The sequence below is a fragment of the Belonocnema kinseyi genome, chromosome 2 (genome assembly GCF_010883055.1).
Source record: "Belonocnema kinseyi isolate 2016_QV_RU_SX_M_011 chromosome 2, B_treatae_v1, whole genome shotgun sequence".
NCBI classification, from domain to species: domain Eukaryota; kingdom Metazoa; phylum Arthropoda; class Insecta; order Hymenoptera; family Cynipidae; genus Belonocnema; species Belonocnema kinseyi.
In genome coordinates, this window is record NC_046658.1 from 92,582,975 (window position 1) to 92,645,055 (window position 62,081).

Sequence of the window (62,081 nt, forward strand, 5' to 3'; positions counted from 1 at the left end):
ATTTAAAAATTCATCAGTTTGATTGAAAATTGTTTGTTTTTTTAAATTAATATTTAGCTCTGCCATTTTTTGCTAAAAATTTTTGTTTTTTTTTTTTGTTAAAATTTTATCTCTTTAGTTGAAAAAAATTTTTTTGTGTGCGGATAATTCATTTTTTTAACTTCAAGTATTCCAGTTGAAGATGCACAATTTTAGTTGAAAATTGATCTTTTCTTATTTAAAATTCAACAATTTGCCTTTTTTAATTATAAATTTAACTGTTTCGTTGAAAATCCACATAATTGGTTAAAAATAGATTTTTTTTTGTAAAAAATTATCTTTTTCTTTGCAAGTTAATCTTCTCGTTCGAAAATTCTTCGTTTCGGTTAAAAATTTTAAAGTATTACAGTTGAATAATTACCACATTACATAGTTGAAAATCAATCTTTTAGGTTGGAAATAAAATTACTTGCTGTAAAGTTAAACTTTATTGTTGAACATTAATTTTTTTTGTTGAAAATTCATCATTTTAATTAAAAATTCATTTCTTTGCTTCAAATATGAGTTTTTTTTTACTGAAAACTGTTTTTTTTTTCAACCAAGAAGATTAATTTTCAACAAAAAAGTTAATTTACAACGAATCAGTACAAGTTTCAACAAACTAGTTAAATTTTCAGTACAAAATTAATTTTTAACAACAAAATTCGTATTTTTACATAAAATTATGAATCTTCAACCAAGAAAGTAAATTTTTAAGAAAGTAATTCTACTTTCAATCAAGAAGTTGAAGTTTTGACCCGAAGAGATTTGATATCACAAAAATATTTTTATTGTAAATAAAAAACTGTTGCATTACCCCATCAAAGTCGAATTTTCAACAAGATACATAAATATTCAACAAAATATTTAATTTTTCCATGAAATTGTTGAATTTTCGACCCAAAAATGCGAATTTTCTACAAAACAGTTAAATTTTCAACCCGAAAATGTGAATTTTGAACAAAAAACTTTATTATTAACCAAAAAACATTAATTTTTAACCAGGCAGATGCATTTATAATCCAAAAAATAAAATTTCCACCGAAAAAGATGAAATTTTAATTCAAAAAGATGAATGTTTAATAAGACAGTTGAATTTTTATTCAAATAAAACTTTGTTAGTCGAAAAAAAAATCAAGTTATTGAATTTTCAATCCACAAGGACGAAGTTTCAACAAGACAGTTTAATTTTCAAACAAAAAATATTCAGTTTTACCCATATTTGCATCTTGAACAAAAAAGATAATAAATTTTTAACGAAATAGTGGAATTTTCAACAAAAGAGATTAATTCTCTGCCAATAAGTTGAGTTTTCATTCGGAAAATTCAATGATTAACAAGAATGAATTTTTTAAAAAGTAGTTAAACTTTCAACCAAAGAGTTGATTTTTCAACCCAAAAAGATAAATTTTCAACAAAAGATATAATAGCTTATATTTTTTAAAATAATTATAATTTTAAAAAACGGTTTTTTTAACTAAAAAGTTAAATTTTCAATTAAGAGAATCGATTTTCAATTAAAAAGAAACGAATTCTTGACTAAAATTAATGATTTTTTAAACAAAATAAAAATAAACATTTAAGAAAGTAGTTCAACTTTCAATCATGGAGTTGAATTTTCTACCTGAAAAGATGAACCTTCAACGAAAAATGTAATAGTTGATATTTTAAACAAAAATGTATTGATTAAAAATATTAAAAAAACCGTTGCATTCTTAAAAAAATTGATTTTGTACTAAAAACAGACGAATTTTCAACAATATACGTTAATTTCCAACAAAATAGATATATTTTAATACAAACTGTTGATTTTTCTAGTCAAAAATACGTGTTTTCTACAAAAAAGATCATTTTTAGCAGAAACAGATTAATTTTTAATCAGTTCCATTTTTAACTAAAATATGTAACATTTCTACAGAAAGAGATTAATTTTTTAACCAAAAAACTGAATGCTCATCAAAATACTTGATTTTGCAACCAAAAGAAAATCGTTAGTCAAGAAAGAAAAATAATTTCAATTAAATTCTTGAATTGTTAAGCCAAAAATATCAATTAATATTAATTTTCGACAATTTATTTGAAATTACTTTTTAACAATATTTTGGAATTTTCAACAAAATAATTTTATTTTGAACCAAGTAATCAAATTTTTAACCGAAAAGAATGAACTTTCAACAACAACAAAAAGTTAGTTTTTCTAATTCGGTTCCATTAATTCTGTTCGCATTTAACTGGAAAAAGTGGATAAATAGATCATAATTTTTACAACTTATGGACTGAAGAATAATATTTTTAATAAAATTTCACATTCTTTTTTTAATACTCTTAAAATATTACGATAGAAAACTGGAAATATGGCTTTAAAAATGAAGTTAATTTTCCATTACACACTTTTTGTTTTCAGACAATACACTTTTATTTCTTTCAAACTTTTAACACTATTTAGCCTATTTTTAATCTCAGAAGTGAGTCCGAGGCCTGCTATTTCAACTTGTTATCCAATTGGTATTTATAATTTTAAACACTGATTTTAGCACCGAAGATCCAGAAGTGATCACAAGTTCGACGGAACCCATTTTTTCTGGATTATATTCCTATCATGTGCCCACCGACACGTGGTGTAAACTTGCTTCCGATATTTCGAGACCTAGTCCGCCAAACGTACAGAGTATCAAGTCTAGAGTTGGACATTCCATGTTGTTTCATCCAGTGAGTATTTGTTTCGTTTTCTACAGGCCTCACAATTGTCCGCAAATGTCACCATTTCTTTACTTTTCCTTGAAAAATATTTGTCAATTTATTCACCAAGAAAATATTTTCATTTTAAAGTCAAAAACAGTTTGATTAAGCCAAAAAGAACGTATATCTAACGAAATCGTTAAAGCCTCAACCAAAAGTGATTAATATTCCACCAAATAGTTATCTTTTTTTTAACAAAAAAGATTAATTAAAAATATAGTAGATTAATTTTCTTCAAGATTAGATCAATTCTGAACAAAATTGCGTAATTTTTGTCGGCTAAATTTTGTTTATAATTTTTCAACTAAGTAGTTGAATTCTCAACGAAAGGAGATTAATTTTAAATTTTAAGTTATATTTTTAGCCTAAAGGGTGAGATTTCTACAAAACAGTTGAATTTTCAACATCGAAAATTTATTTTTTTTTACCAGAAAGGACGAATTTAAAAAAAAATTAATAATTTTTTAACCAAATTAGTTGCATTTTCAACCAGAAGATTTATTTTTACAAGAAAGGGCGTCATTTCAACAAAAACATAATTTGTTTATTAAATGGTTATTTTTTAGCCAAAACAGATTAATTTTCTACCAAATAGTTTAATTTTCAACCGAAAAGATTAATTTTCTACCAAAAACGTTAATTACAACAAAATATGTCGTCAGATAGTTGATTTTTCTACCAAATAGATAAATTTTAACCAAAAATACAAGCTTTGCAAAACAGTTGAATTTTCAACCAAATAGTTAATTTTTCAAACTAAAAAATTAATTTTGAATACAGAAGATTAATTTTTTACCAGAATGGACGAATTTAAAAAGAAACAACAATTTTAAGCAAGAAAATTAATTTTGTACCAAAAAGCCGAGCTTTCTACAAAAAATTTGATTTTTTAACCAAGTAGTTAAATTTTTTACCAAAAATGCATCAATATTTAAATAAATAGTTAAATTTTCAACCAAATAGTTTAATTTTCAACCAAAAACATGAATTTAAGAAAAAATTTGAGCCAAACAAATGATTTTTCAACTAAGAAAAATAATTTCCTACCAGAGAGGACGAATTTTTAATCTAATACATAATTTTCTAACCAAAAAGATTAATTTTCAACACAGAAGATTTTGAAGTACCTATATGGTTTTAGAATATTTTTAAATATTTGAAAAGATTTTATCAGATTTCTGAGGATTTGAGAAATTTCAAAGATTTTCACATGTTTCAAAATATTAAATAAAATATTAAAGAATTTCAAAGATTTTACACTATTTTTAAAAATTCCAAGGAATTTTCAAATGATTTTAATAATTTGAATGCACTTTAAAGAATTTTACAAGTTTTAGGTTATTTTAAAAAATTCTATGGAATTGCCAATTGATTTCAACAATTTGAATGGATTTAAAAGAATTTTACAGATTTTAGGACATTTAAAACAATTTCAAAAGATTCTAAACGATTTGCAATGACTCAATGCATTTTAAATAGATTTTAATAATTGTTAATCATTCCAAAGGATTTGAAAGATTTTAGGGTATTTAAAAAAATCCCAAGGAATTTTGAAGAGATTTAAAGAATTTAAAGGGATTTCAAAATAGTTTGAAGACTTCTAAATATTTGATGATGATATTTTAAAAGGTCGTAAGGAATTTTCAAATCATTTCAATTATTTGAAGGGATTTCAAAAAATTGGACAGATTTTAGAGAATTTTAAAATTTTCATGGAATTTTCAATTCATTTCAATAATTTGACTGAATTTCGGAAAATTTTACATATTATAGGGCATTTTAAAAATTCCAAGGAGTTTTTTAGAGTCTTAAAAATTGCAAGGGATTTTAAAATACTTAAGGGTATTTAATAATTTAACCTTTTTATAGGGCCTAGAAAGTTTTCCAACATTAAAAAAATCTCAACTGATTCGATCAATTTTCCTGTGATTTTAATGATTTTAAGTACTTTTAAACGCCCTCAAGCTATTTTAATCAATTTTCCGGGAAGATTTAAAAATATTTTTTGCGATTAATTTTAATTTTCTTGGAATTCATCCTAAATTGTTATTAATTTATCCTCAATTCTTTCAATTCAATGGATTTTTAACATTTTTTTTTTGTTTTTGTTTGATTTATCCTCAAACATTTTAAACTCACCTTGAATTTTCAGGCATTTTATCAAATTCTTTTGAATTCCCATGAATTTGTCTAAACTAATTTCAAAATTTACTGAATGCAATTAATTCTTTCTAATTTTAAATTTTTTCGAAGTGCATTCTTGAAGACTTAAACAATTGGAAATTAAAAGCGTTTAAAGTTGAAAGTTTTTGATAAAAACTAGTTTTATTTTGATAACTGTAAATAGTATCAATAAATAAATTATTTTAAAAATGGATCTATACTTTAAGTTTTACAAACTTGACAATAATTAATTTGACAAAACGACTCTAAATGAGTTTATTTTAGTCTAAATTATTTAATATTTAGTACTATTTGTCTGTTAATTTAAGACCAGTAAATTGAAGCCACATATTTAAAAGTATACAATTTAAAATTAAATTTTTGACATAGAAAGCTTTGAATCGTTAAAATTTCGTTAAATTCATTAATTTCATTAATTTTTTAAAACATTAAACTTTTAATGTTAAAATTTTAATTTTTCTACATATATTTTTAAATAAATCGAATTTTTCTTACGGTTTTTAGAAAATCCTGCAAATTAAAAAAATCCTTAAAATCTTCCAGGTTCTTCTTTGACAATATTGGAAATCTTTTCAAATATTCAGTTAAAATAATTTTTCGAAATGAAAAATAATTTTTAATTTTCCTAGGAATCTTAAGAAAATATTTTTATTTTTTTGAAGCCTTCCACAATTCTTAAAAAGCTTCTACATTTTTGGTTTGAAATCTGCCAAAATCTATATTTTGTTTTAAATTAGGCTGAGCATTCAATTTTTATTTACAAATCCAAATTTTAAGGAAATTTTATAAAATTCGCAGGATTTTCTCAAAGTTGTAGGAAAAATTAAATTCATTTTAAAAGATAATTAGAACTTCTGAAAACAATTTCAAAAATAATTTTAAATTTGAAAACATTTAGAACAACTTCTAGATTTCTCTAGATTTTGAAATAAAATTTTAAAGCTCTTCAAGGATGCTTAAACTATTTAAAATGGTTGAATTAGAAAAATTTAATTTTTTTAAATGTTTCTAGTTATAATTACTTAAAATAATGTAATTTTGAAAATTTTTAAAGTTCTTTGATTGACACTTTAATTTAGACTATTTAGAGTATTCAGGGTGGTCGCTGGACCGGGAAACCTGGAAAACCGGCAAATGACCGGGAATTTTATGAGACTGGGGAAAACCGGGAAATGACAGTAAAATTATTTTTTGGCCGGGAATTTTACAAAATTTTTGGAATAAAAATGTTATCCAACTTTGATTTCAACCGTTTCTTAAATAATTTGTTAAATTGTAATTTTTATATATTATTATATCATTCAGTTTTGAATTCTTAATTCGAAAATCTTACACTTCAAAAATCTTCCATTTTACATTTTTACATTCTCATCGTTTATGATTGAGAAAGTATTAGAATTGTCGGAAATTTAACATCACACTTTTTCAACGGATCTCCACGTTTCGAGATCCCCTGAATCCGAAAATCAGGATTTTACGATGGCGTCTGTCTGTCTATCCGTCCGGCTGTCCGTCCGTAAACACGATAACTCTCGTAAAAAATGAACGAATCAAATTCATCTTTGGCACACTTATTTTAGGTCCTAAAAGAAAGGACGAGTTCGTGAACCAGCCATTTTTGATAAAAATTCAAAAAGTGAGCGCATTTTGAACATTTTTGAGACAACTTTTTTCTGAATTTGAAAATTCTATGTACGGATATTTATAGTATTAAAAAGAACAAACAATTTATCCTGATGACTTTTTTCGATAAAAAGAAAACTCTCAGAGTTATAGAATTTTCAAAATTTTTTTAATCGACCCAAAATCAAAATTTGAAGCCGAAAAACGCACGATATGAAAAAAAGCCAAGAAAAGGAAAACATTTCTTTTTGAAAGCCCTACAAGATTATCATAACCAATTTTTGGATTTTCTTCAAAAATTCAAATTTTGATTCCACAAAAAATAGTCGAAAATAAAAAAATCCATTTTGTAGACAAACTATGTAGGATACGAAAAAAGATTTGTTTTTAAAAAATCCAACAAAACCTGTTTACAAATGTCTGTCGGAAATCGAGCGCGCAGCGCGAGTGTCATGATGAGAATGTGTACCTCAAAGCCTACAGAGGTTTGAGAAACTTAATATATGACTATATACTTAATTAAGTAGACAATTTAGAATATGAAGACGCATATAAATACTGCCATCTAAAAGAGATCTTTTTGATAAAGTTTTTTTCAAGCATTCCAAATGCAAAGAATAAATATCCGAGCGCGAGATTCAACCATCGCGCGCCCTAGGCGCGCTCAAACTTTCAAGCGAAGCGAGCCACGCGCGCAGTGCGCGATGAGAATGTGCCCGCGAAGCGGGCAGATTTTTGATATATTATTTCTATTAATTTTTTTAGCCATTAAAAATGTAAACGTGCGTTTTACTGTTTTAAACTTAAAAATAAATCCATAATAATATGGCCATAATTAAACGTTTTTATTAAATTAAAAATATTGTGAGTCTAAATTATTTAATTTTTATCCCATTTGAAGTCTTTCACAATTATTAAAAAAATTCTAAATTTCTTGTTTGAAATCTTCAAAAATCTACATTTTATTTTTATTTCAGCTGTAAGTATTTGAAATTATTTCAAGTTCTAAATTTAATTCGAATCTTTTAGAAACTTCTAAATATCTCTTAACATTTTTCTAATACTTTTATAAATAATAAGTGTTTTATTATTATTATTTATAAATTCAAATTTTTTTTAATTTGCAGGAATTTCTAAAAGTTATAGAAAAAATTCAATTCATTTTGAAATATATTTAAAAGTACCGAAAAAAAAATTTTTTAACTTGGAAAAATTCAAAACCACGTCTACATTTCTCAAGATTTTGAAATTAAATTTTAAAGCTTTTGAAGGATGCCTAGACGTTTGAAAATAAAAATAATTTAACTTCTAATTTAAGAACTGTTAAGTTCAAAAAATTATTTTTCATTTTCTAATGTGTCTAGCTTAAAATTACTTAAAATAATAAAATTTTGAAAATTTTTGAAATTCATTGCTTGATCCTTTAATTTAGACTATTGAAAATGTTAACATTTGAATACAGAATTATTGAACTGAAAACTTTTAAACTTCAGTTTTAAAAGTTTGTAATTCAAGTGTTAAACGTTGAATGCTTCTATTTGTTGTTTATTTTTTATTGTCTTATATGGAAAAATGTTTAGAATATAGTTTGATTTTTTAAATTTCATTGGCCGTGAAAATTGTTTGCGAACCGGGAAATAACCGGGAATTTTTTTCTTCGATTAAAACGGCCACCCTGGGTATTGAAAATGTGAACGTGAATTTCTATTTTTGAAACTTAATCTGAATCTTTGAACTCTACAATTTATAAATTCTTAAAATTTTAATTTGGCAGTTTAACTTTATTTAATTTATAATTGTTCAATTGTAAAGTGTTAGTACCTTCCATTTTATAGATGTAAGTTATTGAGCTTTTAAATACAAAAATTTTGAATTAAGAAAATTGTAAACTTCAATTTTAAAAACTTAAAATTGAAGAGATCTATCTTGAGTGCTTTAATTTGCATTTCATTTTTCATTAATCCAAATGGGCCGTGAAAAATGTTAGCGAACCGGGCATTGACCGGGAATTTTTTTCTTCGATTAAAACGGCCAACCTTTTTTTTTTCGCTTAAGTTAAAAAAAAAAAACCTTCGTGACGAAGGGTTATATAAAAAATTGTTTTTTTTTTAATGACGGTTTGCGACCACCCTCTATATTTTATTTTCTCTAAACTGAAATTATTAATATTCCTTGTTTTTTCTTCTAAAGGAATCTAGAAAATTGTACATTTTTGCTGGACAGCGAAGTAAAGAATACTTGAATGACTTCTTTACCTACGAGGTCGACACTACTCAAATCGAACAAATCAGTGTGAGTGATTTTGGAAATCGAGATTCTAATCACGTTCCTGCCGCTGGTTTTACTCAAAGAGCAACCATCGATCCGGAATTGAAAGAAATCTACGTACTATCTGTGAGTATTGGCTAGTGTTCTAAGGAGTTTAAACTTTAGGAAAAATTCTCACGAGCATCAGAATATGCTTAAATCGCTTAAAATTGGAAAGGGCGCTTAATTTAAATGGTAAAAATAGTGCAAGTAATAGAAAACATATTATTCGCATTAAGTGCCTTATTCAGGGTCGCTACAATATTCCCATTTCTAAATTCTCTTATAAATCCAAAAATTCACGTAGAAAATTAATAATGCTAATGCAAACAAGTTTCGCTTCTAAATATACTTTTAACACTTTTTAGTTGCCTTTTCAAGTAACAAAATAAAATTTTAAAAACATAAATGAATTTTTAACTAAAATGATAAATTTTGAACCAAAAATATGAATTTTGAACTAAATATTTAGTTCAATTTTCAAACCAAAAGATTAATTTTCTACAAAAAAAAGATTCAGTTGTAACAAAGTTCTTGAATTTTCATCTAAACAAGATCAATTTTCAACCGATATTACAAAAGTTAAAATGTTAGAAAAATAAATGTTCAACCAAAAAACGAAAATAAATTTTGAACAAAATGGTTTTTTTCATCCAAAACATTTATTTTAACGAAAAATCGAAGAATTAAATTTTCAATTAAAACAATTTTCAAACCAAAAATAAATTATCTATAAAATAATTCAATTTTAAACACAAAATTTATTCAATTTTCAACAAGAGATGAATTTTCATCTAATTAAAATGATGAAACTTCAACAAAAAATTAATTAAAAAACAAAAAACTTTCTACCAAAAAAGACGAATTTTCAAATGCGAAAATTAATTTCTTCCAAAAAGATGAATTTACAATCAGAATGATGAATCTTCAGCAACAAAAAAATGAATTTTTAACCAAAGAAATTTACTTTCAACCATAGACATACATTTTTGCCCAAAAAAAATGATTTTTCAACAAAAATATGAGTTTTCAACTACAATGATAAATGTTTAAATGGAATAGTGGAATTTTTAACAAAAAAGGTACATTTTTAGCCAAGAATAGAAGAATTACTTTTTCAGTTAATTCAATTAATTAAAAGAAATCTCAGCATCATTCAATTTTAAACCCAAAAGATGAATTTTCTGCCAAAAAAGATACAATTTCAATAAAATATATAAATTTGTAACTAAAAATGATAAACCCACAAACAAAAAATAGGATAGTTCAATTTGCAGTCAGAGAAGTAAATTTTAAATTAAACAAAAATCGAGTTTTCAGCCAAAGTAATTATTTTTTAACAATAAATATACATTTTCAAGCAAAAATGGAATAACTATGGCTTCAGTCAAAACAAAATTTGTAACTAAAAAGAAACGGGTTTTCAAAAAAAAATTTTAATCATAGTGATAAACTTTCTACAAAATACATTACTTTTTTAGCAAATAGTAGAATTTTTAAACCAAAAGATGCATTTTCTATCAACAAAAAAAACGAATTTTCCAGAAAAAATAGAATATTTAAAGTGAATTTCCAACCAAACACATATATCTCCAAATAAACAGATAAATCTTCCAACAATAAAATAGATCGCTTTTCAGTTAGTAAAATAAATTTTCAACCAAAAAAGAATCGAATTTTCATTTAAAAACAGAATAGTTAAATTTTCAGTCAAAATAAATAATTTTCAATAAAATTCAAGTAAATTTTCAACGAAGTCTATAATTTTCAACTAAGAAGATTAAATTTCTATCGAAAAGTTACATTTTCAGTTACAAAAATAAATTCTAAATAAGAAAATAATAATAATTTTCGACAAGAAATATAAATTTTCAAGCAAAAATGGAAGAGTAACGTCTTCAGTTAAAAAATACATTTTTAACTAAAAAGAAACGAATTTTTAACCAAAGAAATTAATTTTTAATTACAATGATGAATTTTCAACCACAAAATTTTAATTTTTAACCAAATACATGAATTTCTGACTAAAAAGATACATTTTTTACAAAAAATAAAATAGTGAAATTTTCAGTTAATTCAATCAATTTTCAACCAAAAAAGAATCGAATTTTCGACAAAAAAAGTTAAATTTTCAACCAAATAAATTATTTTTTTACCAAAAAGATGAAGTTTCAACTAATGAGAGATTAATTTTCAACTAAGAAGATAAAATTTCTATCAAAAAAGATCAATTTTCGACGAAAAAACATTATTTTTTGACCAAATAGTAGAATTTTTAAACCAAAAGGTGAATTTTCTATGGACAAAAAAAAAACGAATTTTTCAGACAAAATAGAATGTTTAAAGTGAATTTCCAACCAAACACATACATTTCTAACTGAACAGATAAATCTACCAAAATAAAATAGATTTATTTTCAGTCAGTAAAATAAATTTTCAACCAAAAAAATTAATTTTTTACTAAACAGATGAAGTTTTAACTAATGAGAGTACTCTTCTACAAAAAACGGATTTTCACCAGATAGTTAAATTTTCAGTTAAAATAAATAGTTTTCAATAAAATTCAAGTAAATTCTCAACGGAGTGTATAATTTTCAACCAAGAAGATTAAATTTTCATCGAAAAGTTACATTTTCAGTCAAAAAAATAAATTCTAAATAAGAAAAAAAAAATTTCAACAAGAAATATAAATTTTCAAGCAGAAATGGAATAGTTACGTCTTCAGTTTAAAAATTACTTTTTAACTAAAAAGAAACGAATTTTCAACCAATGAACTTAATTTTTAATTACAATGATGAAGTTTCAACCAAAAATGTGAATTTTTTACAAAATAGTGGAATTTTTAATTCCAAAAATGAATTTTACTTTAACAAAATAAAAACAAATTTTCAACTATTATGATGAATCTTCAACAACGAAATTTGAATTTTTAACCAAATACATGAATTTCTAACTAAAAAGATACGTTTTTACACGAAATAAAATAGTTAAATTTTCAGTTAGTAAAATAAATTTTGAAATAAAAAAGATAATCGAATTTTCGACCAAAAAAGTTAAATTTTCAGTTAAAAAAAATTATTTTCAATAAAATTAAAATCAATTTTCAATTAAATAGTGTAATTTTCAACTAAAAACATAAAGTTTCTATAAAAAAAGATCAATCTTCGACCCAAAATCGAACAGTTATATTTTCCGTCAAAAAAATGAATTCTAAAGAAAAGAAAAACAACTAATTTTCAACCCAAAAGATCAATTTTCTACCATAAAGATGTATTTTCTACCAAAATAGATGAATATAATAAAAGGACATTAATTTTCAAGTAAATATTTGAATTTTCAACTAAATAAATCAATTTTCAACAAAGAAACACTTCCAACTGAGTAGTTGAATTTTCAACCAAAAAAGATGAATTCTCAATGAAAAACGTGCTATTTAATATTTCAAACATAAAGCATTTTAATTTTATATAAAAAATAGTTTTAATTCAACCAATAAAAGATCAATTTTCAAGCAAATGGTTACGATTTTTAACCGTAATAACTCTGTAATAAAAAAAAGGATATGTTTATTTCACTCTAGAATTTTTTTTTGTAAAAATATATGTTGTAATTATTAAATATATTTGTTGAAATAATAAATGCTTAAAATTCTCTTAAATGCTCAATAAATGCAGAGCATTTGCTCAACATAAATTTGTGGACATTTAAAAACTCTATTTTCGACTAATATTCGAGAAAAAAAACAACTAAACTAATAAATTAATTTCTCATAAATAATATTTACCTCGCAGGGCCTCAGTAAAGATAAAGATAAAAGGGACGACAATGTCCAGAATTCATTTTGGGTCTACAATATTAAGGAAAACAAATGGTCCTGTATCTATCGGAATGAAAATATCGGGGAAAAATATTGGAGCCGAATGCAGGATTACGAGCCGTGTCCTCGATTTGCTCATCAACTTGTCTACGATTACGTGAAAAAGGTCCATTATCTATTCGGAGGAAATCCTGGACGTTCTTGTCTTCCCAAACTGAGGCTTGATGATTTCTGGACACTGAAACTCTGCCGACCTTCCCACGAGCAAATTTTAAGGAATTGCAAATTGATCATTAGAAAACACAAGTTTGAGGAATTGGCTATGAAGGACACTATTGAGGCTCTCGAATATTTACAGACAAAAGTTTTCGAGATCATTGATCACAGCGATAAAGAACAATCCAAAGAGGTAGAATTTTAAATATTTAAAAATACTATTTTTCGATTTTAGTCTTCTGAATCAGATCGGTTTCTATGTCTCCTATCCTATCCTACCCTATATTCATTTGAAGGTTTCAAAAACATTTCAAAAATATTTCAATGATTTTAAAAGATTTCAGAACGATCTGACAAATATTTCAATGATTTCTCAACGATTTCACAAAGATATCAATAATTTTCCAAAAATATCAAAGATTTCACAAAGATTTTAGATTGATTTAAAAGGTTTGACCAAAATATCAATGATTTACCAAAGATTTCACTAATTTCACAGATATTGACCAAATATTTCGAAAAAATTCAAAGATTTCTTCGCAAAGGTTTCCAAAGATTTCAATCATTTCCTAAAAATATGAAAGGTTTCACATAGTTCGCAAAGATTTGGCATTCATTTTATAGGTTTGACAATGACATCAGTGATTTCTCAAAGATTTCTATAATTTCACCAATATTACCAAATATTTCACAAAGAATTTTAAAGAGTTCAGAAATATTTGACAAACCTTTCAATGATTTTTCAAATATTTCATAGTTTTCAAAGATTTCCCAAAGATTTATAAGATGTCACAAAGACTTTAATCATTTCCCAAAGATTTTACAAAAATTTCATTAATTTCAAAAATATAGGCAAGTATTTAAAAAATATTTTTAATAATGCGCAGATTTTTAAAGATTTCAGACCAATTGTACAAAGATTTCACAATAAACTTAAATGATTTATCAAAAATTTCGCAAAGATTTCAATAATTTCACAAATGTTACCAAATAGTTCAAATCTTTCGCAAAGATTTTTAAAGAACTCAGATTTGAGATACATTTGACAAAAATTTTAATGACTTCTCAAAGATGTCACAGTTTTCAATGATTCCCCAAAGATTTCACAAAGATATCATTGATTACTCAAAGTTTTTAGTATTTCAAATACTTCGCAAAGATTTCGGATATATTTAAAAGATTCCACAGACTTGAATTATTTTATAAAAATTTCCGATGGGTTTTCAAATTTGCACAAAGATTTCAATGATTTCGCAACGATTTCAATAATTTTACATACATTACCATAGATTTTAGAAATATTTCGCAAAGATTTCCAAAGATTTGAGAAAAATTTCAATAATTTCACAAATATTAAAAAAATATATTCTTATAATTCGCAGATTTTACCAAAAATTTCAAACATTTCGCAAAGATTTAGGATAGATTTTAAAGATTTCACAAAGACTTGAATTATTTCATAAAAATTTCCGATGGGTTTCCAAATTTGCACAAAGATTTCAATGATTTCGCAACGATTTCAATAATTTCACAAATATTTCCGAAATATTTTAAATATTTGCAAAGATTAGGTTTGATTTAAAAGATTTTACAAAGAAATCAATGATTCGAAAAAGATTTCGGATAGATTCAGAAGATTACACAAAGACTTTAATTCTTTCTCAATGATATCAATAATTTCACAAATATTAGCGAATATTTAAAAAATATTTGTGGTAATTCGCAGATTTCTAAAGATTTCAGAAAAATGTTACCAAAGTTTTCAGAAATATTTCAAATACTTCGCAAAGATTTTAGAAAAATTTCAGAAAGATTTCAATGATTTCTCAAAGAATTCACAGTTTGCAATTATTTCCCTAAGATTTCACAGTTTTCAAATATTTCGAAAAGATTTCGAATACAAATGTTTAAAAAATATTTTTAATAATTCACAGATTTCTAAAGATTTCAGAAAAATTTAATAAAGATTTCACACAGATTTCACAAATATTTGAAACATTTGGAAAAGATTTCAATAAATTCACAAATATTACCCAAATATTTCAGAAATATTTCAAAGATTTGCAAAGATTTCAAAATATTTCATTGATTTCCCAAAGACATTTAAGGTTTTACAAAGAGTTCAAATATTTCTGCAAATATTTTGATTTGATTTAAAAGATTTTACAAATACATCAAAGGTTTACCAAATCACCTAATTTTTCAGAAAGATTTAAGTGCTTCCCTAAAGATATCAAAGATTTCACAAATATTTTAAATATTTTGCAAAGATTTGAGAAAGGTTTTAGAAAGATTTAAATGATTTCTCAAAGATTTCATAGTTTTCAATGATTTCCTTAAAATTTCACAAAGATTTTAAACATTTCGGATAGATTTCAAAGATGTCACAAAGACTAGAATTATTTCATAACAATTTTCAATGGGTTTTTTAAATTTGCACAAAGATTCCAATGATTTCGCAATGATTTTAATAATTTCACAAATATTACCAAATATTTCAGAAATATTAAAAATATTTGCAAAGATTTCCAAAGATTTTAGAAATATTTTAGAAATATTTCAATGATTTCCCAAAGATACCAAAGGTTTCATAAAGATTTCAAATATTTCACAAAGATTGTGTATTGATTTTAAAAACTTTACAAAAACATCAATTATTTCCCAAAGATTTCTATAATTTCACAAATATAAACAAATATTTAAACAATATTTCAAAAGTCTTTCGCATATTTCACAACTATTTTGTTAAAAATGCCACCAATTTGATAAAAAGTAATTTTTTTTTGGTCGAAAATGAAAGCGTATTGTTGAACATCCATAATTTTGTTGTAAATTAATATTTTTTGGTAGAAATTTAGGCTTTCTCAGCTGAATATAAACTTTTTTATTGAAAATTCAAACTGACTTCTAAATTGACTTTTTCCCAATAATCAACCATTTGGTTGAAACTTTATCTTTGTAGGTTGAAAATTCGACTATTTCGTTTTAAATTTGATTGTTTCAAATATTTGGTTAAAAATTAACTTTTTTGTTGAGAATTCATGTTTTTTTGCCGAAAATTCATCTATTCGGTAAAAAATTGATGTGTAGAAAATTCGTTTTTTTTGGCAGTTGGGTGGGGGGGGGGGGGGGGGGGGGGGGGGGGGGGTGAACATTCAAATGTTTTTACATTTCTACTATTTTGTTTTTCTTGAGAATTCATATTTTCGGGTTCAAAATTCAATTGTATTGTAGAAAATTCGACTATTTTGTAGGAAAATCGTCTTTTGGCTTGAAAATTAACTTTTTTGTGTAAAATTCATATATTCAGATTAAAAATTAATTTCTTTGGTAAAAAATCGTTTTTTTTTTGTTTGGAAATTTATCTCAGGATGAAAATTCAATTTTTGTTGTTGAAATTTCGTCTTTTTTGTCGAATTAATTGTTTTTTTATTTTAATTTTAATTTTTTTTAGTATCAAATATTACATTTTCGATGAAAATTCATGTTTTTGGTTGAAAATGAAACTATTTGTTTAAAAATTCAACTATTTTGTTGAAAATCACCCTTTTGGGAAAATCCATACTTTCGGACTGAAAACTCGATTTTTTAAAGCTTGAAGATTTTACTATTTTGTTAGAAATTTAAAGTGTTTTTTTTTAATTTGTCTTTCTTGAAAATTCAAAATTTCCGGTTTAAAATTCAAGTCTTTAGTAAAAAATACGTTTTTTCCGTTGTTCGAAAATCCATTTATTTTGGATGATGATTGAACTATTTTGTTCAAAATTCTACTTTTTCATTAGATTTAATTGTTTTTTTTTACTTAAATTAAAATCTTTTTTTGTAGAAATATCAGCTATTACATTTTTGGTTGAAAATTGATATTTTATAAAGAATTCAACTATTTGTTTTTATGAGGAGAATTCAAATTTTCGGGTTGATAATTCAATTGTTTTGTCGAAAATTCGTTTTTTTCTTTGTTCGAAAATTCATCCCTTTAGTAAAATCTTTTTTGTTGAAATATCAACTATTACATTTTTCATTGAAAATGCATATTTTGTTCAAAATTCAACTATTCATCTTTTTCTTGAAAAATTAACTATTTGGTTAAAAATTTAACTATTTAGTTAAAAATAACCTTTCTGAGGAACATTCATATTTTCGGGCAGAAACTTAAAAATGTTTAGGTGTTGAACATTCCACTATTTTGTTTGAAATTTTAAGTATTTAATGAAAAATTTGTCTTTTAGTATTGAAAATATAACTAATTGATTGAAAATTCACTTTTTTCTTTCAAATTTGTTGTTTCTCGAAATTTTATTGTTCAATTCAAATTTTTCGGGTCAAAAATTCAATTTTTTTGGTATAAAATTCAACGTTTCTTCAGAAAATACATCTTTTTAATTTTTAAATTGATAGCTCCTGGTTAAAAATTCAATTCTATGTTGAAAAATGATATTATGGGTTTAAAAATTAAATTATTTTGTAGAAAATTCGTTCTTTTCTTTGTTCGAAAATTCATCTCTTGGTTGACGATTGAACTATTTTATTGAAAATTCGTCTTTTTTTAGATTCAATTGTTTTTTATTTCAAAGTAGAATATTTTTTGCCTGAAATATCAACCTTTTCTAATTCAACAGTTTGATTAAAAATTCAACTATGTAGTTGAAAATTACCTTTCTGAGGAAAATTCACATTTTCGGGCTGAAAATTCAATTTTTTTTTGGGTTACACATTCCACTATGTTGTTTGAACTTTAAAGTATTTGATTAAAAAATGGTCTTTTTGTTTTGTAAATTTAACTAATTCCCTTTTTAAGTTAGATTTAATTGTCTTTTATTTAAAATTAGAATCTTTTTTCTTTGAAATATCAAGGTGGCCGCTGGACCGGGAAACCTGGAAAACTGGGAATTTTATGAGACCGGGGAAACCCGGGAAATGAGAGTGAATTTACTTTTTGATCGGGAATTTTACAAAATTTTTAGAATAAAAATGTTATCTAAGTTTGATTTCAACTGTTTTTAAAATAATTAGTTAAACTGTGATTTTTATATATTATTATATCATTTAGTTTACAATGCTTAATTCGAAAATCCTTCACTTCAAAAATTTTCCATTATAGATTTTTAATTTCTTAACATATATTTTGATTTAAAGAATTTTAAAATGCAGTTTTGAAGGTTAAGAAAAGTCAGAAGTTTTCAAAATCGAAGATTTTTCTATAAAAATTGTCTACTGTAAGTATAAATAAATAAATAATTTTTAAAATGGATCTGTACTCTCAGTATAGAAATCGGAACAATAATTGATTTGACCAAACAATTTCAGATCCGTTCAAAATTTGAGAATTGAAATTAATATATCATAAACTCCGATAATTTTATTTTTGAATAGAAATTTTCATGATTTATCAATAATATATTTTTAATTTAGAGTTTCAGGTCTTCCTTTATATTATTTTTTTAGATTAAATGTAGTAAATAAATTTATTAATAAATTATTTCTATTAATTTTGTTTAGCCATTAAAAAATGTAAACGTGCGTTTTACCATTTTCAACTTAAAAATAAATCTATCATAATATAGTCATAATTAAAGTTTTTTATTCAATTACAAATATTGTGAGTCTAAATTATTTAATTTTTATCCCATTTAATTTGAGATTTCTTAATGTAGAAAAAGAATAAGTATTTAAAAGAGAAAAATTTGAAACTGAATTTTTTTACATCGAAAGCTTTGAATCTTTATAGTTTCGAAGAACTTTTAGACTTTTAGCGTTACAATTTTAATTGTTCTATTTAAAAAGTCTTTAATTTATAAGTGAAATTGTTCAATTTTGACGCATAAATATCAATTGAACAATTATTATTTGCAGAAAAAATTTGAGTAATTTTAAGAGATACATAGCAGTTTTAAAAAGATTAAAAAAATTAATTTATAAAATTGAAATGATTTCAAGTGATGTAAATCAAATGTTTTAACATTTCTTTCAGAACTTTTAAATACATTTTAAAATTAATCGATATTTTTCTACAATTTTTGAAAATCTTGTAAATTAAAAAACAATCTTTAAAATCTTCCATATGCTTCTTTGATAATTTTTGAAATCTCTTAAAATCTTAAAATTTCTGTTACAATAATTTTTCTAAGTGAAAAATCATTTTCAATTTTCCTAAGAATCTTAAGAAAATTTTTATTCTTTTGAAGTCTTTCATAATTCTTAAAAAAAATTCTCAATTTTTTGTTTGAAATCTGCAAAAATCTACATTTTATTTTAAATTCGGCTGTAAGTATTTGAAATTATTTCAAGTTCTAAGTTTAATTCGAATCTTTTTAAAATTTCCAAATATCTCTTAAAATGACTATAATACTTTAACAAATAATAAGAGTTCTATTATTTATAAATTCAAATTTTTTTCTTTGCAGGATTTTTCAAAAGTTATAGAAAAAATTCAATTCATTTTGAAATATATTTAAAAGTTCCGAAAAAAAATTCTAAAATTATTTTGAATTTGGAAAAATTTAAAAACACTTCTAAATTTCTAAAATAAAAGTAATTCAACTTCTAACTACAGAAATGTTAAGTTGAAAAAATTATTTTTCAATTTTTAATGTGTTTAGATTAAAATTACTTGAATAATATAATTTTCAAAATTTTAAAATTTTATTGCTTGATTCTTTAACCCTTTCCGGCATACATTTTTGAGGGAAACGAGTTTTCATGAAAATTGGTACATGGGAGTTTTTGGGGTCGCTGATTACGAATCTGAACTCAGATTAAAAAAATTTTAAATAGCGGGTCCAATATGGCGGCTAACTTTTGGCATATTTTTTTTCTGAAAATTGATATACGGGGTTTTTTGGGATCACTGATCACGAATCTGGACGCAGATTTAGAAAATTCAAAATGGTGGATCCAATATGGCGACTTAAATTTGGAATATTTTTTTATTTTTTTAAAGAATTGGTATACAGGGTTTTTTTGGAGTCACGAATCACGAATCCGAACTCAGATTTTGAAAATTCAAAATGGCGGATTCAATATGACGGGCAAAATTTGGATTTTTTTTGTTGAAAATTGGTGTTCAGGGGTTTTTGGTATATCTGATCACGAATATGAACTTAGATTTTGAACATTCAAAATGGCGGACCAAAATTCAAATTATTTCTTAATTTTTTTTTGAAAGTTGGCACAGGCAGGGGGTCGCTGATCTTGAATCTGTATTCAAAATAACAAATATTTAGAATATTGAGGTTTGAAAAAACATACATCTACTCACCTAAAACATGGATCAGTACCAGTTTTCTGAATTTTCAAAATCTAAATTCAGATTCGTGATCAGTGACTCCAAAAAACCTTGTACACTAATTTTTAAAAAAATCCAGAAAACTTTATTATTTTGACCGCCATATTGGATCCGTCATTTTGGATTTTCAATGTCTGATTTCAGATTCGTGATCCGCGACCCCGAAAACCTCTGTATACCCATTTTCAGAAAAAAAATCTAAAAATATTCCAAGTTTCGGGCGCCATCTTGGATCCACCATGTTAAATTTCCAAAATCTGAGTTCATATTCGTGATCACTGACCCCAAAAACTCCTGTATACCAATTTTCAGATAAAATCCAAAAATATTCCCAATTTCGGCAGCCATATTGGATCCCTCATTTTGAATTTTAAAAAGCTGAGTCCAAATTCGTATTCAGCGACCCCAAAAACCCTTAAGCACCCATTTTCATAAGGATATAATGGAAAGTTTTTTCAATAATGAATTTTTTCAACAAAAAAGGTTTTTTTTTCATTTTTGTTTATAAGTATTAACAAATTATTTTAAAAATTTAGACCCTTCGCACAAAAATTTCAATTTTCTATCATCCTGCGACCATGAAATTAAAAAAAAAAACCTTTGTAAAATCCAATAAAAACTACTCTGAAATCGCAAAAAATGAACTCTATAATTGATAAAAGTTCTAAATTTTGCGGTTTATTTGCATTTCATTTAACATTGTTTAATTGAAAAACTTTTAAACTTCAATTTAAAAAATTTGGAATTCAAGAGTTCCACTTTGAATGCTTTAATTTGTTGTTTATTGTTTATTGCTTTATATGGAAAAATGTTTAGAATATAGTTTGATTTTTTAAATTTCATTAACCGTGAAAAATGTTTGCGAACCGGGAATTTTTTTCTTTAATTAAAACAGCCACCCTCTATTAATTTACCAATTAATTATATATGCCCAATATTTCAGTTTCAATTGCTGGCCTCTATTCTATTTCGGGAGAAATGTGACCCAGAGGATGAGACAGCAACCTCGGATGATTCTTCATCGCGGTCCCCATACCCAAGTGGAAATTCAGAACAGAGTTCAATCGCTCACAGTGTTTACGCTCGTCGAATCGATTTATACGACAGACTCGCCGAATTTTTCCCAGATGCTTTAACGCAACCACGGGCTAATCTAATCGATCTTTTGCCATTATGATATTATTAATTTTTGAAGGTGATACGCTAAATCAATGCCAGTCGAGACAAAACAGAATATTCCAGTTTTTGGTTTGTCTTCGTTACTCTCGTTGACCTGTAAATATATACGACTCTCCTTTTTTTTCTATTATTTTTTTTTACCTTTCAAGACGACGTGATGCTTTCGAGTGGGAAACAGTTTTATTGTGCAATTACATATTGTAAAGGTCTTATATTTTTTTACGTCTGTAAATATTACTCTTTAGTTTGGTAAAAGACACAGGTTTTTATTGTGACTGTATTATAATTACTTTTAGGTTGCCTCATTACATGAAATGATTAGATTTTATCTTGATTCGGACTGTCTCTCTCAGTTTGATTATTTAAAAATATGTTACCACTGTTTTGTACTAACAGCCATAGCTTTTTTCGAGTTTATCCTTCAGTTACTTAATACAGCGAGCTGAAAATCAAAAGAATTTTTTCTTTTGTCAGCGTTCAAATTTACGCGGTCGGTATCAAAACTGGACCAAACGGTTGTTTTGCTTCATTCTTATATTTTCTTTTAGTTGAGGGCTGTCTAAAAAAAATGAAATGGTTTCTAGAAAATGTAGCTGTGAGTTAATTTTCTTTTTAGGATAATATTATTAGGATGATGTTTATAAGGCTGATAAAAATCGTATATAATATGGACATATTAGCCCTAAAGCTTTTGGAATTTTCAAAATTGTGATTTAGCAAAGCTAAAAACAGGTTTCGACATTTTTAAATTTATAGCATGATCTCGTGTAAATATCTTATATATACTGCTGATTTTGAAGAACGACCTTTGTTTTATTGAGCTGCGTTTTGATAATAAAGAAATCTGTTTTCCGAGTTATATGATTCTATTCTATTCTAATTTTTGTCTATTAATTAAAAAAGGAAAACATTATTTTCAAATTCAACTTAAAAAGTTCAGGTTGGTATTAAGATCTCTAGTATTGTAAGTTTCAGATTGTTTTGTACGAGAATTTTTCTTCAATCTCATACATGTTCCTGTATAAAATAATTTATGTGAAATATTTCGCCTTTTACCGTAATATTGTTATTAAATTTGCTTTGTTGATAGTTTTTTTTTGTATTTCCTGTTTAATTATAGAATTTGTAAACATACTTTTATATTAAATAAAAAATACGCTTTATTTAAATTAAAATTGCTCTTTGGAATCGTGATTAAAGAGGGTGTCTACTCACCTGGAAACCCTGGAAATATCAGGAAATTAAAAAAAGTGGAAATGCTTCCGTGAGCGTGCCTAATTTTTTAAATTGTAATATAAAATTGAAGAACTGTTTTTTCATTTGTAAAAGTCGTTTTTTTCTTACTGTATTTAACTGTTCAGTTAAAAATTCTTTGTTGTTTTTTTTGTTGAAAATTAATTTTTTAAACTAAAAATTTCATTTTTCTATTTCTGGCTGAAAATTTATCTCGTTTAGTTGCAAATTCAAGTATTTGGTTGAATATTCATGTGTTACTAATATTTTTGTTGAAGATCCACAATTTTAATTGAACATTCATCTCTGGTTGAAAATTTAAGTATTTTGTTGAAAATTCGTTTTTTTTAGTCGAAAATGAATTTTTTGGAAATTTCTTTGAAAGAAAATTGTTCTTTTTTAGTTGAAAATTCGCATTTTTTGTTAAAAAGTTAAATTTGTTCAAATTCATAATTTTAATTAGAAAAAAACTTGTTCCTGGTTGAAACTTGAACAATTTTGTTACAAATTCGATTTTTTGTTGTTGAAAATTAATTTTTTCAACGAGAAATTTAATTATTCTATTTCTGGTTGAAAATTTATCTCATTTAGTTGCAAATTTAAGTATTTGGTCGAATTTTTTTTTGTGTTTTATTCATAATTATCATTTTTGATAGAAAATTAATTTTCTTGGCTTAACCCATTAACGACCAAAGCTATCAATTTTATAACATGAGTTCGACCGCAAAATTTACGGGTATAACAAAACAATAAATAGATCAAAAGTACTGTTCCTTATGTTTTTGGGTGAGCTAAATGCGAATTCATCGTCAAAATTCGAATATTTTGACTTCAAAATTAAATATGGCGGTTTTTGCATACAAAAATAGTGAAAAATGTTTGATTTTGTATTCTTATAATGTTTTTTTGCAGGTATGAAACGCATTAATATCTTCAGATTTCTTCAACCATCGGTGCAGAAAATTCTTAAACTTTAACAGAAAATTTTTATATATATGTTTTTTCTTCCAAAACGGCGGACAAAATGCAAAAATGTCCCAAAAATTGTTTTTTTCCATCATCGTTGTTTTTCTCAAAAACTTCAAAGTTTAAAAAAAAGTTCCATAGATCGAAAATGTCTTGAAATTAACCATAGAACACTATGAAATTTTTTCAGATTTTTTATAAAAATTTTTTGTTAAAGTTTAAGAATTTTGTGCTTTGATGGTTGAAGAAATTTTAAAATATTAAAGTGTTGTATGTCTGAAAAAAAAATGATAAAAATAAAAAATGAAACAATTTCTTTTGAAAAAAATTAATTTTCGCACGTGAAAATTTGTCTTTTTTGGTTGAAAATTCGTCTTTTTGGTTAAAAAAATAAATTTGTTCAAATTCATCATTTTAATGAGAAAAAAATTTGTTTCCGGTTGAAAATGGAACAATTTTGTTGCAAATTCGCTTTTTTGTCGTAGAAAATTAATTTTTTCAACGGAGAATTTAACTAATCAAAATGAACATACATCAATTTTTAGGTTTAAAATTGTAATTGTAATTTTGTCTTTTTTTGGTTGAAAATTTATCTTTTATTAGTTGAAAATTCATATATTTTGTTCAAAATTCGTCTTGTGGTAAAAAATTAATCTCCTTCATTGAAGATTAATCTATTTTGTTAAAAAAGCATCTTTTTGTTGTGAAAAATTAATCATTTTTAATTGAAAATTCATCTCAGCTGAAAATTCGTTTTTTTCTGGATAAAAATTAATTTTTTAACTGAAAATTTCACTAATCCTAATTTAACTAATTTATATTATCACCTTTTTGCTTGAAAATTAATGTTTGCAACTGAAAATTTAATTATTCAATTTTTAGTTAAAAATTGATCTTTTTGAGTTGAAAATTAATGTAGTTAGTTAAAAATTCTTATTTTTTGTAGAAAATGAATTTCCTTAGTTAATTGTCAAACTCTTGTTAAAGATACATCTGTTATTGTTGAAAATTATTAATTTTGATTGAAAATTTATCTTTGATTAAGAATTGAACTATTTTGTTGAAAATTCGTTTTTTTTTGTTTTGAAAATGAATTCCTTCAACTGAAAATTTAACTCATCTCGGTCGACTATTCCTGAATTTTAGTTGAAAATTCATCAATTTTTAGGTAGAAAATTTTTTGGTAGAAAATTGATGTTTTTTTGAAAAATCCATTATTCGAGTTAAACATTCTTCATTTTAGTTGAAAATTTATATTTTTGTTTGATAATTCAACTAATCATGTTAAAGATTCATTATTTTATTTATACTTTGTTTAAAAATCATTTTTTAACTGTTAATTTAACCATTTCGTTGAAAAATCTGTTTTTGTTGAAAATTAAAATTTTCAACTGTAAATTCAATTAATCTGATTGAATCTTTCATAATTTTATTTGGAAATTCATCACTTTTGTTGAATATTAATTTTTAAAGTAAAAATTTAGCTATTCAATTTTTGTTTTAAAATTTGTCTTTTTTGGAAGAAAAATTAATTTTTGCAACAGAAGATTCTTCTTTTTTAATTAAAAATTCGTATTTTTTAATTTATTTTTTTGTTTAAGATTGAGTTTCAATTAGAAAAAAATTCATCTTTGTTTCAAAATTTGACATTTTTTTAACTGGCTTTTTTTGCTAAAGATTAATGTTATTAACTGAAAATTTAGCAAAGTTGAATATCCCTAAATTTTCTTTGAAAATTTATTAAGTTTTATTTTGAAATTTAATTTTTTTAATTGAAAATTTGTCTTTTGTGCAGAAAATTAATCTTTGCTGCAAATTTTATTTTTTGTTGAAAATTTATATTTTTGTTTGAAAATTCGCTTTTTTTCTTAAAATTTAACCATTTCGTAGAAAATTTATTTTTTCATGTTGAAAATTAATATTTTTAACTCAAAATGTAATGAATCTGGTTGAATATTCCATAGTTTTACTTAAAAATTCATCATTTTTGTTCAATATAAATTTTTTGACTTAAAATTTATTTATCAAATTTTTGGTTTAAAATTCGTCATTTTGATGGAAAATTAATCTTCTTGATTAAAAATTCAATTATTCCAGTTAAAATTTTAAAATAAATTTCAATTGAAAATTCATTACTGGTTGCGAACTTAACTACTTTGTTATTTTTTTAACCCATTTTTTGAATTGAAAATAACACTGTTTTGTTAAAAAAAAATTTGTTTTTTTAAGATTCATCTTTTTAATTAGGAAAAATTTATTTTTAGGTGAAAATTGAATCATTTTGTTAAATTTTCTTTGTTTTTTGTGAAAATTTATTTTGTTAACTGTGAATTTAATATTTATTTTTTTGTTAAAAATGGGTATTTTTGACTTGAAAATTCGTCTTTTTTGTGGTAGCAAAGTAATCTTCTTGGTTGAAAATCTAACTACTATCTTTAAAGATGTACAGTATTATTTATTTATATTTTTTTACTATTTATTTAATTATACGTTTTTGATGAGAAATTTAAAAATATTTTGTAATATAATTCGTCAAAGGTTTTTAGATCTAATCTAATATTTTACTCCCTGCAACCTTGTACCACAAAAATTTCTTACCTTTTTAATACAGTTATACTTTCACGACTAAAAAAAAGTTATTTAATTTTTACATATGAATATTATATCCAACTATTATTAAGATTAATGTCAATTTTAATTACTGATTCATTTTTACATTTAAATGAATAAATAAACCATTTTATTCATTTTTCTATTTTTGAAAAATATTACTTTAAAAAGATTCTGTTGCACGGACCAATAATATGAAATAACTAGGAGAACGCAATCTCTGATTGGCTAAAGACTGCACGTCACGTAGGAACGACAAGGAATTGTGGAAACTGGAAATCCAAGTCGGTCTTTTCCAAAAATGTTGATTATTTCTTTAAAAACTGCGAGATGAACTAATAAAATAGTAATATTGATTTCGACAAATAATAACATTTTTATATAATAGTTTTATCTTTGGCATCAGTTTTTATTCTGAAAACTAACAGAATGTCACTTCTTCGAAAAACACAAGTTAGTTTCTCCAACTTTTTTATAATTAAAACATGTTTTCATTTATTTCTTGATAGTGTAATCAGTCTTGATTAATTATCAGGATAATATTTCATGCATCCACAGTTTTTAGAAGTTCAGACATATATTTTAAACATTTAAAATTAGTTTTTAGGTTATGTCAAAATACTTTGTATTCGCTATATTAAAACTTGAAATTATCTCTACGAAATTAAGCAATTACTTTATTAATTCAAAAAAGAAATGCCATTAAACTTTTCACGAAAAAGAATGATATTTCTATTTTAATATTGATTATTTTCTTTTTTTTAGCAATGGGGTACATTTAGTCGTGTGTGGCACATTTATGATGCGAAATGGCAAGATCCATTCGAAAGTGCAAAACTCATAAAAAAATATCTTATGGGATTGTACAAGCCCATATATCACCCAATGAGTGAGTATTTTTCGAAAAATAATACTTATTTCACTCTGTATTCGATTTTAGGCGATCGGACCCCCCCCCCTCCATATTTTTTTATTCAAATTGCAAAATGTTTTTATTTTCTCGGTGAATTTATTTTTTGACTGCGAATTTTACAGATTTTTAGAAGAAAAATCTGTCGCAAGTTTCGACTCTATCAGTTTTTAAGTCATCTTTTTCAAGTACGATATTCAGTTAAGAATATGTAATTCAAAAATCTTTTACTTACAAATTTTTTTAAATTAATTTTAAGCGTACATATAATTTAAAGAATTTTAAAATGTTGTGTTTGAAGTTGAAATTTTTTGATACAAAACATTTTTATTTAATCAGCTTTAAATATAAATAAATAATTTTTTTAAATGGATTTGTTCTTCAAGTATTAACAATGAACAATAATTGATCTGACAAAACGATTCTCAATCCGTTTAGCTTAATTTAAAACAAAATGGCGATTTTTGCAGATTTCAAACAAAAAATGTAAAAGCTTTTTAAGAATTGTAAAAGGCTTTAAAAGAATAAAAACATTTATTTAAGATTCCCAGGAAAATTGAAAATGATTTTCAATTTGGAAAAATGATTTTAAGAGAATATTTAAAAAAGGCTTAAAAAGTTTTATAAAATTGTTCAAAATTATTGAAAATTGTTTAAATTTACAAGATTTTATAGGAATCTTAGGAAAAATTTGATGAATACTTTTTGAAATCTTTTTAAATATACCCCTAAAATAATTTTTCAAAATTAAAAATCATTTACAATTTTCCTAGAAATCGTAAGGAAATGTTTTTATTCTTTTGAACTTTTCTCTTAAAATTAAATAATAACTGTTCAATTGTTATGTATAGATCAAAATTTTAAGGAAATTTTAAAAAGTTTACAGGAGTTTTCTAAAAGTCGTAGGAAAAATTTCAATTAACTTAAAATATATATATGGAAAAATGTTAAAAATCATTTTAAATTTGTAAAAATTAAAAAAACTTTTAGATTTCTCAAGCTTGAACTTCCTTAAAATAATATAATTTTGAAAAGTTTAAAGTTCATTGATTTATTTTTTCTTGTAGAGCATTCAAAATGATAACGTGGATTTATATTTGTGGAACTGAATTTGAATTTTTGAACTCTATAATTTATAAACTTTAAAAATTCTAAATTTAGCAGTTTATCTGAATTTCATTAAAAATTGTTCTATTAAAAAGTGTTACTACCTTCCATTTTATACTTATGAATTATTGAGCATTCGAATACAACAATTTTTAATTAAACAACTTTTAAATTTCAATTTTGAAAGTTCATAATTGAAGAGTTTCACTTTGAGTGTTTTCATTTGTAGGAAAACTTTTTTCACATTTTTGTTACTTATTATTATTATTTATTATTTTTTATTACTTCAAATGGAAAAATGTTTAGCTTTAGAATTCAATTTTTTAATTTTATTGTCCGTGAAAAATCTTAGCAAACCGGGAATTGATTTCTTTGATTGAAACGGCCACCCTGAAACTCTATTATTTAAAAAAAAACACAGGGTGGCCGCTGGACCGGGAAACCTGGAACACCAGAAAATGACCGGGAATTTTATGGGACCGCGGAAAACCGGGAAATGGCAGTGAATTTATTTTTTTACCGGGAATTTTACAAAATGTTTATAATAAAAATTCTGTCCAACTTCGATTATAACCGTTTTAAAATAATTTCCTAAATTGTGATTTTTATAAATTATTATATCATTTAGTCTAGAATGCTTAATTCGAAAATCTTTCACTTTAAAAATTTTTCATTTTAGATTCTTAATTTTTAAGCATATATTTATATTAATTTCAAGAATTTTAAAATGCAGTTTTAAAGCCTTAAAAAATTAGAAGTTTTTAAAATCGAAGATTTTTTAAATAAAAAACACGGTTATCGCCGGACCGGGAAACCGTGAATTTGACCAATTTTCGGAAGAAAAATCTGCCGAAGTTCGATTTTAACAGTTTTTAAAATAATTAAAGTGCAGTATTGAGCATTTCAACAATAAAAAATTAAAAGTATTTGAAGTTGAAAATTTTTTATAAAAAAGAATTTTGTTTTATCAACTGTAAATATAAATAAATACATTATTTTCAATATGGATCTGTACTTCAAGTATAGAAATCTGAACAATAATTGATTTGACCAAATAATTATAGATTCGTTCAAAATTTGAGAATTTCCAGATTGTAACTGTTTCAGGCCTTTCTTTATATTATTTTTTATATTAAATGTAATAAATAAATTTATTAATATATTATTTTTATTAATTTTTTTTAACCATTAAAGAATTTAAATGTGCGTTTTACTATTTTCAACTTAAAAATAAATCTATAATAATATAGTCATAATTAAAGGTTTTTGTTCAATTTAAAATATTGTGAGTCTAAATTATTTCATTTTTATCCCATTTAATTTTAAATTTCTTAATGTAGAAAAAGAGTAAGTATTTGATATTTAGCAATATTTCACTGTTCATTTAAGACGAGTAAATTGAAATCAAATATTTAAATGAAAACAATTTGAAACTGAATTTTTTTACATAGAAAGCTTTGAATCTTTAGATTTTCGAAGATTTTTTAATCTTTTAGCGTTACAATTTTAATTATTATATTTATAAAGTGTTAAATTTATAAGAGAAATTGCTCAATTTTGACACATAAATGAAAATTGAACACTTATTTTTAGAGAAAATTTGAGTAATTTTAAGAGATATTTAGAAGTTTTGAAAAGATAGAAAATTAATTTAAAAAATTTAAATGATTTCAAGTAATTTAAATGAAATGTTTTAACATTTTTTTCAGAACTTCAAAATATTTTTTTTAATTAATCGAAATTTTCCTACAATTTTTGAAAATTTTGCAAATTAAAAAAAAATCCTTAAAATTTTCCATGTTCTTCTTTGATAATTTTTTTAATGTCTTAACTTCTTCTTAAACTTTCTGTAACAATAATTTTTCAATTTTCTTAAGAATCTTAAGAAAATTTTTTATTCTTTTGTAGTCTTTCACAATTCTTAAAAAAATTCTAAATTTTTTGTTTGAAACCTGCTAAAATGTACATTTTTTTAAAATTCGGCTCTAAGCATTTCAAATTATTTCAAGTTTTAAATTTAATTTGAATCTTTTTAAAACTTTTACATATCTTTTCATATTACTCTAATATTCTATTGTTATTTACAAATTCAAATTTTAATTTTTGAATTTGCAGGATTTTCTAATAATTATAGAAAAAACTCAATTTATATTGAAATATATTCAAAAGTTCTGACAAAAAATTCAAAAATTATTTTGAATTTGGAAAAATTTAAAACCACTTCTAGATTTTTCAAGATTTTAAAAGTTCATTGCTTGATTCTTTAATTTAGACTATTGAAAATGTTAACTATAATTTATAATTTATAAAATTTATAATTATAATTATAATATTATAATATAATTTATAAAAGTTCTAAATTTTGCAGTTTATTTGCATTTCATTTAACATTGTTTAATTGAAAAACTTTTAAACTTTAATTTAAAAAATTTGGAATTCAAGAGTTCCATGACCGGGAATTTTTTTCTTCGATTAAAACGCCCACCCTGAATACAGGAATTTTTAACCAAATATTTGAATTTTTAAACGATCTTCCAACCAAACAGATGAATTAGTCATCCAAAAGAACTTAAGAACGATTTTGAGCCAAACATGTACGAGTTAGGTTTTCAGATAAAACAATTAGTAATTTAAAAAAAAGCAATTAAATTTCGAACGAAAGAAAAGGTTTTTTTAATTAAAATTATGAATCATCAACCAAATAAAAGAATTTTTAACAAAGTATTCACTTGCAACTAAGTACTTGAATTTTCTATAAAAAAAAGATAAATTCTCAACAAAAAACGTGATATATTATATTTCAACTACAAAAAGGATTTAATCCTTTTTTTATCCTAAGGATTTAAACCAAAAGAGAATAAAAAAATTAATTTCTTTAGTTTATCGACAAGTTATTAAATCTGTCAGGCTTTCCCTGATATCCTCCGATTTTCTGGAATGACCTGATCTGTAGCAACTTTGTAATTTAAAAAAAGTATATTTTAACTTCACTCTAGAATTTGGTTGTAAAAATATATGTGTTAATTATGATATATATATTTTTAAACAATAAATGCTTTAAATTTTCTTTAATGCTCTATATAAATGATCTATTCGAGCATTTCTTGAGCATTCAAAAACTCCATGTCTGCCCAATTTGAAGTTAATTCGGTATAAAAAATAAATTTATTTATGAATACAGATGATTGCGGTGACAACGTGGTAGTAATAAACAGTAAACTTATCGCCTTGAAAGGAGACGAATGGAGAAAGCGTGTTTTTTTCCACCACACTGGATACCATCGTGGCGATTCTTACACCCTCGCTTGGGAATTGCACAGCAAAGATCCCACCCTGGTAATTTTTTCTGTCCAATAAAAATTTCTCAAGATTCACGCTCTCTAGAAATCCCCCTTGCGATTCGAGAATTTTAAATGATTCAAGTTATGTTCCAGATTTGGACTTTAATCTATCTAGATTATTTTTCTCGTTCACAGATTGTGAAAAAAGCAGTCTACAGCTCGATGACAGGAAATTTGCAACGTCGTTACACAATGCAACGTCTGCACATTTTCCCGGACGAAAATATCCCGGAACGTATTTTGGAAAATGTGAGCAACCAAATTAAGCAACTCAGGCCGGTGCCAGTTAGGCTTGATCACATACCGAAGGAAGAAGTTGAGCAGTTCCCACAACTCGTGAAGTTGCCGGAGAATTACGTGGTTCGATAAAATCTGCTTAATTGGAATTTATTTGTGAGTGTAGATCAAGAATATAGAGTAATTTGTAAATATTTCGCAGTTCCGAGACTTTATTCGACTCTAATTATTTCTGCCATGAACCGATAAAGATTTTTTTATCGGCGAAGGTTTTATTTTTAAAGTAGATTATAATTTTCCTACATTATTGACTTTACACTTTTTCCTTTATTCTCCTCCTTTCCTTTTCTGTAAGGAATTCCTTGTTTTTTCCCCTGTTTTAAAAAAAATTCCTTTTTTCTCATTTTCAGCCTTAAAGCGAACTGAATTAATAGAATCCAATATGGTTGAAAATTCTAGTATTCGCTGGAAATTTTAATTATTTTGTTGAAAATTAAATTTTGTGGGTATATTTTCTGATGGGAAATGAATTGTTATTGATTCAGGGTGTTCAGCGACTTTGAAAACCTTGAAAAACTGGAAATCTCTTTTAATTTTTCACGAGAACCTTGAATTTTTGTTTTGCTCTTAAAATAGTTATTATATTGAAATGTAAAAAGTAATTTCAAATGTTTTTTTTTTTTTATCAAGATATAATTTATTTTTTATTCATTACAAAATAAATAACGAGATTTCCGGGTACGTTTTTGATTTTTACTCCGCTAATATAGAATATTAAAGTAAACATTTTTTTGTAATATTCAACTTTCAAATTATAAAAATTATTAGCTGATAATTTCGATGCTAATTCAGTTTCAGAATTCACGCATTTCAAAGATTTGAAAAGAATTTTAAGGATTTGAAAAAGGCGTGTAGACAAGATTTCAAAATTTCGAATATTTTACCAAGATTTTAAAACTTTCAAGATTTCAAGGATTTTAAATCTTTTAGAAAGTGCACTGTACTCCAGATGTCCAAGATTTGAAAATATTTCAAATATTTTAAGAGATTAAAATTTTTTTTAGAATATTTCAAAAATATTGCAAAAAATTGCAATGATTTCAAAAGAAAAAAGTTTCACAAACGAAGATTAAAGAAAGATTTCACAAATTTCGAATATTTCAAACAATTTCAAATTCGTTTAGAATATTTTAAAAGATGTCACAAACGCCAGATTCCAAAGATTGCAAAACATTTCAAAAATTTTAAATAATTTCAAACTTTTTAGAATATTTCAAAAGATTTCAAACGGTTACAAAAGATTTTAGAAAAATTTCACAAATATTTCAAAGATTTTAAACGAATTCACATCTTTTTAAATCAAATATCAAAATATTTTAAAAGGATTTCAAATATTTCAGTGATTTCAAATAAATGCAAAAGAACATTTACAACTTTATAAACAATTTAAAAGGGTTTTAATAAACGAAAAGATTTTAAAAAATTGCAAAAATTTCTAACGAACAAAAAAGTTTTCACAAGCAAAGGTTAAAGAAATATTTCAAAGATTTAATACATTTTTTAAAAAATGTCACAATGATTTCAAACAAACACAAAAATTTTCAAAAAGATAAAAAAATAACCAATATTTCAAAAATTTCAAAATATTTCAAAAAACTTCACAAAGATTTCAAAAAATTCCAAAAAATTCAAGGATTTCAAGATTACATTTTTTTCAATGATTTCACAAAACAAATTCAAAAATATTTCAAAAGATTAAAAATAATCAACGAAGCTTTAAAAATTTCAAGGATTTTATCAAAATTTTATGAAGATGATAAAATAATGCAAGAATTTTAAAGTTTAAAAAAAAGGTACAGTACACCAGATTTCAAAGATTTTAAATGATTTTAAACACTTTAAATCATTTAAAATTTTTAGATTATTTTAAAATATTTCACAAAGATTCAAATATTTCAATGATTTCAAACGAATACAAAATATTTTAGAATGACTTAATAAAAATTTCAAAGAATCCGTAAGGATTTCAGAAGATTTGAAGAATTTCAAAGATTTAAAAAAATATGCGAAAATATAAAACATTTTAAAAATTTTAAACGAATTTACATTTTTTTTTAGAAAACATCAAAATATTTTAAAAAGATTAAAAATATTTCAGTGATTTCAAATAAATAGAAAAGAATTAGAAGAAATTTCACAAGTCTATTGAAGAATTTATTAGGATTTAAAAATAATTCAAGAACTAAAAAATTTAAAATACTTAAGAACATTTCAAAGGTTATAAGCAATTTTAAAAGGTTTCAATAAACGAAAAGATTTCAAAAAATTGCAATGATTTCAAACGAAAAAAAAAGTTTTCACAAACAAAGATCGAATAAATATTTCATAAATATTTCAAACATTTCATCAATATTTCAAAAAATTTCACAAAGTTTTCAAAGAATTCAAATATTTTACACAAATTTCAAAAGATTTCGAGATTTCACAAATATTTTAAAAACTTCAAAAGATTTCAATAAATTATCACAGATTTCAAAAGATTAAAAAAATTACAAGGGTTTCAAAGTCTACAAATATTTAAAAATATTCCCAAAGATTAAAAAAAAACGACTTATGTTCGTGAAAAAAATAGGAATTTGTTCACTGATGATTCTGCTTTCTTTAGAAATCCCTTTAGAATCGTTCGAACCTCTGTGATTGAAAATAAACTTTTATGGTGAAAATTCGACTCTCTTGGACTTGAAAATTCAAGTATTTGGTAGAAAATGCAACTATTTTTGGTTGAAGTCATCTTTTCTTGGTTAAAAATTCATCTTTCTTGATTGAAAATGAATTTTCTATATTGAAAATTCGACAATTTGGTTAAAATTTCATCTTAGAATATTGAAAATTCAATTATTTTGTTAACAGTTTAACTATTATTTTGAAAATTCATCTCCTTTGCTTGAAATTTCAACTATGTAGTTAAAAATCAATTTTTTATGTTGAAAAATTAACTGCGTTCTACAATATTTGCCTTTTTGGTTTAAAAATTCAAGTATTCATTTGAAAATGTAACCATTTTTGGATGAAAACTCATCTTCTTATTTGCAACTGAACTTTATTGTTAAAAAAGACACTGTCTTTTAACAATTTTGTTAGTTTTGCCTAATAATTCAACTACTTTGTTACAAAAATCGTCGTTCTTCTGCTTGGAAAATCGTTTGTGTTGATTACAAATTCTCATCTTTCTTGATTAAAAATAAACTTTCTTGTCGACAATTCAACTGTCTTCTAAAAAATATGCCTTTTTTACTAAAAATTCGACCATTTGGTCGAAAATACGTCCTTTTATGTTGAAAACTCAATTTATTAGAAGTTTCACTATTTTAATAAAAATTCATCTCTTTTGCTTGAAACTTGAAATATTTGATTGCAAATTCAACTATTTGGTTATGAATGTAATTATTTTTGATTGATTTCTAAATTTTTTTTATTTATTTGAAATCACTGAAATATTTTTAATCTTTTTGAAATATTCGTTTGAAATCATTGAGATATTTCAATCTTTGTGAAATCGTTTGAAATATTCTAAAATTTTTTAATGATTTAAAATGTTTAAAATGTTTAAAATCATTTAAAATCTTTGAAATCTGGTGTACCGTACCTTTTTTTAAACTCTGGAATATTCTGAAATCTTTGAAATCATTTGAAATTTTTTTGTACAATCTTTGAAATCCTTGAATTCTTTAAAATGATTGTGAAATTTTTGGAAAAGTTTATGAAATCTTTGAAATATTTCTTTAATCTTTGTTTGTGAAAACTTTTTTGTTCGTTAGAAATTATTGTAATTTTTTTAAATCTTTTCTTTTATTGAAATCTTTTGAAATGTTCGGAAATCTTTTTAATTTTTTGTTTAATTCTTGAAATATTTTGAAATCCATATAAATTCTTTGATATACTTGTGAAATCTTTTTAAAATCTTTTTTGTTTATCTGAGATCACTGAAATATTTGAAACCTTTTTGAAATATTTTGATATTTAAAAAAAAAGTGAATTCGTTTAAAATCTTTGAAATTATTTAAAATGTTTGAAATTTTTTGCAATCTTTGGAATCTGGTGTTTGTGACATATTTTAAAATATTCTAAATAAATTTGAAATCGTTTAAAGTATTCGAAAGATTTGTGGAATCTTTTAAAATTTCAAGCAATTCTAGAAAAATTTCTGAAATCCTTAAAATATTAAAAATCTTTGTGAAATTATTTGAAATCTTTGAAATATTTGTAAAATATTTTTTTTTAATCTTCGATTTTAAAACTTTTTTCTTTTGGAATCATTTCAATTTTTTCAACTCTTTATAAATTTATTAAAACCTTTTGAAATTGTTTTAATATCTTTGGAATTAGGTGCAACGTACCCTTTTGACATCTTTTAAATTTTCGAAAACTTTTTAAATCCTTATAAATTTTTTGCAATATTTTTGAAATATTCTAAAAAAATTTGAAATCGTTTCGAAATATTCGAAATCTTTAAAATCTTGTCTACACGCCTTTTTCAAATTCTTAAAATCCTTTTCAAGTCTTTGAAATGCGTGAACTCTTTTTGAAGTGTTCAAAATCCTTTTAAATATTATAAAAACTTTGAAATATTTTGAAAAATTTTTAAGTCTGGTATATACTCAAAAGTCAAGTGATCAACCCCTCGAAAAAATCAGTTATATCGTCATGGTTCATTCTAATTCTGAAACTGAATTAGCATCGAAATTTTCAACCAATAATTTTTTATAATTTGTGAGTTGAATATCACCAAAAAAATGTATAAATTGAACATTTAACTATTTCAAACAAAATGTATATTTTTTCTTGAGAATTCAAGTATTTGGTTGAAAATGCAACTATTTTTAATGAAGATTCACATTTCTCAATTGAAAGTTAGCTTTTTTATTTAAAATTCAACTGTCTTAAAAAATGCGTTTTTAAATTGAAAATTCATCTTTTTATGTTAAAAATTCAACTGCTTTGTTTAAATTTGAACTATATTCTTGTTTAACAGTCAACTCTTTTCTAAAACGTTCAACTTTTAAGCTTGAGAACTTGACGCTTTCCTCGAAAATTCGTCTTTATTAATTTGAGAGAAGTTATTTGTGAATATTTTGCCATCTGAGAATTTATTCAACTCATAAATTATTTCTCATTTGAAACGATAAAGATTTTATTTTTGGAAAAAGGTTATTTACAGGTAGAAAACAGGTTTAAATTTTCAACCTTTAATTATCATCTAAGTGTAAGACTTTTTTCAATTTTTCTGCAGTGACGTACATCATCCGATCTTTTGTTTTCGTGTAGTTATCAATTGCTCTTTGCCTCATTTCTTCCCAGGCATAAAAATCGCTATAAATTGGACTGGCGAATCCCATACGACCCACTTTTGAAACAAAATCAAGAGCTTCTGCCACTTTTACTTCCCATCGAGATTTCAGAGCGAGACGAATCCACATGAATCTAAAAAAAGCCAGATGAATATTTAGTTAAACTTTAAAAAGTTCATCTCTGGAAATTCTAATTAATCTGGGGTGTCTACCATACGTGGAAAACCTGAAATTGTCAGGGATTTTTTGTTAAGCCAGGGAATTTTTTCGCGAGCGTACTTAATTTTTGTAAATTGCAATATAAAATTCAATAACAATGATTTTTTATTTGTTAAAGTAGCTTTATATTAATTTATTTAAATATTTTGTTGAAAACTCGTTTTCTTTCTGTTTGAAATTCATTTTTTTTTAACTAAAAATTTAAATATTCTTTTTTTTTTGGTTCAAAATTGATCTTTTTTAGTTGAAAATTCAAATATATCGATGAAACTGCATATATTTTGTTGGATATTTACCAGTTTGTTGGCAATATTCACACTCTCTTGACAAATAAATCTTTCATAGTTAAAAATTGAATTCATGTTGAAACGTCGTCTTTTTTGGTCGAATTAAACTGTTTTTGATTAGAAATTAAACTTTTTTTTACTGAAATATAAACAATACATTTTTCGTCCAAAATTAATCTTTTTTGAAATGGAAATGTTATTATTTGTTTAACATTTAAACCCATTTGTTGAAAACTAATTTTTTTTTGAAGGTTCATCATTTTAATTGAAAATTCAGCTTCTTGGTGAAAAACTAATATGAGTTGTTGAATTTTCGTTTTTTTCTTGGCTGAAAGTTAATTTTTTTAACTGAGTATTTAATTAAGGTATTTGAAACTTTGACTATTTTGTTAAAAATTGTTTTTTTCTTTCTTAACAATTTTTTTTTTAACTGAAAATGTATTTACTCCAGTTAAATATTCCATAACTTTCGTTGGAAATTGATCTTCATAGCTTAAAATTACTTTTTAAACTCAAAATTTAACTATTTAATTTTTATTTGAAAAATGATCTTTTTCTAGTTGAAAAATCGTCTTTTTTGGTAGAAATTTTCTTGATTGAAAATTAATGTTTCTGTTTTAAAATATTCTTTTGTTAATTTATCGATCTGTTTGAAAATGTAACTATTTAAAAAAATTTTTTTTTATTGAGAATTTTTTTATCAACTGAAAATTTAAGTAACTATTTCAATTGGATATTGGACATTAGTTTTTTTTAACTGAAAATTTTACTATTCAATATTTTGTTGACAATTTATCTGTTTTAGTTTAAAATTTATGCAATTGTTGAAAATTCGTATTTTTTGGTAGAAATTAATCTTTTCGGTTGAAAAATTCTACAATTCAAGTTAAATATTCATCATTGTAGTCAAAAATTGCTATTTTCGGTTCAAAATTCAACTTTCCACAAGATTCAAAATTTTAGTTAAAAATTCATTTATTTAGTTAAAAATTAATTCTTTTTTTAAACTGAAATTTGAACTATTCTATTTTTGACTTAAAACTGATATTTTTTAGTTAAAAATTCAACTATTCGTTTGAAAATTTGTCTTTTTTAATAACAAAATTGAACTATTTCGTTGAAACTTTATATATTTGGTTCAAAAACCGTATTTTTTGGTAGAAAATTAATCTTCTTGTTTGAAAATTCATCTTTTTGGGTGAAAATTCAATTACCCCAGTGAAATATTCTTATTTTTATTTAAAAATTGTTTATCAGTTCAGTTAAAAATTCATTTTTTAAAATTCAAAACGTAACTATTTCATTTTTGATTAAAAATTAATTTATTTAAAGTAAAAAATCCAACTATTTGGTTAAAAATTCAGGTATTTAGTTAAACAATCGTCTTTTTTGGTAGAAAATTAATCTTTTGGTTTGAAAATTTATCTTTCATAATTTTAGTTGAAAATTCATCTATTTCATTTAAAGATTAATCATTATAGTTGAAAATAATAAAAATTCATCACATTTTCTCGAAAATTGTAGCTATTTTGTTGAAAATTATTTTTTATTTTGTTTAAAATTAAACAATTCCATTTATGGTTAAAAAGTTGATATTTTTTAGTTTAAAATGCAACTACATGGTTGAAAATTTTTCTTTTTTATTATTTTCAACTATAATGATTAATCTTTAACTGAAATAGATGAATTTTCAACTAAAATTATGAATGGTAAATTTTCAAACCAAAAGATTAATTTTCTACCAAAAAAGACGATTTTTCAACGAAATACATGAATTTTTAACCAAACAGTTCAATTTTTAACGTTAAAAATTCATGTATTTTGTTGCAAAATCGTAGTTTCTTCGTTAAATATAAAACTATTTGGTTGAAAGTTCAATTATTTTGTTAAACATTTATCTATTGCAGATAAAGATTTATAATTTTAATTGAAAATGCATCAATTTTGCTGAAAATGTGCATTTTCCTGGTAGAAAATTAATTATTTTCACTGAAAATTTAACTGTTCCAATTTTGGTTTAAAACTGATTTTTTTTTTTTAGTTCAAAATTCAACGATTTCGTTGAAAATTCGTGTATTTTGTTGCAAAATCGTCGTTTCTTCGTTGAAAATAAAACTATTTGGTTGAAAGTTCAATTATTTTGTTAAAAATTTATCTATTGCAGATAAAGATTTATAATTTTAATTGAAAATGCATCAATTTTGTTGGAAATGTGCTTTTTCCTAGTAGAAAATTAATTATTTTCACTGGAAATTTAACTGTTCCATTTTTGGTTTAAAATTGATATTTTTTTTAGTTAAAAATTCAACTATTTGGTAATTTATAAACAAATTCAAGAAATTAATTGTTATTAATTATTATGTTCAATATATTTTTTAAAATGAAAAATATTTATACCTGAAAAAATTGTAATTTTTAGGGAAGTTTCTTCCAGAATTTGAATAGACACCCTGTTAATTAATTACTTACTTTATTTCCACATTTTGGACAGAATCAAAGTCGTAAATCTCTTGCATTTTCTCCAATTTCTTGATTGAGAGCACAGTTTCATTTCTGAACAATTCTTTAAGAAACTGTATTCTTTGATTTGCTCTTAAATTCATAATATCTGATTTTTCAAAATTGGGGGCACTATTTTCGTCCCAGGATAACCATCTTTTTGCGAGTTCGATGCAAGCATTCAACAAATCGGTATTATAATTTGGAATAACAGGAGGCATGCCTGGTTTGTTTAGCCAAGTATCCCAATCCACAGAATCCAGAAGCTGTGAAAATTGAAAACAGATTTTAATTTCTTTTTAGTTTATTTAAAAATTTTTTTTTATAAATTCTCAAGGGGTCGGATCACTCCGGTTTTTCGTGTACTAGGAATATATTTACCAAAGAATATTTGGGAATATAGAGAATATACTGGAATATTTGAGAATTTTGTTGAATTTTGAACGGATAGGTAAATTTTCGGTTAAAAAAATTAATTTTCAACCAGACTGCAGAATTTTTATTTAAAATAATGATTTCTTAACTGCAATATTTAAATTTGCAACTTAAATATAATTTTTAACTAAGAAAATTAATTTCTACAAAAAAAAATTTAACAAAATACATGAATTTTCAAGAAAAAAAAATAGAAATTTTAAAATAAAACGATGGAATATTCAATTAGAATAGTTACATGTTCTGTTTAAAAAATCATAATTTGAATTAAGGAAAAACCGAAAAGATGAGTGTTTTCAACCGAGAAAATTAATTTAATAATATAAAAGTTGAATTTTCAACAAAATACTGGGATTTCCAAACAAAGAAATAAATTTTCAACGAAAATAATCAATTTTTAAACTTTAAATAAAATTTGGAATTTTTAAACAAGGGGATAAATTTTTAATCCAGAAGATTCATTTTCTGCCATAAAATTTTAACCAAAAATATAATAATTACATTTTTAGTTGAAAAGTAATTAACTTTTAAACAAAAAAAAACAACTAATTTTCAAAAAAAATAGCTGAATTTGTAACCAAGGAGTTTAATTTTCAAAGAAGAAGATGAATTTTCAGCAAAATTATTTATTTGTGATAAAATAGTCGACATTTAAACACAATGCTTAAAATGCCAATCAACTTTTAAATTTTCAAATAAAAACTGTAAATTTCTAGGAAAAATGAAGTTGTTAAAAAAATTAGAAATATTTGTTTACCGCAAATTTACCTATTTTGTTGAAAATTTAACTATTTGGTTAGAAACTAACTTTTTTGTTGAAAATTCATATTCTCAGTATGAAAATTCATCAGTTTTACAGAAAATTCTTTTTTTTTTTTTAATTGAAAATGAATCCTCAATTGAAATTTAAGTACGCCATTTTTTGTAAAAATCGAGGTATTTTTTTGTAAACAAAAAGATTAATTTCTTACCAAAAAGATTTATTTGTAAAAAAAGTTAATCTTTCCACAAAATATTTGAATTTTTAATCAATTGTTGAATTTTTTAAACAAAAGAGACAAATTTAAAAAAAAATTAATGAGTTAAATTTGAAGTTAAAAATGATTTTTTTACTGCAAATTTGCCTGGTTTATTGAAAATTGAACTGTATAGTTAGAAATTAACATTTTAAAATTAAATTAACATTTAAGAATATTTAGGAATATAAAAAAATATCAAGAATGTTTGTGAATATAAAGATTATCTAAAATATTTAAGAATATTTGGGAACATTAAGAATATTAAGAATATAAATAATATTTGAGGATATCAAAAATATTAAGAATATTCAGGAATATAAAGAATATCAAGAATATAAAAACTATTTGGGGATATCAAGAATATTTGGGAATATCAAGAGTATTTATGAATATTTGGTAATATAAAGAATATCAAGAATGTTTAAGAATATTTAGGAATATCAAAAGTTTTTAAGAATATTTGGTAATGTAAAGAATATCTAGGAATATTAAAAAATATCAAGAATATTTGGGAATATAAAGAATATCAAGAATATTTAGGAATACCCATCATATTTAAAAGTGTTTGCTAATATAAAGAATATTGAAGAATATTCGGGAACATAAAGAATATCATGAATATAACGAATATTTGGGGATATCAAGAATATCAAGAGTTTTAAAAAATATTTGGTAATATAAAGAATATCAAGAATATTTAAGAAATTTAGGAATATCAAGAAAATTTTTGAATATAAAGAATATCAAGAATATAAAGATTATGTGTGAATATCAAGAATATTTAATAATATTTGATAATATAAAGAATATCAGGAATATTTAAGAATATTTAAGAATATTTAGGAATATAAAAAAATATCAAGAATATTTGGGAATATAAGAATAACAAGAATATACAGGATTATAAAGAATATCAAGAATATAAAAACTATTTGGGGATATCAAGAATATTTTGGAATATCAAGAGTATTTATGAATATTTGGTAATATAAAGAATATCAAGAATGTTTAAGAATATTTAGGAATATAAAAAAATATCAAGAATATTTGGGAATATAAAGAATATTTAGGAATATCCATCATATTTAAAAGTATTTGCTAATATAAAGAATATTGAAGAATATTCGGGAACATGAAGAATATCATGAATATAACGAATATTTGGGGATATCAAGAATATCAAGAGTTTTAAAAAATATTTGGTAATATAAAGAATATCAAGAATATTTAAGAATATTTAGGAATATCAAGAAAATTTTTGAATACAAAGAATATCAAGAATATAAAGATTATGTGGGAATATCAAGAATATTTAATAATATTTGATAATATAAAGAATATCAGGAATATTTAAGAATATTTAAGAATATTTAGGAATATTTAGGAATATAAAAAAATATCAAGAATATTTGGGAATATAAGAATAACAAGAATATACAGGATTATAAAGAATATCAAGAATATTTGGGTATATAAAGAATATCAAAAAATTTTAGGAATATTTGGGCATGTAAAGAATATCTATAATATTTCAGAATATTTGAAAACATAAATAATATTTGAGGACGTCAAGAATATCAAGAATGTTTAGGAATATAAAGAGTATTTAAGAATATTTGGTAATATAAAGAATATCAAGAATATAAAAACGTATCAAGAATGTTTGGAAATATAAAGAATATCAAGAATATTTAAGAATATTTGGGAATATAAAGAATATTTAAGAATATTTGGGAATATTAAGAATATAAATAATATTTGAGGATATCAAGAATATCAAGAATATTCAGGAATATAAAGAATATAAAGACTATTTGGGGATATCAAGAATATCAAGAGTATTTATAAATATTTGGTAATATAAAGAATATCAAGAATATTTCAGGATATTTTAGATTATAGAGAATATCAAGAATGTTTAAGAATATTTAGGAATATCAAAAGTTTTTAAGAATATTTGGTAATGTAAAGAATATCTAGGAATATTAAAAAATATCAAGAAGATTTGGGAATATAAAGAATATTGAAGAATATTCGGGAACATAAAGAATATCATGAATATAACGAATATTTGGGGATATCAAGAGTTTTTAAGAATATTTGGTAATATAAAGAATATCAAGAATATTTCAGGATATTTTAGATTATAGAGAATATCAAGAATGTTTAAGAATATTTAGGAATATCAAAAGTTTTTAAGAATATTTGGTAATGTAAAGAATATCTAGGAATATTAAAAAATATCAAGAAGATTTGGGAATATAAAGAATATTGAAGAATATTCGGGAACATAAAGAATATCATGAATATAACGAATATTTGGGGATATCAAGAATATCAAGAGTTTTTAAGAATATTTGGTAATATAAAGAATATCAAGAATATTTAGGAATATCAAGAAAATTTTTGAATATAAAGAATATCAAGAATATAAAGATTATGTGGGAATATCAAGAATATTTAATAATATTTGATAATATAAAGAATATCAAGAATATTTGAGAATATAAAGAATATTTAAGAATATTTAGGAATATAAAAAAATATCAAGAATATTTGGGAATATAAGAATAACAAGAATATACAGGATTATAACGAATATCAAGAATATTTGGGGATATAAAGAATATCAAAAAATTTTAGGAATATTTGGGTATGTAAAAAATATCTATAATATTTCAGAATATTTGAAAACATAAAGAATATTTGAGGACGTCAAGAATATCAAGAATATTTGGGAATATCAAGAGTATTTAAGAATATTTGGTAATATCAATAATATTTAAGAATATAAAGAATATCAAAAATATCTGGGAATATTGAAAGAATATAGGGGAATATTTAGTGAGCGTACCAAGAATATCGGAGTGGTCGACCCCTCTTAAATTGTAAAAAGAGAACCTCAGTCTTATTTGAAAAGTATTTATACAAATAGCCCTTCCAGTCTGAAGTTAGAACACTCTTGCACTTAAATAAGTTAAAGTAACTTTTTAAAAAGGCTTCAAATTCCTTAGGACCTCCGAGAAGTTCTTCCAAGTAATAGAGGAGAGCGTGGCCCTTCATGTAAGGCACGTCGGCATCATCAGGATTTATTCCATCCAAATTAACAATCAATTTAAAACGTTCAGGAGTTTCACTCGTGGATATCTATTAATGTTACGATCGATTAGTTATCCCGAATAATATTCTGGAAGATTTTTCCATAATGAAAGATTTTCAGGCCTCTGTTCTCTTTTTTTAAGGATGCAACTATTTTGCTACTCTTTAAAAAAAAATAATACTGAAATGCTAGTATTTTTTTTCTAATTGTTCAATGATGCAACTATTTTCTCGCTTTGCCTTTAAACTTATTTTCAAACTTTTCTGCTAGACTTGATACTATAACATATCCCAGAGTGTCAGTGATTTTTTTCGACAGCGCGCTTAATTTTAAAATTTTGCTTTGTTTGAAATTTTTTTTTTTTTGATTGATAAATAAACTGTGTTTTTTTAAGTGATCGTTTTTAGTTTAAAATTCAGATATTTGGTTGAGAATTGATTTATTTTGTTGAAAATTCGTTCTTTCTGGTAGATTAATAAATTAGATGGAAAATTCAACAGATTGTTTTCAATTTTTCTCCAGCTTGACTGAAAAATCTCTGTTATTTGAAAATTTAACTGTGGTTGAGAAGTCGTCTTTTTTGGTCGAATTCAGCAGTTTTTGAATAAAAATAAAAATATTTTTTGGCTGAAATATCAAATGTACATTTTTTCAGAATTCATTTTTTTGGAATTAAAATGTAATTACTTGGTTGAAAGTTAAACTCTTCTTAAAAATTAATTTTGTTTGGTTAAATATTCATTATTTTAATTAACAATTTATATCTTTGGTTGAAAAAAAGAGTTATTTTTATGAAAATTCGTTGTTTCTTTGGCTGAAAATTAATTTTGTTATTAAAAATTTAACTATTTCACTATTTTTTAACCCGAAATTGTAAATTTTTAACAAAAGTTTTCATTTCCAACGAAATCAGCTTAATTTTTAATCAGACAACATTCATTGACCATAAAACAAAATTTAACCAAGAAATGAATTTGTTGCAAAACAGAATAACTTTAAGAAAATACATAAATTTACACTTAAAAAGGGTCAAATTTCAACCAAAAATTAAGAATATTTGGGAATATCAAGAATATCAAGAGTATTACACTAATTAAAACTTTTATCTTTATCAGGACTTTTTCATTGTTAATTTTGTTAATTCATCCAAAACGTTAAAAACAGAAAGCGATAATTTTTAACCAAAAAGGACGAATTTTCAGCAAAATACTTACATTTTCAACAAAATAGTTCACTTTTCTACAAAATTCTTGAATTTTCTAGCAGTAGCTACGATTTTTCTATAAAACAGCTAAATTTTAACCCGGAATGATAAATTTTTTACAAAAAAGTTCATTTTCAACAGAAAAATATTAATTTCCAATTACATAGTTGCATTTTTAACCAAAAAAGAATAAATTTCTATACAGGAATAGATGCATTTATGAACCAAGGAAACTAATTTTTGACAAATTATTTGATTTATCAATTTAACAAAAAATTAATTTTCAAATTTCAAACCAAATAACACCATTTTTAACCGAAAAAGATGATTTCTCAACCAAAGGAGTTAACATTAGACTTTTCAACCAAAAAACTGAACTTTCAATCAAAAAGTAGTTGGATTTTCTTGTCTGGTTTTATGAATTCATTAGAAAAATGAGAAAGACTGTGAAGCAGGCGAAAAAGAAATAGTAATTTTGTTCATTTATAGACTAAAGAATAACATTTTCAATAAATATTGAAGTTTCCTTTTTAATTTGAAAAATGTATGAATGTTTATGCTATTTTTCCAAATTCATGCGATAATTTAGACTGTTTTGAATTTCTTAAATGAGTTCGAGGCCTGGACTTTAAAAAAATGAGATTAGACTTACAGAATGATTGAGTTCGGAAAGACCAATTAGGGCATCGAATTGCCTAACTTTTTCGCCAAACATCCTCCCGTCTATTTTAAATTGAATAAAAAAAGTGAATCCTTCGTTTAACCAAAAGTGTTCGAAATTTGCGTTTGTCACCAAATTTCCACTCCAGCTGTGTGCAATTTCGTGAGCAATTACACTTACTGCGGAACGATCGCCAGCGAGTAAAGTTGGCGTCACAAAAGTTAAACAAGGATTTTCCATTCCACCATATGCAAAACTGGGAGGGAGAACTAGTAAATCGTAGATACCTGATTAAAAAAAAGAGAGAGTTTCAAGGGTCGCAGTTTGTCTCGTTATTCTTCTTTTTTCCTCCCGTAAATTTGAAAAATCCCCTAAAACAACTAAAATTCAGAATTTTTACTTAATTTTCCCGCTTTTACAAGGTTTTGATTCAATTTGTAATAATCATAAACAAAATGTAATATTTGATAATTCAACAAGAATTTATTTTTATTTTGAATGAAAAAAAAAAACGAATTTTTAAGAAAAGTTCATTTTCAACCATATGGATGAATTTTCCACCCAAAAAGAGATATATTTTTAACATATATTTACAATTTCAACCAAAGAGATGAATTTTCAACCTAAATAACTTTTAACCAAGTAATTAAACTTTTGACTAAAAAATATGAATTCTCAGCGAAAAATGTAAGGCCTCCAGTTCATGCACCAGAACGGCCGGATCTCGGAATGGCTGGAATGAAGCGTTGACCAATCAGAAACGTTCCGCAGAAATAGTCTCATTCTCGCGCCGAACTTAGCCGAAGTGCTCGAAATTTCTAAGCTCGCACCAAAAAGCGTTCCGTTCATTTCCAAAGTTGTCAAACACATGAACCGGAATGACCTTAACCCGGAATGATCGTAACCCGGAATGACCGGAACACCAATCACAGAGCACTTTCGGCAAGACGAAAAAGTGCCTTCTTGTCAAAGGTGCTCTGTGATTGATGTTCCGGTCATTCCGGGTTACAGTCATCCGGGTTCATGTGTTTGCCAACTTTGGAAATGAACGGAACGCCTTTTGGCGCGAACTTAAAAATTTCAAACACTTCGGCTGATTTCGGCGTGAGAATGACACACTTTCCGCAAAACGTTTCTGATTGGTCAACGCCTCATTCCGGCCATTACCGGAATGGCCGGAATCCGGCCGTTTTGTTGCATGGACAATTCCGGCCGTTCTGGTATATGGACTGGAGGCCTAATAGTAATGTTTCAATCTAAAAAGATTTCAAATTTAAAAAAAACATTGGAATTCATAAAAAGTACAAATGTTCAGCACAAAGAGTTGAATTTTCAATTTAAATGATGAAACTTCAGTAAGAAATGAATTTTGATTAAATTAGTTCAACTTTTAACCAAGTAGTTGAATTTTCAATAACAAATGTAATAGTTGATATTTCACAAAAAAATTTAATAATAATTTTAAATATAAAATAGTTGAATGCATAAAAAATACGATTTTTCAATAAAATAGTTGCTTGTTCCATCACAGAGATAAATTTTAAATTTAAATTATTAATGTTTAATAAAAAGAACTGCCTGCTTCGTGGACACATGCACTTTCTCATCGAGCGCTGCGCGCGCCGCTCGTGAGTTTGAGCGCGCCCGTGGCGCGCAACTATTGCTTCTCGCGCTTCGCGCTTGATTGTGCATTTATCTCGCCTCTTTTTTCATAGCTTTTATCGTTTGTCAAACAATTTTATTGTTTTTTTTTTTTAGGCAAGAAACAAAAATTGCGCATCCTATAAACAATAATTATTAAATATTTGCAGTTTTTTTTTGTTAAACAAGTTTTGTCTCATTTTTTTTCGTAACTTGTGTCATTAGTCCAAGAAAATTTTTTTTTATGCTGTTTTTTACAAATAAAAACAAAAACTACGCGCCCTATCGAAAAGTGATAATTAGAAAAATTGTATATCTGTTCAGGGCCCGCAATTTTAGCTTATTTATTTTTTTCGTATCTTGCATAGTTTGACCAAAAAAATGGAATTTTTGGATTTTCATTATTTTTTGTACGATCCAATTTTGAATTTTCAACTTTTCGACCAAATTAGAAAAGTTGTTATGGTAATCTTCTAGGGCTTTCAAAAATCAACGTTTTTCTTTTCTTGACTTATTTTCATATCATGCGTAGTTTGGCTCAAAATGTTCATTTTAGTTTTTTTTTATTTTCAAAATGCTCTAACTCTGATAATTGTCTTTTTATAGAAAAAAGTCATAAAGATAAATTGTTTGAGTTTCTGAGTACTATGAATAACCGTACATAGAATTTTTAAATCTTGAAAAAATGTGGTTTCAAAAATATTGAAAATGCTCTTACTTTTTGCATTTTTGTCCAAAATAGCTGGCTTACGAACTCCTTCTTTCTTTTTAGGCCTTAAAAAACTGTGCCAAAGCAGAATCTAGTATTATCAATTTTTCGAAAGTAAAAAAAGAAATGAATTTTTAAGGAAGTAGTCAACTTTTAACCAAGTAGTTGTATTTTTAAGGAAAAACTTAATAGTTGATGTTTAAACTTTAAATCTAAAAAGACTTTAATTTAAATCTAAAAGCTTTTCAATTCGTCAAGAAAGACGATTTTGCAAGAAAACAGTTACAGTTTAAAACAAAGAGATGCATGATTATCAAAAAAGATAAATTTTCAATCAATGAAATTCATTTTAAACAACGTATTTCAATTTTTAACCAAGTAGTTGAATTTAAAAAATACATATATATAAATTTTTAACAAAAAATATAATCCTTGATATTCCAACAACAATAAAATTGTAAACAATAACATTTGATTTAACCAAAAAGAAACTAATTTTCTACGAAATAATTACATTTTCAACCAAAAGTACGAATATTTAATTAAAATGATGAATATTCAACCAAAAAAATGATTTGTTAACAAAGTAGTTCAACTTCCATACAAGTAGTTGAATTTTCATTGAAAAAAGATTAATCTTAACAAAAAATTAAATAGTTGATGTATCAACCTAACAATATTTTTATTTAAAATGAAAAATCGATTTATTCATAGTAAAAAAATAAGAATTTTCAACAAAATAGTTGAATTTTTCAACTTTTAACCATGTGTTACATTTTTTGGCCAAACTATGCAAAATACGGTAAAAGATAAAAAGACAAAAATTGTGCATTTGAAAAAGATCTCCAAATTTGTTGTCAACCACTTTTTGATAGGATGTATATTTTTGGCTCTAATCATGAAAAACATGATTAACAGTAAAAAACAAAAAAATTTGCCCGCTTCGTGGGCACATTCTAATCACAACTTTTGTCACTTAATTTCTTTTTCGTCTCGTGTGTGGGATTTCAAAAAATTTACTTAATAATTTGTTATTTTTTCATGTTAATACATTCTCATCAGAGAAAGCATTAGATTTATGTAAAATTTGACCCCCCCTGCGCTCGCAAGCTTCAGCGCGCCTACGGCGCGCGACTGTTGGTTCGCACGCTTTGCGCTCAACAGTACATTTATCTCGCGCTTCGCGCTCGATATTGTATTTACTTGGCGCTACGCGCTCGATCTTTCTGCGGAGACTATTTAAAACTAAAGGTAAAAGTATCGACAGCAGTAATTTAATGATTGTGAATTCTCTTTTGTTAAAGCTCCTTCGGCTTTAACGAACACATTCTCATCACGTATCTCGTGCTTCGCACTCGAGTTTATCCCTGAAATATTATATCATTCTCATAAATGTATACTATTATAATTCGTAGCTTGCATTGGTATTAAAATAGACGAAATTTCATTGTCCCGTTTAAAACAATTTGAAAATATTCTTTGCAATTCATTTTGAATTCACCCTAAATTATTATTAGTTTATCCTAAATTTTTTACATTCTTCTAAATTTACTCAATTCTATTCATTCGATAAAGTTCCTAATTAATTTCAAACTCATTTTTGAATTTATTGAATTATTATTGTGAAAAATGTAGAACTGATTTATTTTGAAAGTGATTAGTTTAAATAAGTTTGTTTTGGAAATGTTATATTAAAATTTTTTTAATCTAATTGAAAATTGTACATTTCAGTATTTTTTTAAATATTATATTTATTTTATAAGATATTATCTTAAAACTATTCAGTTTCTACGTTTTTAATTTTTTAAAGAATAGTTGCGTATTAAATTCCATGATTCAAAAAGTGCGCTTTTAATACTTGGAATCATAATTTTTGTTTATTTTTCATGTTTTGAATTTGAAAATATATAAATGAGAAAAATGCCTTTTTGGAGACTAAAAAAAAACTGGTAAATTTTGGTATGCTAAAAGTTTAAAAAACGGCCTGTCGTATGAAAAAAATAGGTGAAGGAATTTTGTAGCTGCGTTTTGGAACATACGCCCTTATGAATATTTTAATTTGTCTTGTGCCATTAATAAAAATTGTTCTCTACTTTCGGTAAAAAATGTTATCTATTTATTTTTTCTTAGCTTGTGTCATGTGTTGAAAAATTTAAGTTTTTTATTTTCACTGTTTTTTTATATAAATAAAACAAAAACTACGTGTCCTATAAAAAAGTGATTAATAACAAATTTGTAGATATTTTTTGGGTGCATAATGTTTGTCTTATAATTTTTTTCCTACCTTGCATAGTTTGACAACAAAATACAATTTTTTATTACTTTTTGTTTGTTCAAAATTTGAATTATCAATTTTTCGACAAAATTCAAAAAGTTGTTACGATAATCTTGTAGGGCTTTCGAAAATTAACATTTTACTTTTCAAGTACTATGAACAAGTGAGATGGAAGCTTCTAATGTGTCCCCTAAGGGTTTACATTTTTCTTACACCTTCTCTATTCCTTTACACACCCTCCACACACTTACTTGGTGGTGGAAGGGGGACCTACAGTTTAAGGTGGGTTCCGAACCACCAAGAGCAACAGCCTTAAGTACTTAGAGAAAACCTTTTTCTCTAGAGGTACCGGTCCCACGACTCTCCGGAGATGAACAACTCCCTTGCTAGGCTAGTGTTCACCGCATGGGCCACCGAGAGTCTTCCACCAGAGTGCGAGGCGGGAATCGAACTCGCAAGCCGAAGGAGTGGGTCCAAAAAGCCTACGCTTTAGCCCCCACGACCATCGTCCCACTCTTACTATGAACAAGTGTACAGAGAATTTTTGAATCATGAAAAAATGTGATCTTAAAAACTTTCAAAATATGCTCACTTTTAGAATTTTTATCCAAAATGGCTGACCAATGAATTTGGCATTTAGCTTAGGACACTAAAAAAGTGTATCAAAGGCCAATCTAATAGATTATTTTGTTCAAAAGTTATCGTGCTCATAGACAGACAGGCATAAAGACAGACAGATACATTCGTAAAAACCTGTTTTTCGGATTCAAGGGGTCTCGAAACGTGAATTTTTGACAAAAACTGGAGGGGGGGGGGTCAAATTTTACACAAATCTAATACCTTATCTGATGAGAATGTATTAACATGAAAAAATAACAAATTATTAATTAAATTTCTTGAAACCCCACACACGAGACGAAAAAGAAATTAAATGACAAAAGTTGTGATTAGAATGTGCCCACGAATCGGGAAGATTTTTTTGTTTTTTACTGTTAATCATGTTTTCCATGAGTAGAGCCAAAACTATACAGCCCATCAAAAAGTAGTTGATAACAAATTTAGAGATCTTTTTCAAATGCACAATTTTTGTCTCTTTATCTTTTACCGTATTTTGCATAGTTTGGCCGAAAAATTTAATTTTTGGATTTTTCATAATTTTGTATGCTGTCAAAATATGAAATTTTGATTTTTCAACAAAATTCAAAAAATTGTTATGATAATATTGTAGGACATTAAAAAAGCAACATTTTTCTTCTCTTGACTTTTTTTCATATCGTGCGTTATTTGGCCTAAAATGTTCATTTTCGTGTTTTTTTTTTTGAATTTTGTAAATGCTATAACTCTGGTCATTTTCGATATTATGAAAAAAGTTATTAGGATAAATTGTTCTAATTTTTGAATACTATGAGTAACCGTACAGAGAATTTTTGAATTTTTGAAAAAGTGGTCTCAAAAACATTCAAAATTTGCCCACTTTTTGAATTTTTATCCAAAATGGCTGGATAACGAACTTAACCTTTAGTTTAGGACACTAAACGAGTGTACCAAAGGCCAATCTAATAGATTAATTTTTCAAAAGTTATCGTGTTCACAGACAGACATACACAATAATACAGGCATACAGATAGACAGACACATTCGTAAAAACCTGTTTTTCGGATTCAGGAGGTCTCAAAACGTGGACATTTGACAAAAACTGAGGGGGTCAAATTTCATACAAATCTAATACCTTCTCTGATGAGAATATAAAAATATGAATACTGAACGAAAAATATAATATTTGATATTCCAACCAAAAAGGATTTTAGTTTAAAATTAAAAACAATTGAATTCATCCAAAAAGACTAATTTAGAACAAATAATTAATTTTTTACCAAATAATTGTATTTCCAATTCAAGAAGGCATATTTTCAACAAAATAGTTAATTTTTCAACCAAAAATATGAATTTTCAACTTAAATGGTGAATATTCAATAAAAAATTGATGTTTAATTAACTAGTTGAACCTTATAACCAAGCAGTTGTATTTTCAACCGAAAAAGACGAACTTTCGACGAGCAATATAATATTTGGTTTTTCAACAAATAAATCATTATTTATTTAATTTAAAAAGGGCTTATTTCGACAAGAAATATCATTTTCAGCCAAACAGTTGATTTTTCTACAGAAATAATTAAATTTTCAACATAAAAAGACGAACTTTCAACAAAAAATTTCATTTCAACCCAAAAATTATTAAATAAATATAGTTTATTTAATAAAAAAGGACGGATTAAAAAAAAATCGTTTAATTTCAACCAACTAGTTAAATTTTCAACCAAAATAGTTGAACTTTCAATATAAAAATGCGAGTTTGCATAAAAATAGTTACATTGTCAACCAAATAGATACATTTTCAACATAAGTGATGAATCTTCAATCAAAAAAATTATTATTTAACACAGTAGTTTAAGTTTTAAACAAGTAGTTGAATTTTTAACAAAAAAATGAATTTTAAACAAAAAGTGTAATATTTGATATAATAAATTTGTAATTTCCGCTTTTTATAAAACTATAATCGTTTTTTAGCTAATAATAAAAAAACGTTTTGAATATATGAAAGCTTTCAAGATTCAGCGGATAAAAATACATTAAAAACAAATTTAAAAGTTTAAGGGGAAAAAACCCGAAAAAGTAGATTTTTCAAGCAGCCATTCTTGTACTTTTCAAATTATTTCTTTCTGTCTTAGAAAAATACTTTAATCGACTCAGAATTCTGTACTGAAAAGAATACACCAGACAAAAATTGATTCGAATAAGAAATCAAAATCTATCTACCGTTAAAAATTAATTTAAAAAATTCAAACATAAGCAGTTTTTTAATCCTGTTTATCTATTGTTTTAAATTTGTTCCATTTGAATTATTGTCTCATTTATATTTATCAACAGAATACTAAAAAAAGATTGAACGCAAAAAATGATGAGAAAATGCGCTACTTATAAAGTTTTTAATAATAAATTATATGGATTAGTAAAAGTGTGTATAATTTTGATTTTTAATTTTTACCTCAAATGTATGGACCGCAAATTAGTTCAGGAGTCTAAAGCATAGTTTCATTAATTTTTTTTAGTGAAAATTTAACTATTCCATTTCATGTTGGAAATTGACATTTTTTAGTTCAAAATTCAACTGTGTGGTGTAAGATTTTCCTTTTTTGGTTAGATAATTTAACTACATACATATTGCTTGAAAATTCATATTTTTGGTTAAAAATTCAAGTATTCCAGTCAAATCTTTATCATTTTAGTTAAAGATGCATCTTTTTGTTTAAAATTAATTTTTTAAACTGTAAACTTGACTGCGATATTTTTGTGTCGAAATAAATTTTGTTAAGTTCAATATTCAACTATTTCTTTAAAATTTCATGTACTTTGTTGAAAGATCATATATTTTGGTTAAAAAACAAGCTATTTTGTTTACAAAAAATTTTCGTTGGCTGAAAAATTATTTTTTTCCTAAAAATTTAATTATTTCAGTTGAAAAATTAATTATTTTGTTGAAAATTATTTTTTTCAAACTAAAGATGTAATTATCCAGTTGAATTTTCCACCATTTTATTTAAAAATTCATCCCTTTGTATAAACATTATTTTTTTAATCTAAATATTGAACTATTCAATTTTTAAAAAATTATCCTTTTTGTTGAAAATACAACTATTTCTTATTAGTTTTTTTTGTTGGTTGAAAGTTATTTTTTGAAAAATGAAAATGTAACTGTTTTAATTGAATATTCGAACATATTAGTTGAAAATTCATGTCTGTGATTGAAAATTATCTTTATTTAACTGAAAATTTAACTATTTAATTTTTATATGGCAAATTATGTTTTTTGAATAATATTCATGTATTTTGTTGAAAATGCATCTTTTTGGTCAAAATTAATCTTCTTGGTTGAAAATACATCTTTTTCTTTGGAAATAAAATATTCCTGTTAAAGATTCATCATTTTAGTTAAAAATTTATCAATTTGGTTGAAAATTAATTTTTTTTTTTAGTTCAAAATGCAACTATTTGATTAAAAGTGTGTCTTTTTTGTCAAAAATTCAACTATTTCGTTCAAAATTCATGTATGTTGTTAAAAAATTAATCTTATTGTTTAAAAATGAACTGTCTTGTTTGAAAGTTCATATTTTTGGTAGAACATTCATCTCTTTGGTTAAAAAATGAGGTGTTTTTGTTAAAAAATCGTTTTTTCTGTGGTTGAAAATTTATTTTTTCATTTCCAGAAAATTCAACTATTCCAGTAGAAAGTTTAAATTTTGTAGCCATATATCACTTTGTATTGAAATGTAACTGTTTCAAACATGAGCGATTTTTAATCCTGTGGTTGATCTGTTCTTCAAAATTTGATCCTTTTAAGTTTTGCTCTGATTTATATTTATCAGTAGAATATTGGAAAAACAATTTAACACAAAAATAATCGGTAAGAAAATCCCTTTCCCACCTTAAATGAAATCACGAAACCGCTATGATCCCTGGATTTTTCAAATTGGTAGGAAATTGATTAGTAAAAGTGTGTATAACTTGTTTTTTAAATTGTTACCCCAAATGTATGGACCACAAATTTCTTCAGCAGTCTGAAGCATAGTTTCAGTTTCCGCAAATTCGTAAGCGCTTTGCTCAATTAATTCTTCCTCAGCCCAAACAGAAGATCTGGGTCCAACTCTTTTGGAAACCAAACTACCAACTGCAATTGCAATAAGGTATGAAGCAATTGGAACTGGTTGATAGAATTTGCTAATTTTTGAAATTTGATCTACATCTCTGGTTCCATTGTGCAAACCTGACATCAACACTGTCGCCCACTTTGGTGCAGTAATCTTAAATCAGAAATAAATTTAATGACAATGAGGTCTTTAAATATTATTACTGTCATTTTTATTTAATTTACCTCAGCACTGTATGTTGATTTTAAACCTGGCGTGTCTTGACAAGGCAACATCGTCCGGGCATGAATTGCCTGATAAATGTAAATCCATCTATTAATGTTCAAACATGAAGATATCGCACTGATTGTATATTATTCTATGAGAAAGATTTAAATTTTTATTAGATTTTTTAAAAGAATACCTCGCTTTGTGAAAAAAGATAAGGATGTTTGCCTCCAGATGTTTGTTTAGCTTCGAGCCACATCAGAGCAGTTGCTTTTGACGATGTTTGGTACTGAATTTTTATTTTATATCTGTAATTTCAATTGGTTAAAGTCTGAAATTTAATTATAGAGGGTGTCTACTCCACCTGGATAACCTGAAATTGCCAGGGAATTTTTATTTACCTGGAAAAACCTGGGAATGTCAGGGATTTTTTTTCCTGAAAAATAATATTGAATAATAATAGTTCCTCATTTGTGAAAGTAGTTTTATCTTACAGTTGGTTTACTTGGTTTATTTCATTTTCTATTTTGATTACAAAATCTTTTCATGTTGAACAGTTGCCTTTTTTGGTTAGATCCAACTCTTTCTGATTAAAAATTAAAACTGTCTTTGGTTGAAATAACAACTACTACATTTTTTGGCCAAAATCAGTCTTGTTTGGAAGCAAAATTTGATTACTTGGTTTGAAAGTTATACTCTTTTTTTGTTTAAAAATTAATTTCTTTGGTTGAAGATTTATAATTTTTAATGAGGAATAATCTCTTTGGTTTAAACATGAGCTATTTATTAAAAATTCATTTTTCTTTGGCTGAAAATAATATTTTTTTAACTGAAAATTTACATAACAATTCCATTTTCGGCTGACAGTTTATCTTTTTTTTAACGAAAATTCATCTCTGGTTGAAAATTCAAATATTCCGGTTAAAGATTTATCATTTTAATTCGCAATTCATCAGATTCGCTGAAAATTCATTTATTGAACTGAAAATTTTACTATCCCATTCTGTGTTGAAAATTGATCTTTTTTAGTTCATAATTGAACTATTTCGTTAAAATTTTGTATTTTTAGACGAAAATTAAATTATTTCGTTTAAAATTAATGTATTTTGTTGGAAATTCATCTTATTCGGTTTTTTTTGAAGATTCAACTATTTGGTTAAAAAATGAGCTATTTTATTGAAAGTTCGTTTTTTCTTTAACTGAAAATTTAACTGTCCTAGTTAAAACTTTATTTCGTTGCAAATTTTTTTTTTGAAAATTAATTTTTTTAACTAAAAATGTAATTATTCCATTTGATAATTCCATCATTTCAGTTAAAAATTAATCTCTTTGGGTGAACATTAATTATTTTGACTAGAAATTTTTCCATTCAATTTTTTTTTAAATTTCTATTTTTCTGGAAAAAATCAATCTTTTGGGTAAAAATTCAACTGTTCCAGTTAAAATTCTTGTAGATGGAAGTCAAAATTTCAGGACTTCCATCTACAAGAATATTATTACACCCTGGTCAACAACTTCACATCTTATATATACGTTCCAGTTAAAGATTCATCATTTTAGTTGAAAATTCATCTTTTTAGTTTAAAATATAACTCTTCCATATAAAGATTTATAATTTTAGTTGAATATTCATCACTTTGTTTGAAAATGTACCTATTTATTTTTTTTATTTATTTATTTTTTGTTTGAAAAATAATCTCTTTGGTTAAATTATTTATTTCTTTGACAGAAAATTATTATTATTTTTTTAAATTCATCTTTTTGGTACAAATTAATCCACTTGCCTGTATGGAAAAATGGAAGGGGCCCCGTCTGGTCCACATGAATTCCCCTCATGCCTTGTGGAATCCATGAGGGCAATCCACGCGTGGTCCCTTATGGAAACGACATGCTAATCCGTAGGGGCCCAACATGGGCTTCCCTCATGGATCCCTCACGTTTGCCACCATGACAGCCCTCTTCGTTTTTTTGCCAGTGCTGACACAGTTCAGACAGTGCTGGCACAGTTCAGAAAAGTTAAAGTACCAAATTTTAAGCTCTCTTTTTTTTAATTATTTATTATTATACGACGCATGAACGCATGAACCATATTTTTAAACGTATTTTTTATGTCCATTTTTTAGGATATAAAATATTTACCCTTCCGACTTAGAAATTTTAGTCGTGGATCCGTGAGGAAACCGAGCTAGGCCCCTACGGGGGCCCCTATGAAACATCAGTATTGTGCCATTTTGAATTTCAAAAAGTGTCATTCAATTTTTGACAGAAATGCATTGTTTGTAAGTCTGCACTCATGTACCCTTAACATTTGTAGCGTCAAAAAAATATACGTCCTTTGGAATTTGAAATTTTAATCCTTGACCCGGGAGGGCAACCGAACTGGGCCCCAGCGGTGGCCCCTATAGAACATCCATATTGTCAGAGTTCGAATTTCAAAAAAGTGTTATAGAAATTTTGGCAGAAATTCGCTGTTTGTAAGTCTGAAATCATGAAACCTTAAATTTTGTGGCATCAAAAAAATAAAACTTCACCCTTTGAACTTAGAAATTTTAATCGTTGATCCGTGAGGGTAACCGAGCTGGTTCCCCTGCAGAGACCCCTATGGAACATCCATATTGTGAGAGTTCGAATTTCAGAAAAGTGTCATCCAATTTTTGACAGAAATGCATTTTTTGTAAGTCTGAACTCATGAAACTTTAAAATTTGTAGTGTTGAAAAAATATTCACCCTTCGGACTTAGAAATTTTAATCGTTGATTCGTGAGGGCAACCGAGCTGGGCTCTCGATGGGGGCTCTCGTAGAATGTCCACGCCTGGAACATCCATGCGGCCCCCTGCCGGGGCTCTCATCCTAAGAGGTCTCAGCGGGGTTTTTTCCACACGGTTGGTTGGAAATACATTTTTTTTTTAATTCCAGTATTATAGTTCAAGATTCATCATTTTCGTTTCAAATTTACCAGTTTGTTTGAAAATTAAGCTTTTTATCTGAAAATTTGACTATTCCATTTTGCGTTGAATATTGATCTGTTCTTAGTTCAAAATTAAACTATTTGGTTGAAAATGTGTCTTTTTTAGCCAAAAATTAAACTAATTCGTTGAAAATAATGTATGTATTTTGTTCAAAAATCTGTTTTTTGTAGAAAATTAATCTTATTATTTGAAAATTAATTCTCTTGTTTGAAAATTCATATTTTTTGTTGAATATTCATCTTTTTGGTTAAAATTGAGGTATTTTGTTTGGGTCATTTCCAGAAAATTTAACTATTCCAGTAAAAACTTCAAATATTTTGCTCATGATTGATCACTTTTTTTGAAAATGTAACTGTTTTTTTTAATTAGTTTTAATTTTTTGTTGGAAATACTTTTTTAACATAAAATGTAACTATTCCAATTGAGTTTTGCATTGAAAACAAAATGATTGTTTTGGTTTAAAATTCATCTAATTCAGTTGAAGATTCATTATTTTAGTTGAAAATTGATCCTTTTAGTTAAAATTTTGTTTCTTTGTGTAAAATTAATTTTTTTAATTGAAATATTAACTATTCCTTTTTTTGTTCAAAATTGATCTTTTTAGTTGGAAATTTAACTATTTAGTTGAGATTTCTTGTATTTTTTTAAAAAATCGTATTTTTTCTAAAAAATTAATCTCTTTTTAAATAATGAATTTATTTAATTAATAAATGAAACATATTAATCGATTACCTAGAAAATTGCCCATTGATATTTTTCGAATTCCTGCTACAAACTGAAAATAAATTTATTTACAATAAATTCGCAATGGAAAAACCTAGAATTGCCAGGACATTTTTTTCCAGGATTTTTGCAGACACCCTATTATAGAAAAACGTATTAAAGTTGTTTTACCTCGTTTTACCATCATCTGATTCAGAAACGTTTGGTAATTTAATACTCAGCTTAGATCCAAATGAAACAGTTTCTCCTACAGTATATTCGAGTTTTGAATCATCCTCGCCATTTGTTACATTTATCAATGTGAGATCTTTCACATCCAAAATCTAATTGAATTAAAATTTATTAAAAATTTAGATTAATTAAAGAAAGATTTAAAACAATTTTTTAGTCTAGGGATTTATAAACGCACCATGACATCAGCAGAATTATTTTTTCTTACTGCATCCAAAATCACACGACCTTCTAAAATTTTCTTTTCGAAATTTATCGATAGTTGTAAATGTGTGTGCACTACAGCTACGAGTTCTGGTTTGACAAAGTAATTCTTTTATTAATATCCTTTTGGGGAGATTGGCAAAATTAATTAATTTGAAATCTAATTAAAAACTATTTTTTTTAAAGTTGTATGTTTTAATATTTTTACTTTTAGATGTTGGTTATTTCTTACCTGGTCTCGAAAAAGAACTCGGATCGTTGGGACTTAAGACCATTTTTGGATTTTGGAAAGCCTCAGAAACAAATACAAACTTTAATAGTAGCGATAAAAAAAGAAAAAAGAGCATTGTTTAAATCACGTTACGACGAGAGCTGCCGACAGCAATGCTTATGCTTAACTGAAGTATTATAAGTTGGCTTTGAACTAAGAATTTAGATTTTAGAAGATAGTGAATATTTACAGTTAGGGTCTGTTCATAAGCCGAAAGTCCAATTCTCAACATAGCATCTATTGATTGATATTTCAACCTAAAACAATTCTAATCTTAAATACAAAAAAGTTGAAATTTCCGCTAAAAGAGATGATTTTTTTTAACGAAAAAGACGAATTTTTAACAAAAGAGTTGAATTTTCAACTACGAAAGATTCTTGAGTCAAGAGAGAGAAAAATTTTCAACCGAATTGTTGAACTCTCAAGAAAAAGAGACGATTTTTCTTTTAAAAAAGTAGAAATTCTAACTCTTCTACCATAAAAGAAGAATTTTCAATCCAAAAGGACGAACAGTTGAATTTTCGTACCAAAAATATTGTTTTAAAATATTTGAATTTTCAGAACAAAAAAGAATAATCTTCAACTGAAAGTGGAATAATTAAATTATCAGTTAAAAAAATTAATGTTAAAAAAATATTAAAATTTTCAACCAAAAAGATCTATTTTCTGCCAAAAGGATGAATTCTGATTGAAAAATGTAATAGTTGATGTACATTTCAATAAGAATCAAAAAGAAAGATGAATTTCCAAACAAAGAATGACATTATCAAAGTAATTCTAAAAAATAGAACGAAGTGTTCAATCTAAAAAGTGCAACTAAAAAAAATGTATACCCGAAAGGATGAATTTTTGTACATTGTTGCATTATCAAATATTTTTATTTAAATCAGCTAGCTTTAATTTCAACAAAAGACGCAAATTTTCAACCAAATGATTAAATTTTCATCTACAAAAGGTCAATTTAAAATGTCAGTTTTTAACCAAAAATAGAATAGTTACATTTTCAGTTAAAAAAATTAATTCTCAACCAATAAAATCGAATTTCCAACAAAAGAGATGAATTTTTATTTAAGATAAACAATTTTCAACAAAAAATAAATGAATTCTTAACTAAGTCTGAAATATTGAATGATTTAAAAAATATATTTTTTAATTGTTTTCAATTCACTTGAAATTTTATGAATGTCATCGAATTCTTTTCATTTCTCTAAAATTCCAATAAATTTACTCAAATTTAGTTTAATTCGTTATTTTTAAAATTTTTGAATTCTGTCGACCTCCATTTCACTCATTCAGTGGATATTTTTTGGTTTTTTATATATTTGTTAACTCACTAAAATTCTTATGAAGTTCCTCGAAGTCTCCTGAACTTTTTGAATTTTTCTATATTGATTCCAATTTTACTAAAATCCATGCAATTTTGCGCAATTAATGTGGAATTGACCATGAATTCTTATTGATATATCCTGAATTATTTTCTTTTCTTTTTAATTCTTTGGAATTGTTACACATTGTACTCTGACCCATCCCTACTCTACTCTACAGCTATATAAAGGCTCGCTCTATTCTTTGAGACAGTCCATATTCTTCAGTCTCATAAG

The 62,081-nt window shown here is 25.0% G+C and overlaps 3 protein-coding genes across 9 annotated transcripts in view; 2 read left to right on the forward strand and 1 right to left on the reverse strand.

The window, feature by feature from the left end:
- LOC117167680 (muskelin) overlaps positions 1-22,224 on the forward strand; it is a 47,224-nt gene extending 25,000 nt beyond the window's left edge. For all 4 annotated transcript variants that reach the window (XM_033352791.1, XM_033352792.1, XM_033352794.1 and 1 more), the window contains 4 exons: positions 2,553-2,727; positions 8,755-8,958; positions 12,663-13,097; positions 21,133-22,224. In XM_033352791.1, coding sequence (XP_033208682.1) covers positions 2,553-2,727; positions 8,755-8,958; positions 12,663-13,097; positions 21,133-21,366 — 1,048 coding nt within the window. In that variant the 3' untranslated portion in view covers positions 21,367-22,224. The remainder of the gene's footprint in view (positions 1-2,552; positions 2,728-8,754; positions 8,959-12,662; positions 13,098-21,132) is intronic.
- Positions 22,225-26,428: 4,204 nt separating this feature from the next.
- LOC117167424 (39S ribosomal protein L13, mitochondrial) lies at positions 26,429-31,966 on the forward strand. Its single transcript, XM_033352333.1, has 4 exons — positions 26,429-26,630; positions 26,943-27,066; positions 31,376-31,530; positions 31,671-31,966. The coding sequence occupies exons 1-4, from the start codon at positions 26,607-26,609 to the stop codon at positions 31,902-31,904; spliced, it is 537 nt and encodes a 178-aa protein (XP_033208224.1). The 5' UTR covers positions 26,429-26,606; the 3' UTR covers positions 31,905-31,966.
- A 139-nt stretch (positions 31,967-32,105) lies between these two features.
- On the reverse strand, positions 32,106-60,587 carry LOC117167401 (leukotriene A-4 hydrolase-like). Of its 4 annotated transcripts, none has more exons than XM_033352298.1 (11): positions 60,442-60,587; positions 60,184-60,299; positions 59,946-60,097; positions 56,279-56,390; positions 56,100-56,168; positions 55,752-56,028; positions 46,536-46,831; positions 44,481-44,726; positions 40,096-40,391; positions 37,017-37,253; positions 32,106-32,146 (listed from the first exon to the last, which is right to left on the reverse strand). In XM_033352298.1, the coding sequence occupies exons 1-10, from the start codon at positions 60,554-60,556 to the stop codon at positions 37,019-37,021; spliced, it is 1,914 nt and encodes a 637-aa protein (XP_033208189.1). In that variant the 5' UTR covers positions 60,557-60,587; the 3' UTR covers positions 32,106-32,146; positions 37,017-37,018. The 4 variants fall into 4 exon arrangements, with proteins under 4 accessions (XP_033208189.1, XP_033208190.1, XP_033208188.1 ...); XM_033352299.1 differs by lacking the exon at positions 32,106-32,146 and having other exon boundaries at positions 36,971-37,253; positions 55,752-55,895; positions 55,992-56,028; XM_033352297.1 differs by lacking the exon at positions 32,106-32,146 and having other exon boundaries at positions 36,971-37,253.
- Between the last annotated feature and the right edge of the window lie 1,494 nt (positions 60,588-62,081).

Bases quoted from the DNA above. Each gene is read 5' to 3' on its own strand.
- LOC117167424 (XM_033352333.1), top strand. From the start codon at position 26,607: ATGTCACTTCTTCGAAAAACACAA. The intron at 26,631-26,942 runs GTTAGTTTCTCC...TCTTTTTTTTAG, and splicing joins CACTTCTTCGAAAAACACAA to CAATGGGGTACATTTAGTCG. The intron at 31,531-31,670 runs GTAATTTTTTCT...TCTCGTTCACAG, and splicing joins ACAGCAAAGATCCCACCCTG to ATTGTGAAAAAAGCAGTCTA.
- LOC117167401 (XM_033352298.1), bottom strand. From the start codon at position 60,556: ATGCTCTTTTTTCTTTTTTTATCGCTACTATTAAAGTTTGTATTTGTT. The intron at 60,098-60,183 runs GTGCGTTTATAA...TAATTCAATTAG, and splicing joins ATAATTCTGCTGATGTCATG to ATTTTGGATGTGAAAGATCT. The intron at 40,392-44,480 runs GTTCTCTTTTTA...CAATTTTCACAG, and splicing joins ACTTTTCAAATAAGACTGAG to CTTCTGGATTCTGTGGATTG.